General features: G+C 45.2%; 1 pseudogene across 1 annotated transcript; it reads right to left on the bottom strand.

The window, feature by feature from the left end:
* Positions 1–30,926: 30,926 nt before the first annotated feature.
* LOC307193550 (G protein pathway suppressor 2-like) lies at positions 30,927–31,893 on the bottom strand (annotated as a pseudogene). Its single transcript has one exon. The product of its transcript is annotated as a G protein pathway suppressor 2-like (transcript).
* Positions 31,894–72,089: the final 40,196 nt, after the last annotated feature.

Consider the following 72,089-nt stretch of genomic DNA (forward strand, 5'->3'; position numbering starts at 1 on the left):
TCTCATTAATCCATGTAAAAGTAAAAACATATTCTTCATATGTTGTTTTAAAAAGTTATCTTTTGTGGGCTTCCCTGGTGGTGCAGTGGTTGAGAATCTGCCTGCCAATGCGGGGGACACGGGTTCGAGCCCTGGTCTGGGAAGATCCCACATGCCATGGAGCAACTGGGCCCGTGAGCCACAATTACTGAGCCTATGTGTCTGGAGCCTGTGCTCCGCAACAAGAGAGGCCGCGATAGTGAGAGGCCCGCGCACCGCAATGAAGAGTGGCCCCCGCTTGCCACAACTAGAGAAAGCCCTCGCACAGAAACGAAGACCCAACACAGCCCAAAATAAATAAATTTTTAAAAAAAGTTATCTTTTGTAAGATATTTAAATCAAAAGGTGAACTACAAATTGTACTTGATGAATATCAAAATTATAAAATATTTAAAGGTAAAATTTCATTTATTTTTTTGAAGTTTTAGTTAGAAATATTCATATATTTTAATGAAAATAAAACTATTAAAAAATCTAACAGTCATTGGCCATCTAGATACCGTTTTATAAGGTGTTATCACTTCACTCATGTTTCTTCTAGACCTTCATATAGTATATACTTTTCTGAGCAATTGAATTGTTTAATATTACAAAGTGTTCCTTAGCTACTGTAACTATTGTGTTCATTTGTAAATGCCTTTGAAATTATGAATTGGAATGTTAAAAAAGAAGAGAATGAACACTCAGCACTACTGGAAAGCAATACTTTGCTATGCAAGAATCGATTGCATTTGTGCTATCTGAATGGAAGGATTTGACAGTTATGTGTCTTTTCTCCTATCTAGGCACTTCCACCCCTCAATTCTCTCTGCTCTCAGAAGCAGGGTTGTTTCCGATATTGGCAGCACAAATTCTCACAGCACTTGGACCCGGCTGCTCATTGATTCAGGGACAGAGGGAAAGAGAGGGTGGCTTTTCCTGTATCCAGTACAGCGCTGGTCCAGGGACTGGCTGTGTGATAGATGGCACTGTGCCGGTTCTAAGCCCCAGTCCACAGTGTGTGTGTACGTGTGTGTGTGTGTGCATGCGTGTGTGTGTGTGTGTGTGTGTGTGTGTGTGTGTGTGTGAGTGATGTGTGGGGCCCTCTAACCTATAGACCCATGGCTGCATCCCTCTCACTGAGGACTAAAGGTGGTCCTCGGCAAGCCAGCCATCGAGGCCTCTTGAGGAGTACGCATGTGGGCTCTGCAGAACGGAAGTGTATAGAAACACAGAGAGCAGTCGGGCACCTTAAAAAAACCCCAATGAGATGATTTCTGAGTTCCTTGGTACCTCGGTGCTCAGCAGAGCTGTCTTTGCTCTGTTGAGTTCTCATATAACTTGAACCAGAGAAAGTTCATTTTTCATTTTTAATCAGTTTTCTATATTGGATTTTCGCCCATTATTTTGTTAGGAAACAAAAATTTCTTATACTAAAAAAAAAAAAAGATAGGCAAAGTGATCTGGTCCAATTACCATCCCACACTCCCTTTCTAATTGGGAAGACTGAGGCCAGAGAAGGACAGTGACTGTCCAAGTTGACTGTCCAGTGAGCTTCAAGGTCCAGACCAGAAGCCAGGTGCCCAGACTCCCTGCATGTTCTGCTTCTTCCTGCCCTATGGAATCAATCAAGGATGGAATAAACAGCATATTATTGTGTTGATCTCAGAGAAGAATTTTATGATCTGTTCAGTCTCTTCCTAGAGTTGGCCTGGCCCTGAGCAGGCTAAAAGACATTGTGCCCCACCCTTAGGTTTTGGAGGCCATTGCTGAAATCAGAGATCTCATGCTCATATGCGCTCTTGGCCGACTTGTAATTTTTCCATTGCTTATAGAGTATGTGTTGAGAAAACATCAGGCACCAAGTCTGAGCTCTATCCTATTCCCTTTCTGTCCATCTGTGGGTGTCTTCCTCTCCATCTTCATTCCACATTCATTCAAAATATTTATTAGTACCTGCTGTGGACCAGTTATCACAGTATAGCAGCTCAGGGACACGGTTGGCCTTTGTCTTTCTTTAACTTACTTCTCTGTCTTTGTTGCTTCATTTCTCATTGTGTCTCTCATCTGCATACGTGTGTGTATCTCTCTGGTTATTTTTGGTCAATATCTCCCTTCTCTCTCTTTTCTTCTTCCTTTCTTGCTTCCTTCCTTCCTTCCTTCCTTCCTCCCTTCCTTCCTTCTCCTTTCCCTCCTCCTCCTCCTTGTCTCGTATCGCTCTACCTTTCTCTATTTTTATTCCCTTATTTCTCACTGCATTTGCTCTCTTTCTTTTTCTATTTAGCTTCTCTCACTTTTCCATTGTCTTTTGCTTCCTTCTCTGTTTGTTTCTCCTTTGTCTCTTCCTGCATCTCTGTGCTGCCATGTCTGTCTCCTCTCAGGTTCTCTTTACAGACTGTGTGTGCACTTGTGCACAGAGTGGGAGGCTGCAAAGGCCTCTTGAATTTCTGCTCTTCACCCAAGTCCATGGGAGGACACTGAAGCCACCCCATTTGTTAAACAGATTTCACAAGATTTCCTCTTCTGATTATTTGGTTCTGTAAACACATTTTGATCCCACTGAAGAGGAGCTTTGGATCTCATTGGGCTTGTGCATTAGACAAGCAGGGGCCAGGTTTTTTTTCAGGTTGTAAGGAGATCTGCCCTATCTTTAAATACTACATGCTATGAAAATAAGTCACTAGGCCCAGAGTAATCAAGGAGGGTTTCACAGAGATGATAATATTTGATCTGGGCCTTGAAGCATGAATAGGAGTTTTCCAGGAAGAAAAGGGTGAAGAGCATGCTTTGTAGAGGAAATGGCACAGAAGGATAAAGCAGTCTGGGAGATTGAGAACATAGTGTGTAAGAGGATGAGGCTGGAAAATTATGTTAGGACCCAAACCTGGGGGCTTTGAATGCTAGAATGAGGAATTTGGCCTTTTTCCTGATGGCCATGTGGGGTCTTGGGAGAGTTTTAAGCAGGAGTGTGGCAGAGTTAGTGTGGTAGATGGCAGGGAGGTGTTCAGACTAGAGGCCTGGAGAGCAGGGGGGAGATTGAGGCAGTGCTCCAGGTAAAAGAGGATGGGCCATGGTGATAATATTCCTTCTCATTACATCATGCTTTTCCCTAAAATTTGGTTCCATCTACTCTGCTTACATGAGGGTTTGTATTCATTAAAAAAATGTTAATGAACCTAAACTATGTACTCACTTTGTGAGGTGTTGGGGGTATGGAAATGACTAAGACATTATTAAGCTGGAGTCTCGAGGAGCTTACAATTGAGAGGGGATATAGACACATCGACACATTGACAGGTAATTTCTTCATAACCCTTTATGCGCAAGGATAGAGGAAATAACAGGGGGATGTGGTGGCCCAGGGGAGGAAACTAACAGTATGGGAGGAGGCCAGTCATGGTGGGCTTCCTGGAAGAACTGAAGCTTTAGCTGTTTGAATGGCAGGCCAGAGTTATGTAGAGCCATAGTTTTACAATTATGGTCCTTAGCCTAGAAGCACCAGCATCACCTAGGAAATCGTGAGAAATGCAAATTCTTGGGGCCCATCCCAGACTGACAGAATCAGAAACTCTGGGTATGCGGACCCAGCCATCTGTGTTTTAACCAGTCTATTGATGTCTGCTGAAGTTTGAGAACCACTGCTCTAGGTAAGGGAGGGAGGAAGTTGCCTCAGGCCAAAGGAGCAGGTGTGCAAAAGCATTGAGATGGCAGATGGCTGGGTGGGAACATCATTCAGGGGCTGGAGGGCAGGGTCACTGTGTGGATGTACTGCAGAAGAGCCTGGAAGTCTGACTCAGACAGACAATGGAGGGATGTAGACTGTAGGGATGGGAAGCCACACAGACAGCTCAAGAGGAGGTAGGCATGGTCAGATTTCTCTCTAGAGTCAGTGTGAGCTGGGCATATGTAAAGCAGGCACTCCATCAGCATCTGTTGATTGGACCCGGGAGGAGCTAGAATTGTCCCCTTCATCTGATGATGCCTGTGCTCCAGATCAGGGAGGGCAAACAAAGATTCATCTCTCGTGCCAGCTCTGGTCCATCGGTTGCAGCTGCCTGAGTGCTGTATTAAGAAGGATCCTGAGTCAAGTCTGGGATATAGAGAAATGAAGTTTGTGACTAAGTAGCCAAGGTTGCCATGGACATGAGTTGTAGGGGGTGAGGATTTGTTGGCTCATATGCTTCATATTAAATTTGAATTGCTCTTGCCAGATAATTAACACAATGAAAATAAAAGCACATGTTTTCCAGAACTCATTTGTACTCAGGAAACCCAGCCTTGCTCCCAGTCATTAGCAGCTAGAATCAATTCTAAATTATGGGGAGTAGAGTCACTGAGGGACATGGAATCCTCTCCTCTTCATACCCTCCACAATGTAAACTCCTCCTGTTTCATGACACAATGACTGAATTTCTACCGTTATGCTTTTTTTCAGAGTCAGGCAGCTCAGGTCCCTATAGAACCGAAGATGCTGCAGGAGAGGAGGAATCAGTTCATCAAGAACACATCATTCAAGGCAGAGTCAAGATGGCAGCACGAGAAGATGTGGAGTTCATGTCTCCCCACGATTAGGGCACCTGTCGGATGCTGGTGGGGGGGGACCTCGACACCCAAGGAGACAGAAAGAACACCCAAACGAACCGGTAGGATGTGGGGGGACTGAGGGGAGAGGAGAAATGAAGGCCAGACAGGACCAGTGCCCCTGAGGTCTGGCTCAGAAGGGGGAGGGGTTCCCATGCCAGGAGGGACCCTCAGGGGCTAGGATCGGGGGGAGTGCACCAAGCGTTTCCCCTGCCCAATCGGCCCGGGAAGCCTGCTGGGCTCTTGGGCCAGGTCCTATACCCTCAGAGGCCCCCTCCAGGCTGTGTGGGTCCTGGGGGTGTAGGAATGAGGCTGGGGGGAGAACAGGAGAGACAGGCGGGAGGGGCCCTCCAGGACCAGAGGAGTGGAAGAGGAGTGGAGGGCGTTTGCCCCGCCCACTTGGTCGCAGGAAGCCTGCTGGGCTCCCAGGTGGGGTACCCTGCCCTCTGAGACCAGAGGCACGCCTGGGCCCTTTCTGTTCTCTTGAGCCTAAGCCCCACCCCTCACACCCCCAACGGCCTTTTCCAGCCCTGTGGGTCCTAAGCATAGGCCCTGCTCCACCACTCAAACCCCGCTCCTGCCTAGGCCCTGCCCTCTACAGCCAAGGCCTTTTCCACCGTTTTTTTTTTCTTTTTTACACCACCCCCTGCCCTTTTTTTTTTCTTTTCTTCTCCTCTGTTTTACTATTGTAGTTTTGTTTTACCCTCTGCCTGTTGTTTCATCTATATTTTTATATTCTTTCTAACATATCTGTTAGTTTGCTAATTTTATTTTTACTCTTTGTTATTGTTCTTCTTTTTTTTTTTCTTTTTTTGCCACCCGGTGCAGCTTGTGGTATCTTGGTTCATGAGCCAGGGATCGGGCTGAAGCTCCTGTGGTGGGAGCTCTGAGTCTGAACCACTGGACTAACAGAGAACCTCAGACCCTAGGGAATATTCATTGGAGTGAGGTCTCCCAGAGGTCCTCATCTCAGCACCAAGACCCAGCTCTACCCAACAGCCTACAAACTTCAGTGTTGGAAAACTCAGGCCAAAGAGCCAGTAAGACAGGAACACATCTCACCCATCAAAAAAAAAAAAAAATAGATGGCAAAAAAATATGTCACAGATGAAGGAGCAAGGTAAAAACCTACAAGGCCAAATAAATGAAGAGGGGGACCTTCAGGATGGCAGAGGAGTAAGACGTGGAGATCACCGTACTCCCCACAAATACATCAAAAATACATCTACATGTGGAACAACTCCTATAGAGCACCTACTGAATGCTGGCAGAAGACCTCAGACTTCCCAAAAGATGCCCTCAGGCAACCTACACGCAGAGGCAGGGCCAAATACAAAGCTCAGCCCCAAGAGCTGTGCGAACAAAGATGAGAAAGGGAAATTTCTCCCAGCAGCCTCAGGAGCAGCGGATTAAACCTCCACAATCAACTTCATGCACCATGAATCTGTGGAATACCTGAGTAGACAATCATCCCAAAATTGAGGCGGTGGACTTTGGGAGCAACTGTAGACTTGGGGGGTTTGCTTTCTGCATCTAATTTGTTTCTGGTTTTATGTTTATCTTAGTTTAGTATTTAGAGCTTATTATCATTGGTAGATTTGTTTACTGATTTGGTTGCTTTCTTCCTTTTTATATATATATATTTTTTCCTTTTTCTCTTTTTGTGAGTGTGTATGTATATGCTTCTTTGTGTGATTTTGTCTGTATAGCATTGCTTTTGCCTTTTGTCCTAGGGTTCTGTCTGTCCATTTTTTTTTTTTTTTTGGTATAGTTTTTAGCACTTGTTAACATTAGTGGATTTGTTTTTTGGTTTGGTTGCTCTCATTGTTTTTTTTTACTTTTAAATTTTTAAAAATATTTTTAAAATTTTTTGTTTTAATAACTTTATTTTATTTCTTTTTTTTTCTTTTTTTTTTCTCCCTTTTCTTCTCAGCTGAGTGGCTGAAATGGTCTTGGTGCTCTGGACAGGTGTCAAGCCTGAGCCTCTGAGGTGGGAGAGTAGAGTTCAGGACATTGGTCCACCGAAGACCTCCTGGCTCCACATAATGTCAAACGGCAAAAGCTCTCCCAGAGATCTCCATCTCAGTGCTAAGACCCAGCTCCACTCAACAACCAGCAAGCTACAGTGCTGGACACCCTATGCCAAACATCTAGCAAGACAGGAACACAACCCCACCCATTAGCAGAGAGGCTGCCTAAAATCATAATAAGGCCACAGACACCCCAAAACACACCACCGGACACAGTCCTGCCCACCAGAAAGACAAGATCCAGCCTCATCCACCAGAACACAGGCACCAGTCCCCTCAACCAGAAAGCCTACACAACCCACTGAACCAACCTTAGCCACTGGGGGCAGACACCAAAACAACGGGAACTACAAACCTGCAGCCTGAGAAAAGGAGACCCCAAACACAGTAAGATAAGCAAAATGAGAAGACAGAGAAACACACAACAGATGAAGGAGCAAGGTAAAAACCCACCAGACCAAACAAATGAAGAGGAAATAGGCAGTCTACCTGAAAAAGAATTCAGAGTAATGATAGTAAAGATGATCCAAAATCTTGCAAATAGAATGGAGAAAATACAAGAAACGTTTAACAAGGACCTAGAAGAGCTAAAGAGCAAACAAACAATGAGGAACAACACAATAAATGAAATTAAAAATTCTCTGGAAGGAATCAATAGCAGAATAACTGAGACAGAAGAACGGATAAGTGACCTGGAAGATAAAATAGTGGAAATAACTACTGCAGAGCAGAATAAAGAAAAAAGAATGAAAAGAATTGAGGACACTGTCAGAGACCTCTGGGACAACATTAAACACGCCAACATTCGAATTATAGGGGTCCCAGAAGAAGAAGAGAAAAAGAAAGGGACTGAGAAAATATTTGAAGAGATTATAGTTGAAAGGGACTGAGAAAATATTTGAAGAGATTATAGTTGAAAACTTCCCTAATATGGGAAAGGAAATAGTCAATCAAGTCCAGGAAGCACAGAGAGTCCCATACAGGATAAATCCAAGGAGAAACATGCCAAGACACATTTTAATCAACCTATCAAAAATTAAAGACAAACTATTAAAAGAAGCAAGGGAAAAACAACAAATAACATAAAAGGGAATCCCCATAAGGTTAACAGCTGAACTTTCAGCAGAAACTCTGCAAGCCAGAAGGGAGTGGCAGGACATATTGAAAGTGATGAAAGGGAAAAACCTACAACCGAGATTACTCTACCCAGCAAGGATCTCATTCAGATTCAGCTGAGAAATAAAAACCTTTACAGAGAAGCAAAAGCTAAGAGAATTCAGGGGAGAGAATTCAGAACCTAGGGTCAGGACAGGAATAAAGACGAAGATATAGAGAATGGACTTGAGGACACGGGGACTGGGAAGGGTAAGCTGGGACGAAGTGAGAGAGTGGCATGTTCCTATATACACTACCAAATGTAAAATAGATAGCTAGTGGGAAGCAGCCGCATAGCACAGGGAGATCAGCTCGGTGCTTTGTGACCACCTACAGCGGTGGGATAGGGAGGATGGGAAGGAGACGCAAGAGGGAGGAGATATGGGGATATATGTACATGTGTAGCTGATTCACTTTGTTATAAAGCAGAAACTAACACACCATTGTAAAGCAATTATACTGCAATAAAGATGTTAGAAAAAAAAAAGAACTGTAGTGTTAGCTACATTAAATTTATCTTATAGTCTAGCTTTCAAGAAAATGTTTGCTTAGGAATGTATTTCATAATAATATAGCTTCTAACCTGAAATAACATGACACTGAAAGACAACATTTTAAATATTAGCTCCTAGACCATGTCCAACTTTTGCAGAGCTTATCTAGTATAAAAGCCCAATATAGTTTGATTGAATTTGTTTTACAGTCAGCTTATCTACCCTACTTTTTATTAACAAATGTCAATTTTCAAATTTTTCCTACTTATTATATCTAACAAAATCATAATATATGAGCTGTCACATCAAATCTTATTCTATGCATAGAAAAATAGACTGTGAGCAACTCCTTTGTCTATGGTATATAGTTACCAGATCAGTTAATCTTACCTTTCTAAACTGGAATTATATTTGAAATACAATTTCAATAAGCCATTGCTATCATCTTCTTCAACCTTCAAATTCTCTTCTGAAAGAATAACTAGTATCTTCCCTCTTCCTTTTGATTTAATGCACAACTATAGCTTCGTTAACCAATTTCAAAAAGTGTAGATTAATGGGTATTTATCCGATTAAAGAATATAAATATTTATTTTGAATGCAGATTTAATAATGTAATAATCTCTTATAGTGACTACCATCAAGTTACTTTCATTGAATAATCTATGGTCTGGACTTAAGTTGTTATTGCCTTCCTTGTTTTTGTTGTTGATGATGATGCTTTTTAAAATGAACCTATCAACAAGTTGTAGGTATTTGAATATTGCAGTGGTTTCTTTCTTATGTGTGAATACTCAGCATCTATTACAATGCCTACTATTTAAAGGGAGTTCAGTACTTGCCCAAGAGATTTTATCAGTGCTTTTGAAAAATATTTCATATAGGTAGCTGCATGTAGATGCTGTATATTTATATCATCAGATTTTATAGTATCTTAATTTCATAGACTGCATTTGGAAGCTAATTTCAATGATTATTTTTTATTTCCTAAATGATATCCTAAAGTGTAAATGTATGAAAACTACATATTTCCAGAAATGGGAGTTTCCTTGCTTTAACTACTGGAAAATAGAAATTTGTTTTCTGATTTATTGGTGTTGTTGAGAATGGATAAGATATTTGTTTCTAACTTCTTAAGAAAAATGGCATCAAGATTTAACTGTAATAAACCTAATATTCCATATATGACCTCCTTATAAGATCTATTACAATGAAATACACAATGATTTAATAAGTATATATTTAAAATTTAAAATACCAGATATATTTGTTAATCCTTAAAAAAACAAATTCAAATTTATTTCTATGTTCTAGTACCTTCTTATATATTATCTGATAGCAAACTTGTAGTTAAAAATATTAATTCAATTTTACAGTTTAGACAGTATACCTACGTTGCTTCCACTTGTTTGAAATCTGGATTTGAATTGTCATCTTTTCAGTTGTAAAATATACTTTTTCTTCACCACATAAAAAAAATAAAATAAAATAAAAAATAGGTGGAAGACCTAAATAGACATTTCACCAAAGAAGACATACAGATGGCCAAGAGGCACATGAAAAGCTGCTCAACATCACTAATTATTAGAGAAATGTAAATCAAAAGTACAATGAAGTATCACCTCATACCAGTTAGAATGGGCATCATCAGAAAATCTACAACAACAAATGCTGGAGAGGGTGTGGAGAAAAGGGAACCCTCTTGCACTGTTGGTGGGAATATAAATTGATACAGCCACTATGGAGAACAGTATGGAGGTTCCTTAAAAAACTGAAAATAGAACTAACATATGACCCAGCAATCCCACCACTGGGCATATACCCTGAGAAAACCATAACTCAAGAGGAGACATGTATCAACAATGTTCATTGCAGCACTATTTACAATAGCCAGGACATGGAAGCAACCTAAATGTCCATCGACAGATGAATGGATAAAGAAGATGTGGCACATATATACAATGGAATATTACTCAGCCATATAAAGAAATGAAGTTCAGTTATTTGTAGTGAGGCGGATGGACCTAGAGTCTGTCATACAGAGTGAAGTAAGTCAGAAAGGGAAAAACAAATACCGTATACTAAGGCATATATATGGAATCTAAAAAAAAATGGTACTAATGAACCTAGTGGCATGGCAGGAATAAAGATGCACACCTACTAGAGAATGGACTTGAGGACACAGGAGGGGAGGGGAAAGCTGGGGCGAAGTGAGTAGCATCGACATATATACACTACAAATGTAAAATAGATAGCTCGTGAGAAGCAGCAGCATAGCACAGGGAGATCAGCTTGGTGCTTTGCGACGACGTAGAGGGGTGGGATAGGGAGGGTGGGAGGGAGGCTCAAGAGGGTGGGGATATGGGGACATATGTATGCATATAGCTGATTCACTTTGCTGTACAACAGAAACTAAGATAGCATTGTGAAGCAATTATACTCCAATAAAGATTGTATTTTTTGTAAGAAAAAAAAAAGAACACATCATTCAGTTAACGACATCAGTCAGTTACCTGACACATGCAGGACCCATAACTTAGGAGGGGAAGGACATACACTGTTAAGTAGTAAAATGCAATATATTTTTTAAGTACCCATGTTTTAATAGTTTCAACTGTTTTAAATGGAAAGTTTCCTCAAATATTTGATGTCATTGTCCTTTGAAAATAGTACACAGAAGATAATTAATCATTAACTGTCCCATCTTTTTGTTTTTGGATGGCCCACTATCAAGAATATTATATATCTTTTTTATTTTTATTTTTTGCGGTACTTGGGCCTCTCACTGTTGTGGCCTCTCCCGTTGTGGAGCACAGGCTCCAGACGTGCAGGCTCAGCGGCCGTGGCTCGCAGGCCCAGCCGCTCTGTGGCATGTGGGATCTTCCCGGACCGGGGCACGAACCCGTGTCCCCTGCGTCAGCAGACGGACTCTCAACCACTGTGCCACCAGGGAAGCCCAGGAATATTATTTTTACCGTGTCCTTCTTCCAGATGTATGGAGGGCTCATGGTGTCAGCACTGATGCTCCCAGGCCTCAGTACTTCTTTGAATATCTGTATTTTTAAACTCTTCTTTCTCCTGCCTTTTCCTCACTTTCTACTTGCCTTCATCCATTGGTGTCAGTGTTTCTGCCTTATGGAAAATGCAGTATTAAAGAAAGCTTTTCCGTCCAAGTAGCCCTCACGTCACAGGGTTCTGAATGGGTGCCAGCTGGGAGGCTGGGAGCACAGCCCCAAAAGCCCTTCCTCTGGTGCAAAATGGATTTGAAGACTTGCATTTCATCTTTAAAATGTATGCAATCAAATAGTATTTAACTTAGTTACCAGTAAGTGAAAAGGATGCCTGGTAGATGTCCAGTGTTTATCCTGTAACTTTGCACAGACCCCCCCCACCGCCCCCACCAGCCGCTCCAAAGTACACCACTGTGTCCTGGAGGATGTGCGTGTTACAGGTGGAAGAAATGGCTGTGGGAATGAGCAGGAGAAGCCTGTTGGACCAGCTGTGTGACCCTGGGTAAATAAGCTCACCTTTCTGAGTTTGGTTTCCTCATATGTATGTAGGAGAAAATAGAGGACAGGAAGAAATAAAATAAATGAAAGGATGTAGCACAGTCCTTGACACACATTAGTCCCTCAGTAGATTTTAGTTAAATCTCCACATCAAAGAACCTCAGTCATGTTTACCACAGTATGAATTAATTAGTCTTAACACACATTCTCCTGGGGAGAATTGGACTATTGAAGGGTCGATTTGGATTTTGGGATAATCTCTGCCATTTACCCTCACTGTAAATTGCTGGGATCTTGCTGTGAGAATACAGAGGAAGGAGGGGTTCATTCCTACTGGGGAATCTTGGATGTTTCCAAGGAGATGACACTGGAGCTGGATTTTGCAGCGTGGGTAAATGTTCAACAGGCTCATTTTATGGTCAGGCCACACAGGATGGCTGTTCTCTTTCTCTCTGCTTCACCAGTGCCTGCCTCACCGACACCCTACTCACCTGACTGACCTTCCTACATACTTGTCCCCGCCCCAGCTGGTGATTCTTCTAATCTTTAGATCAGAACATTTCCACCCTGAGGGGTGTGCCCCTCTGGGGCACCAGTAGAAACCAGTAGTTTCCCTGGTAACTAATGATCCCACCTGATATCAATTCCCCTATAACTGGTAACCCGCCCCACCCCCCCATCCCCGAATGAAGACTGCCGCCATGTCCTGCCCGCCATCCACCGCGCTCTGTAGGGTGTCGCTCCAGGACCTTGCTTCAGACAGGTAAGCTCCCCCATCCATTAAACCATTGATGTCTCTGTCTCCGACTCCAGGCTCTTTCTTTGGTCTCAAGGATGGGCAAATACAGGGCTTGCAGACCTATGGGGTGCAGCGCAACATTCATGAGTGATGAACAATGAAATTTAGGACTGGACACACGCATTTGAGTGTGAGCCTGGAGGGCCTAGTCTATGTTAAGAAGTTTAATTTTTATTCAGTTGGCCATAGGGAGCTGTTGAAGACTTTGGAGCACAGAGGAGTGAGGTGAGGACTACAAGTGAAAAAGATCCTTAGAATATAAGCCTCCTGGGGACAGATCCTCCCGTACCCCATGTGATTCCTGCTCTATCCCCTGTGCCTACAACAGTATCTGGCACAGTTAAGTGTCCAATAGCTGATATTTGAGTGAATAAGTGATGGAATCACTCTGGTAGCAGGCGTTTGGGGTAGATTGGGGAGGGCCCAGAGGCAGGAGAACCCATTCAGAGGCCACAAGCGCTCGTCCAAAGGGGTTGGCAGCGTGACGGGCGAAGGAACAGCTGCAGGAGACTCTGGGAACATCTCCCTTCTGCCCTCAGCACCTCCTGTGGCGCACTGACCACTCTCTGAATTCAGGGAACACTTCAGGGCAGCATAATCCATCCCGACAGCCCTGGCCACATGTTCTTCCAGAGCCTCTGTTCCTCTCTGCTCCCCGTTCAGATTGGAACACAGTCCGGGCACGCTCTAGAGAGGAAATAGTTATTTGCATATGAACATGAAACAGCACTTTCTGAAGCTGCGAGCCGGGCGCAGCTGGTGCGAGCTGGGTTTGCTCACAATCACAACCAGCTTGTTTTAATTTGGGGCTGGAGGATTGGGGTGGGACTCCATGTGCCAGCTTCCCAGCAGGAAGACACTCATATACACACAAACACACACGCAAATGCAACAGGCCTGCAGTCCTGGCCAGCTTGGCTGAGAAGAGACTTCCTAGGGGATGGGAGAGGAAGGAAGGGAAAGGGTTATACAAATGCATTCTTCTCAAGCCCCAGGGGAGCAGCTGCTTCTGGATGTTCGATCCATTGGGACCCATCGGGAGTGCCCTGCTGGTCCTGGAGCCATCTCACAATGTTGAACACTTACTGTGCACTAAGCGTTTCGTCAGGTGCTTTGCTTGAGGGTTTTCTGCAGAAGGCAGGTGGGGGGAATGTGGGAGGAAGAAGTAGACTGGTTGCCAAGGCCTTATATTGTTTTGAAAAATGATAAATGAAAGTTGAAAAAGTCACTAGGTTGAGACTTCAAGGAGACTCCTTGGAAACTTGCTGCCCCACGTGAGATATAGTTTTATCCTGCTGTATAATCCCTGAAAATCAAGGCTGGACAAACGTAGAAACAAACATAAATGCAAATGGAACTGATTGTTTCTCCCGTTTCTTTCCCTCTTGCTTTTCTCTTTTCCACCCCTCTTTTTTTTGCGGTACGTGGGCCTCTCACTGTTGTGGCCTCTCCCGTTGCGGAGCACAGGCTCCAGACGCGCAGGCTTAGCAGCCATGGCTCACGGGCCCAGCCGCTCCGCAGCATGTGGGATCTTCCCGGACCGGGGCACGAACCCGGGTCCCCTCCATCGGCAGGCGGACTCTCAACCACTGCGCCACCAGGGAAGCCCTTCCACCCCTCTTTAATCTCCTCTTTTGATGCCAACAGTCCAGACACTGTCTGCATAGGTTTGCTTGTCCCGGGACCTCTCCCCACGGTCCCCATGGTGGGTGGTTGTCCACCAGCACAGAGGCAGGGGACTCTGGAGCCAATGGTGAAACTTCTCAGGCTGCAAATGGACACAATGATGAGAAAGCCCTCTCATAGGGGAAGTGGGCAGCATGATATTCTGGAAATATCTCGGGCTTTAATATTTTGCAACGATGGATTTTAATCCTAACTCTACAACGTAGGTAGAGAACTTAACTTTTTGTGCTCAATTTCACTACCAACCCTGTGAGTTGGATGTAATGATCCCTCACCCAGAGTTGTTGCAGGAATAAACGGAGTTGATGTAACAATGGACTTACCTAACATATAACCATAATAGCTAATACTTAGCTAACATTATTAGGCATGCTTTTCTGACCACTTCAGTGAATTAACTCACTTGACTTTTGCAATAACCTTATGAAGGACAACAGTTATCCTCACTTCATAGGCCCAGGGAGGTTATACCATTTGTCCTAGTCAGCGGCAAAGGTGGGATTTGAACATAGGTAGTCTGACTCCAAAGCCAATGCTCATCGCCACTACTCTATGCTACCTTCTGGCACCATGGTGTGCACAATAAGAGGTGCTCAGTGCTCCTTGTGTCCCCCTCCCCTAACTTCTTTCTTCAAGGAGCCAGGAGTCTTGCGGAAAGTTCTCTGGCAACATTGGAGCAGTTCTCTCTGTTAATTAGGTGTTTCATTTTACCGCCAGCCTTTTGTTTTCCCTCTGGAGATCTGGCAGTATTTCCAATAAATTGTGTTTCAAGGAAAGAAATAGAAAAAGACAGTGAGTGGCCCCCCCAGGTTGGAGACTGCAAGGTTTCTTTCGGCAGGGGAGAACAATTGGGCCATTGTCTGCAGTAATAGGACTTCCTGGGGAGGCAGCTGTTGGCCTTGCTCCCCGGTTTTATTTTAGCAATGATCAAATTAGAATCCCTTTTCCTCCCCTTCCCTTTGGTCAGTAGTATGTTTTATTCTCACACGGACCACTCCTTATTCCCACAAAGGAGATTAAAATTTTGGTTCTGGACTTAGCATAGGGATGTGGCAAGTGCTTGCCTGCATCTAGAGTGGGACTAAATATTTTGCCAAACTCGCCTTTGCAGAACCAAGAGTTTCCTTCTGGTGAGCATGCTGGGATCTTCTTGGGCCCCATACCTGCATCTCAGAGAAAAACCTTAGCATTCAACTCTGGATTGATCAGCACTACTTATTTAGGCTTATGATGATCCTGGCCCAGAATGTTCAGTCCTTTTGCCCTCTGGTTGTGCATTTAACTCCTTCACCGGCTAAGAGCAAAGTGGAGAGTTGGGGGGCGGATGTCGGTGGTGGTGGAACTGGGCATGTCTTCAGAGTGACCCGAATTTGAGTTCCCATCCTACCACACATCAAATTCTGTGATGCTGGCCAAGTAGCTTAACTTCTCCCCTGTAGACAGTGGTCTTCTTCCCCACCTAGTCTACATCCCAGTTCCATGGAATGATTGACACTCTTATGATGGCCCGAACCATTACGTATGTGGTTCTCTATGGAGTTTCCCTTCTGGCCACTTGATTCACTTCAACCAAATCTTCAAATCTCAGTTCAGACATTGCCTGGTTCATGGTAGGTGTTTAATGTATTTCTTTTTGTAGGAGATATTTGTTATTTTTCTTCGTTTTAATCCTCTTCTTCCTTCTCTGTCTTATCAATCTCTTTAAAAGGCAGAGTTGTCTCCCACTAGAGGAGCTGAAAAGATAAGACAATCTCTTCCACAGCTCCTTGCATCTAGTTTTTGCCAGCTGGACAAAATCACCTAGACTTTATTCAGAAGCTAGGGAGGAATTGGGGATACTGAAGATGACTGGTTGCGTAGTTGCAAGCTTCCTCATTTCTGCAACGGATTACAAGCACATAGTTGTAGTAAGAGCTTCCTTATTCCACTGCTAAATTCATGTTCCCTTTGCCTCATTCAGTACCTTACTTGGTCATGGATCTTTACCTGACTGTGTGACCCTAACCTTCATTGCTAGAAGGTCTAAACCTGTAGTAGATCCGGATGTGTTGGGTTGCTATGGTCTTCCATTAACTTTAGCACTAGTCCTGTTAATTCATGTTGCAGGAGCACCAACCAGCCAGGTGGTAGTGTTGGTTTCCAGTTCAATGAGCCATTGTTGTGTTCCCTGGTAGAAACTTTCCTTCCCTGGGAACTAAGACCTCTAAACCAGCAGAACCCCAAATCTGTAGGAATGGGAATAAAATTTTTGTGAATGGGTCATTCGAGTTAATGGTGAAAGAAGCTCCTCCCACTTCTTGGTTCTCACACCCAAGTGTTCCAGCTGTGGGAAAATGGTATCAGACATGAACTGGAAGTTCAGAATGGTACCCCAGCCCTTCAAGTGTTGTCATTTGGCAAGCACCATTAATGAGTCTTTAACAGGCCATTCAACCATTCTATCAGACTCTCTGCTCTGAGTGATTAAGTTCATGATAAAACTCATGGTCATGAGCCCGTTGTCTTCCTCTTTTCTTTAAAATGAGTTCCTTGGTGAGAAGCAATGTTGTGTGGGTTTCCATGATATGGAGAATAAGGCATTCTTATGCCTATAGACAGAGGTGTTGTCAGAAACACTGTGGGCTGGGGAGTCAAATCCATATATTCATGTTGGTATCTGTTCTGGTGAGGATAAATCACTACCCCGCACATGATCAGACCAGGTGGCTGAATGCTCTCCCTGGAAATAATGCCATATCTGAGGCTCAGCAATGGTCTCTGCTGTTGATGGGTTGGACACATGCATGCGTTCTTTGACCAAAGTTGATCTGGCTACAGCACTACTCACCTCCATTCCTGCAACTGTGACCACCATGTTCATGAGCCCACTGAGCAAACATCAAGGTGGCTAGGGAAAGAAGCTACCTGTCTGCAGAATAGGGTACCTTGACCATCTGATTATTGAGTATTCCTTTGCTATAGATAATATATTTTTTGTGAACATCTACACAGACCAAAATAGCCTCCTGTTCTGTGCTCATTCTGAGAGGTCCACCCTCAGAGCTCCTTGGTAGTATCCTCTAATCTTGTTCTTTCCAAGACCTCACCTACCTGGCCATCTTAATCACCCTGGGCTGCCTCAGTAAGTCCCTGATAACATAGTGTAAGCTCTGCAACTTGGTGGGAGGGGCATCTACTTTAGCTATTTGGATGCCACTTAGTTTAGGATCTAATTAATGGAGAACCTGGAGGTAAAGAACAGAAAGGATTGATTCTTATCCTTCTCCCTACCAGTTGAGTTTTCCATCCTAGCACTTGGGTTTTCAGAAAAGGCAGAAGGCCAAGCAGAAGGAAAGCTCTAGGCGGCTCAACAGGAAGAGAGGTGAGTCATTTATTTCTTGAGGAATTAGGTTCAGTAATGTCTCATTAATCTGGCTTCATCAGGAAATGAGCTGTGTCACCTAAGTCAATTTTCAAATAACCCTTTCATGAGCCAAATTTTGATTTAATAATTTTGAATGGAAGTCTTTCTAAACCAATTTCATGCTTCTTTGCCTATTTCAGTGGAGGATCATGCCCATTTGCTAACCTTTTCTTGAGGGCATCAGGACCGTTAATTTACCAGGTTATAGTTTAGGAAAAATAAGGGGCTATTTGCCCAATGATAAATTTCCCCATCCTTTTTGTGAATTTTGCTTTATTACGTCTACTGTAATCATTTTATTCATTTTTAGGGGCTGTATGACAAGATAGATAAGAAAGGGTTCTGGAGTCAGAGCTGAGTTGGAAGTTTAGCTCTGCTGTTTATGGTCTCTGGGCTCCAGGGTCCTCATATGCAATACAGGTATAACTACCTTGGCTCTGATCATGTTTCTAGAAATTTCTACCCCTCAGTATCATGGTGAGGGTCGAATACACAACAAAAGGGAAGGCCCAATGCTGTGAAAGCGCCTAACACCTTGTAGCTGCTTAATAATAAACATTACTTCCCAAGGAGTGGGTTTGCTTCTTGCTCTACAATTTTCTTACCATCTCAACGTGCTATGTCTAGACTGCAGAGGGTCATCTATGAGCTTCAAGGGCCTAGCACAAAGTTGGGCACAGTGTAGGGGTTGGGACATGTCTTTCTCTTCACCACAAAGAAGAATGCCAGCTCCTCGGGGGAAGTGAAGTTTCTCCTTGTGTAAGTTCTACAACCAGGTTTGCATGTGACGGTCTTGGGACATGTAGCAATTCTGTAGACTTTGGCTCTTCAAGTTTTTGGAATGCAACAGTCAAGCTCTACCTCCAACACCCTCCCCAAGGTTTTCTGTTTAAGAAGAAGTACAAATGTATCACTGCTCAACACTTAGCGAAAAAGGAGAAAGAAGTCTCTTACTAAACTATTGACAAGCTCCCAGAGCTGTAAATGAAAACCTTGGAAGTTTCCCATGGCACTACACACACACATACACACACACACACACACTGCCTTTCCCTCAGAACCATTCTGCCCTTTATGCAATTAATTGGTAAGGCATGAACAGCAAGTGGGAAATTGGGAGTGAAGAGTGTTCCAGTTACATTGCTTTTTAAATATTAAGTTCCTAGAGCCAAGACCAAAGCCATGTATTGACAAGGGTAGGGCACATCTCTGACAGCAACTGCCTGCCAGGCTTCTAGAATACTGATTCATCTTCTTGTGCAATGAAGACCTCTCCAGAGAGAAAGGAAGGGGAGGGAAGGGAAGCGAAGGAGAGCTCTCGATTATAAGCACTTAGTATGAGTCAGGCTGTATAGATGCTGTTTCATTTAATGCTGACAGTCATCCTGTGGGGTAGATATTATCATCCACTTCTTGCAGACTGCGTGAACAATTTGAGGAGTTGAATAATTTTTCCAAGTTACAACAGCTGATATATGAAGAATTTTATTTGGCGGGTGCTACAATATTAGGCTAGTCATATACCTTGAGATGCTCTCTCCAAATATCCCACCCCATCCCCTTCCCCAGAAGGCTAGAAAAAGGAGAGAAATATGGAAACTCTGATGTAAGCTATTTAAAAAAATTTGGATGGAATCTCAAGCTTGGTATCCCAGAGTACAGGAATGACAGTTGTCATCTTTTCAAATATAGAGCACTTTACCATTTACAAAGATTTGTCCCTCTCCTCCCTTTCCCTCTTTCCTCCTTTCTTTGACAGCAGCTCCATGCTGTATCTATCCCATGAGATGTCTGGCTCCAGTTTTACCTTTAAAATGGGCATAATGACTTGTGCACTACGCATGAGAAGGTGTTTAGGAGAGCCAGTAACACATTAGCTCTGGTCCCTTTTGTATGTACTCTTTTGGCACCTGCAGTTTAGTAAAGTTATAATTAATAACACACAGTTACACAAATAGTTATTCATCTGTCTCTCCTGTGGAGATCTCCTAGGTCTTGCTTACCACTCCATCTCCAGCTTTTATTTTATAGGGAACTTAGCTGCACAACTAGGACTTGAATCTGTGTGTAAGGATTGCTGCCAGGAGGTGGGTGGAAAATGGAAACAGTACTTTTAAATGAATAAAAAACTGAAAAGTATACATTGTTTGAATTCAACTGTATGATGCTAATGAAGGTCTGTGAACCCAGGTTGCAAAGCTGATGCCCGGGCAGGCTGCCCACACCTGTTCTAGTGGGCAGGGTTGGGAAGATTTGATGCTGACTCAACAGTCCTTAGTGTGGCTGGTAGTGCAGGGGAGTGTAAATAGCATGGTGCTTGGAGCCTGGAAGTCACATGAGCCATTCCCTCAAGTTTTGTCTCATTGGCACATTTCACTGGAATGCTTTCTATTTTCTCCATGTGACTAGAAACATTGAGAAACCTTGCTCTGAAGGAAATCCCTGGCGGTCAGAGGGCTTTGTCCTTGGCCCTTCCCATCCAAAAAAATTGTCTGATTAGCCTTAATCAGGCTGTGATGGCCACATCTCTCTACGGACAAGCAGAGAAAATGCCCACTGGATGATTTTGAGGAGGCTAGGTTGACGGTCTAGCTGGATTTTGCCAAGGAATCTGGCAAATTCTCTCAGGATGTCTGTACAACATCTGTGGAATGCTCTTGATCTGGTAATTTAGCATCTCAGCTCCAGTAGGAAATGAGGCTAGTTTGGTGTGATTCCCTTTGTTGGATCGTCTTCCTTTTTATGCCACAGATACTGGCATGAGAATCTCCCCTTTAAGTATTCTGGGGATTGTTTGCAGATAGTTTAGCCACTAACACGTATTAAGCGCCTGATCAGAGCCAGGTACTAGGTTGCTCCCATTCTCTAATGCTCCCAATGATCCTACCCGGTGGGCACTGGTCTTGCTCCCATTTTGAAGATGGGAAAATAGAGGCTTAGAAATGTTTCAAGAGGTGTCAAGGTCTCACATGCACCTTCTAGCGTTGGACATTTATGTGGAAGATCCAGAGATGAAAACTGTCTCCTGGAAGAGTGAGGGAGGGAAACTAGTGTTTCTTAGCAAACATGTGCTGCACACCTGCTGAGTGTTTGACAAACTTCATTGTGTTGAAAGTTCACAGCACACCTAGGAGGCGGCACTGTTAATGTCTCCATTTTAGAGAGGGGAACCTGAAGCCGAGCGGTGAAGGAACTTGCCCATTGTCAAGGAGCTAGTGAGCGGAGGCAAGTTTGGAGCTCTGGTTGTGTGCGGCAAAGCTTGTCCTTCTAGCCACTATGTAGAGCTGCCCCATAGCAAGTGTACAGGAGAAGCTGGGGTACCCGACTGAGGACCAGGGATGCTGACGAACCTGGAAGACTGCAGGATGCAGGGTGGTGTGGCAGCCCAGGAACTCTGGGTGTCACGACCAGTCAGTGTCTGCAAGCTTCCTCCTATTGTCCCCCTGCTGTTTCGGAGCTTTCAATTTTGTGTTCCTTCTCAGCTAAAAATAAGGTTTTGTTTGCACATAGGGGGAAGGACCTGGGACCCTCCTGAGAAAATCCACAGAGGAAACAGGACACAGAGTGGACTGCAGAGGCAGGAACGTCATTCCTCAGCTCTGAGAGGCTGGAAGCACGGAGCGGGAAATGGCGCTTCCCCTGTGTTTTTATGTTTAGCTGGGGTTTAATTAATAACCGGCAAACAAGTCTATAATTAACTCGATTTCCCTTTTGGCCAGCCGAGGGAATCATAATAAAGCTCCTTTTTAAGTCCACGGTGTTGCTGGAAGGATGGGAGGGAAATTGGGCTTTCCAGCACTGCTTGCCCAATAATGAGGGCCCTACATCGCATTCCTGGCTCCCTCCCCCTGCAAACTGTATTATCTGTACCAGATGTTGCATTAAAAGAAGAATTACTATACTTCAGGGCTCAAATTATATGTGCCTGATTTATTGCCCGGCCTCAGTTTTAAATGCTACCTTGCAGAACGCTGATAAATGATAGCTGATCATTTTGTGGAGTGCTGAGGTTGTTGAAGATCTCAAGGGTAGGAAGGGGTTAACTCCTTCCAGGCTGGGACCATTTGGCTGGCCATTTCACTCTCCTTCTGAACATTTCAAATCTCCCCACACCACCCAACCGAACACGTACCGTTTTGTTGTTTTTATTTTTCATCTCTAAAATGACATGCACAAGACTCTTGACTCCATGAGGCACTGTGTACATCAAAGATGAAGTACCAAATTTTAAGCATGGCTTTCAAGACCTGCCTCCAGCTTCCCTTTCCAGCCTCCCATTACTATATGCCTCTTCCCACATGCTCGGCCCCGAAGTCCCGAACAATCTGGCCGGTGCCTGCCTCACCAGCCTCATTTCTTGTCCCACTGCCACCCCGGCCTTCTTCCAGTTCCTTGAATGTCCTGACTCCTTCACGCAGCAGGAACTTTGCATGTGCTTCTCCCTCTACCTGGAGCTCTTTCCCCTCCATCCTTCATTTGGGCACCGTCTATCTCATCTCAGTACAAATGTCACCGTATGACCCCTGAAATTTATTAGATATCCCTTTCTATTCAGTCTCATGGTACCGTGTACATTTCCCTTCTAGCACTTTCCATAATGTATACTCATTTATCTATTTGTGTGATTATTTGCCTATTTCCCCTACCACATTATGAGCACCATAAGGCCAGGGACTGCATCTGTTTATCGCTGTAATTCCAGAGCCTAATACAGAGCCAGGCACAGATGCACAACATTTTTTAATTGAATGAATGTCTAGGGGAATAAAGCTGCCTGCCCACCCCATTCCTCACCCTGCTTATCATCCTCCTTTTGGTTATTTCTGCTTCCAAAAGAATGTCTTCACCTATTTCTGGAACCACCTTGCCTTTATAAAATCTCCATCACTAGTTTTGTGTGACCTCGGGCAAGTTACTTGACCTCCCTGGGCCTCAGTTTCCCTCATACGCAACATGGCTGTAACAATAGACTAGCTGTACCTGCTGGTTGTGCAGATTAAATGAGTCAGTGTATGAAGGCACTCCTGGCTCATGGGAGGTACCATGTAAAATGTTTAAAGGTTAGTGTTTTCTTGGTGAATATGCATGTCCTCTAACGTGAATTTCATTGGGCCTTTGCTCTGGCTCTGCTTCCTATAGCCACACCCTTTGGCTTTGACTCTGCCTTTCTCAGCATTCCTGGCCTCAGAGAGGGCATAGTTCAACCAAAGGGGCAGCTGACCCAGACTTGGGGAGGCTGCTCAAAGGAGTGGATGCCTGGTTCTTAGAAAATAGAGAGGACTTTGCCAGGTGCCGAACTGAGACAGAATATTCCAGGAAGAGGGAAAAGCGTGAAGAAAGCCCAGAGAAGCTGGAGAACAAGGTGTTTTGGAACCACAGCTCACCAGGGTCCAGTGTGGTTGCAGTACAGAGTGCAGCTGGGTGCAGACGCAGAGGATCCCAGGCCTCAGAGGACTTTGCGTGTCATGCTAAGGAGTTCGAGTGTACCCTGTAGCTTAGGAGCAGCAATTGACATTTTTGGGAGAAGAGAATTCCGTGGTCATCTCCAGATGTCGTAAGAGGGCAATCTGGACCAGCAGCAGGGGTCATGGTCATGTTAGACAGGAAGGGCAGCAGTGAATGCTTCAACTACATCCAACCCTGCTCAGTGTCTGCAGAGATGGGTCTGGGTTCCACATGGACCCGTGGGAGTCACCAACCTTTTAAAACCAAGGGTTTTAAAGATGTGCCAGTGCCCAGGCATGGATGGAGCTTCCTCCCCTCTATTCAATTAAGGTCTAATAGGTCCCGGGGGGAGCTGCAGATTCATGAGTGAGCAAGCAAATGGAGAGGAAAGAAGGTAGCTTTTGTTGAGGTCTGTCAAGTTTGTGAAGCTCTATAAGGAATCTTGCACATGCCTGGAACGAACATTTTCTCCTTCAATCCTCCCAACAATCCTGAGATGTAGGTATTGTGAACTCAGTGTTTATAGATGAGAAATCTGAGGCCTGGAGAGGCTTAGAAAATTTGTCCAGCTCGTACTGACAGAGTTTTAGATTGTTTACTCCCAAACTCTTGTCATTGCTACTTTACCTGGCTGTTTGCTTTACACAACACCAAGAAGAGTGATCCTTTGATACCTGTGTTATTGCTCTACTAAACTATAAGCCTGTTCAGTGCCCAGTACTGGGCATTTCACACATTAAGTTCTCAATCTGTATTTGCTGATTGGCCCAGTATCTTCTAAACCTACAATGACTCCATCAGTCACTAGAGGGCATGATGGATATGCAATGTGGAGTGAAATTGAGTTACAGATGATTTAATTACTCAGCTAAATCCTCTTCCATCCATCCTTCCTTTCTTCTATGTATAGATCATTAACTTGTTCACAAAAAAATTATGAAATGCCTCAGATGTACAGTGTACTAGGCTAGGGACATAGAGGTTAAACCCTTCAAATTTCTCATTGTTTCTGGCAACTATGGAGGAAAGACCACCATGGGTTTAAATCATGAGAACCCATAGACAGCCCTTCATTCAGTCTTGGAGGCAAGGAAGACTTCTCTGAGAAGGTGATACCTGAGCTGGGTTTAAAAATGAGTTGAAATTTGCTAAGTGTAGAAGTGAGAGAGAAAGGTAGTCTAGGTGAGGAGTCAGCATAAGCAAAGGCCCAGAAAAAGAAGTGACAAGGTCTGGAGTCTACAAACAGATTGGGATGGAGAGATGTAATGGAAGCCTGGAGGTGGGGCTGGAGATGTGGGCTGTGAATGGCATCCTGAGGGCTGTTGGACTAGCCGTGAGGTCTTCAGCAGAGTCCATGAAAGGTTTTAAGTGAGTTGGAGGTGAGAGAGAGAAGGGATTCTTTTTATGTTCTGTTTTGTCTTTTAGAAAGATCACTTTGGTTGCAAAGTAGAAAATAAAAAACTGGGGATAAGAACAGTTTGAAGACTATATTAATCCAGACAAGAGATGATGGTGGCCTGATTAAGGCAGCAGATATGAGGTGGGGAGAACTGGATGGATTTTAAGATTTAAACACATTTTAAGGAAGTAGAATTGATAGATCTTGTTGACTGTTAGAGATGAAGGAACCGATGATGATTCCCAGGTTTCTGGTTTGAGGGCCTAAATGGATGGAGGTGACATTCACGGGGGTGGAGAACACGGAAGGGAGGAGTAGAGTTTGGAGGAAAATGACAAATACAATTTTAAACATGCTGTGAACTGCCTCTGGTACATCTGGGTGAAGATATCCAGCAGGCAGCTCCATGCATGTATTTGGTGCTTAGAGAAGGCTCTGGGTTGGAGAGACAGATTTTTGGAGGTATAAGCATATGGATGGTCTTTAGAGACACGGACTGGAATGAGTTCAAGCAGGATTAGTGTTTGAGGAAAGAAGAACTGAGACTTGGAGGAGGAGCCTCAGCTGCAAAGGATCAAGATCTGAAAGGGTGGGAGAAATCTCTAGGACAATTACATCATTGAATCCCGGGGGAAATCCTTTAGGAAGGTTGGGTTAACAGTGGCAAAAGCTGCAGAGGTCAGGAAAAAGGACTGAGAGGTATCTACTGGTTTTAGCAAACAATATGGGAAGGGCAGTTTCTATGAAATGGTGGGTGTAGAAACCAAGATTCAGTGACTTGAGGAGTGATTCAGAGGTGAAGAAGTGCAGGCAGTGAGTGAAGATGCTATTACGGGAATCTTGGGTATGAAGGAAAGGAAAGAAGTTAGGAAGTAACTCTCTAGGAATATGGAATCAAGCGGGGGTGGTTAAACTTAATAGAGAATCTTGACCACATTTATGAAATCACAGTGAGTCGAGAGGAAGAGGCTGAAGACAGAAGATGGAGAGCAGACATAAAGAAACTTATGGGTGGCAGGTAGATTGCAGTGGACCGAGGTGACATTGGCCTGATGGAGGCCTTTTCATCCCACGAAAATGCAAAAAGAGACTGTAAACCAGAACGAGATGAGAGAATTCCCTCAGCCACACCTGTCTGAAGCTGAAAATTGGTCTTGAAATTCTGTTGCAAGTCTTTGTAGTTGTTTTGTCCACACATCTATCCATTCATTTAGTTTCTGATCACCTCCCACACTGGAATCTACCTATTCACTGGTCTGTCTGTGGCCCATCCACCTTGGCAGAGCTAGCTTCCATCCCTATGTGTAAGACCAATCATTCTGAGTTTATTATTTTTGTTCTCTTTGTAAAGTGCCCAGATAAAGATCCTTTCCGGGTATTGTTAGGGATTGAATAAATGAATCAATAAATGAATACATGAATGAATACCCACTCCAGATCTCCTTCAACCAACCATGACATATATTTATTAAGCAACTGCTATGCGCAAGGCAATGTGCAGGTGCTCAGGCCACGATAATGAACTAAATGGAGCTCGTAGAGCTTATTGCTGGTTAGAGATACAGATCTGATAATAGATGATCACACTACAAATGCATTTTGAGGGAAGGGGCATAATCTATACACAGGGGGCTGCAGATGGCTTCCTGGAGCGGGTGACTAAGCAGAAACTGAGCTTTCCAGGTTAATCCATGTTGACTACTATAGTCTGTTGTTTTATGAATAGAAAATCAGAGTATTTCTATCGGAATCTGCTATACTTGTGAATGTATGAATGAACAAATGAATGATTGAATGAATAAATATTTTTTCCAGCCTATTAACAATATTTATAGTCATCTATCTTTGAACTCTTACTTCCCAGAAAGCATAAGTCTCCATTAACCAGCTGCCCACTGTCAGGGGATTTTGTAAATAGTGACATGCTATAATTCCAGTCTGTTCTTTTCTAACATCCGTACTTTTCTGGGGAAGAACTGTATGTTTCTTCTCATCTGACTGTAATAAGTATTTAAAGCAAGGCGTTTGAACTTTGGATGTGGGGGACCTTTCTTCGGTTGAAGAAGCCAGCTTCTCCTCCAGGCCATTTAATTGACCTGAAGGCTTGTGTGAGCCCTATGAAAATAACTGTTGATGGAGGATGGCTTTGCTCAGAAATTGTGGAAATGACTGGGAGAGATAGACAGTTTTAGCCACTCGGCCCTGGTGTTTTGGACAGGCCACCCAGAAATCAATCCTCAGCAGAGAACACTCTTCTACTTTTGCAAATCTCCAGAGGAAGAACCTACAGCTTTAACACACCTCCATCATGGTGATTAGAAATGATAAAATCAAGAAATGCTCTGGGATAGATTGGTAGATGTCTTGAGGATCTACAAGTACAGCTTTGCTAATAAAAATAATACTGGGTCCTGTTGATGGTGTCTACCATGTGTCAGCCTGGTGAGGTGACAGGCCATCTGTGTCCCTGTCTAAGGAAGTGAAGAAAAGACAGGGGGCAGTGCTGAATGGGGGATAGAGAAGGACTCAGCCAAGGTCATGTCCCCAGCCTGGCCTCCAGGGCCCTGGAGCTGCAGGGGGCATTTTGAAAAGCTCTGGCAAGGCCCTATCATTCACCCTGGGCTGAGCGGGAGAACATATTTTACTCAGCACAGAGAAAATACTCTAAACAACCAAGAGTTATCAACCAATCAACAAAGGTCTTCTAAAGACTTACTAGGTGCTGTTTGTCAGGGGTCATATATGAAAATTAGAAAACTAGAGAGAAAAAATATTACACAGACGAACCTTAAGAATAATACTATCTTAAAAAATTAAATACTGCATTGTACAGTTCAAAATCAGGGACTATGGAGATTCAGAGAAGGTGGTGGTGCCGTAGGGTAAGATGCTTGTGAAAGGCCATAAAAAAGAACAAAATTTTGCCATCTGCAGCAACATGGATGGGCTTGGAGGGCATTATGCTAGGTGAAATAAGTTAGACAGAGAAAGACAAATACTATATGATATCACTTATTTGCGGAATCTAAAAAATACAACAACCTAATGAATATAACAAAAAAGAAGTAGACTCACCGATATGGAGGACAAACTAGTGGTTACCAGTGGGGAAGGGGAAGGGGGAGGGTATTATAGGGGTGGGGGAGGGTGGGACAAACTATTGGGTGTAAGATAGGCTCAAGAATCTATTGTACAACACGGGGAAAATAGCCAATATTTTGTAATAACTATCAGTGGAGTGAAACCTTTAAACATTGTATTAAAAAAAAAAAAGGAAAACAAAATTCTGCCTATCTTCCAAAAAAAAATAGACCCTGCTCAGGAGTCACCTTTTCTGAGAAGCCTGTCTGACGCCTCCTCCTCCCCTAGCCACAGTTCGGGTTCCCAGCCATGTGCTGTCATAGTGTGTAATACTTGCCTCCTGGTGTTTACCAGGCTGTTTACTTGCCCATTACAATAAACAGACTTGCTCCATCTAGATGAGTTCTGGGAAGGAAGTACAGTGTGGTGTTTGGAAGAGGTTGAGCAAATACCTAATTTCCCAGGCTCACTTTCCTTATTTGAAAACCTGGGATAACAATGGTTTCTATCTATTTATCTATCTACCTACCTATAAAATTATCAGTATTACTATGATCTTTTCTATTTGCTCCCAGATCCATTTTTTTACATCTTTATTGGAGTATAATTGCTTTACAATGGTGTGTTAGTTTCTGCTTTATAACAAAGTGAATCAGTTATACATATACATATTTTCCCATATCTCTTCCCTCTTGCGTCTCTCTCCCTCCCACCCTCCCTATCCCAACCCTCCAGGTGGTCACAAAGCACCGAGCTGATCTCCCTGTGCTATGCGGCTACTTCCCACTAGCTACGTACCCTACGTTTGTTAGTATATATATGTCCATGCCTCTCTCTCACTTTGTCACAGCTTACCCTTCCTGCTCCCCATATCCTCAAGTCCATTCTCTAGTAGGTCTGTGTCTTTATTCCTGTCTTACCCCTAGGTTCTTCATGACATTTTTTTTCCTTAAATTCCATATATATGTGTTAGCATACGGTATTTGTCTTTCTCTTTCTGACTTACTTCACTCTGTATGACAGACTCTAGATCTATCCACCTCATTACAAATAGCTCAATTTCATTTCTTTTTATAGCTGAGTAATATTCCATTGTATATATGTGCCACATCTTCTTTATCCATTCATCCGATGATGGACACTTAGGTTGTTTCCATCTCTGGGCTATTGTAAATAGAGCTGCAATGAACATTTTGGTACATGACTCTTTTTGAATTATGGTTTTCTCAGGGCATATGCCCAGTAGTGGGATTGCTGGGTCATATGGTAGTTCTATTCCCAGATCCGTTTTTGATTCTCTTTGTCTTGCTCTGGGATAAGGTTGACCCTTATGGACTGCATTACCTGGGCTCCCTTGATGACAGGCTTGGCTCACGGGAGGCCCTGGCAGGATGTGGAGCAATAGGAAGAGAGAGGCCTGGGGTATTTCTTTGCTGCCCCAGCACCACGTTCCTGGCCGTATTTTGTGGTTGACGTCCTGCATGGGAGCTGGTTTTCATAGCTTCACTAACACTGTCTCTGTCCCTCCCTGTCCCTCTAGCCCTTGTGGTGCTAACAGCTCTCTGCTGTTGCCAGTGTCTGAGGATTCTCATCTGCTCCCTTATCTCTGCCCCTTATCTCTTCAACGGTCCTTTTACTAAAGTCTTTTTTGTTCTTTTCTGGACCATCTGTGGTGAACTTGGCTTCCCTGATGGATACAGTTTTCTCAATAGGGCTGTTGTGTGTGGCTGCTAGTGGTCACTTGAGTTTTATTCTTTTCCTCCTACTTCAATCAGACTGGCTGAGAGTCTGTGGCCAGCTTAAGCCAAAGCCCTCCTGCTCCCCGTGAGCCGTTTCTCCAGCCTGATGGGTGGTCCGTGCAGGTGTCTCACACATACTGATGGTCCCGGCCTCTGTGGTAAACGAATGTTCCCAGGGCTGCCTCAGCTGGTAGAAGTACGGCCCCTTTTTCTAGAGGTTTTCCACCATACCCCCCAACCCCAATTCTGATCTTCCTGCCATCCGGCTCCTTAGGGGTGATCAAGGCCAAAGAGAGATGCAAACGTGTGTCCTCTTTCCTCTTTGGGCCGTGCCTTAGTCTGCTAGGGCAGCCATAACAGAATGTCACAGACTGGATGGTTTAAAGCACAGAAATTTACTTGTCACAGTTTGGGAGGCTGGAAATCTAAGATCAAGGTATCATTAAAGGTATCAATTGTTTTGGTTTCTCCTGAGAACTCTGTCCTTGGCTTGCAGATGGCTGCCTTTTTGCTGTGTCCTCACGTGGTCTTTTCTCTGTCGCACGCCCTCCTGGTGTCTCTTCCGCTTATGAGGACACCAGTCTAATCAGATTAGGGCCCCAACCTTATAGCCTTATTTAACCTTAATTACCTCCTTCAATGCTCTATCTCCCAAAAGAGTCATATTGAGGGTTAGGGCTTCCACATATGCATTTTGGGAGGACACAGTTCAGCCCATAACAGGCAATGATGGAAAGCATGAAGAAGCAGACACACAAACTCAGACACTTTAGGCAGAGAAATGCCTTCTTTCTCCCTCTTTCCCTGAGGAAAGATGATTCTAACTTTATCAAAGCCCACAGATCTCCCCCAGGGCCAACTTTCCATCCTCCTGTGGTCTAGAGCGTAAGGCATGGGCTTCAAGCCAGATAGTCCTAGCTCTGCATTTACATGAGATGCAGTCAGGTCAATTGCTTCCCTTCTCTGAGTCCCTATTTCCTCACTTGACTGGGTTGTTAATTAAATGACTTAAGGCATATGGAAGCTGTGAGCAAACTTCTACCCCTCTGAGGACATTTTGGGAAGAAACTTAGGAGGATCTCTTCCAACTGCCATTTTTCAGACAGTGTGTAATTCGTTGTTACTTCTTAATAATTTGCTTTTTTTCCAGACAGCCCACACCTCCTTCCCTACCAATAGGCGTACCTTATAACCGTAAGCCTAACTCTAGACACCTCGGCTTCTAGAGGCAGGTGTAACAGGTGTGTGGAAGGAAGTGGGCATGCTGACCTCGTGCTGGGGTCCCAGGGATGAATCAAGCAAGGTCCTCACCCCCAGGGAACCCCGGCATGGCTTTGGAAAATGGATGAGAAACCATGGCGATGTGGTGAGGACAGTGTGGTGAGGGAGGGAGTGCACATAGGATCCAGTTTGGGCATGGATGGTTTTTGAGACAGGAGGGTTAGAGTGTCTGGGGAGGCTTTCTACAGAAGGTGAGGCTCCCCCTTTTATTTTCAAGTGACAGTAGACTTTATTGGCCTGGGACTCGGACACACTGGGGACCCTCCTCCATGGTGAGCGGTGAGGGTTGAAGATATAATCTGATAGTCACTTGTGGTAGAATCTTGGGTCCTGACTATGCTAGATAGTGGTGAGCCAAGGGCAGGGCTGGCTGGTAGCTGAAAAGCCCAACTTTTCGGGCTGTTGAATCCGCACAAGGATCTGCGGGGAGAGGCAGGGAGTCCAGGGCTGGATGCGGAGCTTGGGGATGTGTGGGGCATGGGGAGGGTGAATCAGAGAAGCAGTCGGCTGTTAGCATCTCCCATCTGCTTTTGCAAGGACAGGGCACCACCAGGCTAGGGGAACCCTGTTTGGGTGGGCTGAAAGTGGCCGTGCATGGCGTGGGGCTGTGACTGTGGCTGAGATAGGTACTGCACTGCCCGAAAGGCTTAACATCGTGCTCTGAACTGCTGAGTAGGACTACAGGTTAGCTGCTCGGGTCCATGCTGAGGTGGAGGCTGAACGGTCCCATAAGCACAACCTGGGCTGCCTTGGAATTGTCCATGCTCTGGGCTCCCTTTGGAAGCAGCGGCTGAGCCCATGTAGTGCTGGGTCATAAGCATCTGGGGCCCAAACATCAGTTTGGCTCTGTCAGCTGTCATGAGGTGATTGTGTCCTCCAGCTGTCCCCCACTTGCTGAGGGTGTGAGTTCCTGGGTGACAGTCAGGCTCTGCTGGTGCACAGCTGATGTCAGAGTGGTCAGGTCATTCTGCTCCTTTTGCCTTTGTTTTTCTTCTTCATGTAGAATGTTCTTGAGCTGCAGGAAAACAGTGCTTTTCTTCCTGTTGGGCCAAAAGCTTCTCCTGAAATGTCAAGATTTGTCTCTTGGTCTCTTCCCATGACATTCTCTCTTCCATCTCCTTCTCCCTTCTCTCCTGTTCTTCTTTATCTTCTGTTGCATCATCTTGTCCACCTCTTCTTCCTCTTGCTGCTTGTGCCCCTGCACAAGGGGCACAATGGGCTGGTGCAATGCCCTGGCCATGACATTGGAAAGCTTGGGGTGCTCCAGGAGCATGGGCAGGGTGCTGCCTGGGGTGTTTGGGCAGTGGGCACCCGGCTTGGTCACTGATCACCAGACTTAGGATGGGCCCACCTTGTTTTTGCTTCCTCTGCAGCCTCCCTGGGGTTTTCTTTTTTTTTCCCCACTCCCCAGAGGTATGGGAAACTGATCAGAATGAGTGGAGGACAGGACATTCCAGCAGACAGAATTACAGGAAAGTGAGAAACTTGCCCTTGAGTCGGAAGCAGAAGTGATGCTCTCAGACTTCCAGGAGGTTAGGGAAGATGTCTTGGGGTTAAATAAAGAGGACTCACGGGGACTGCGTTGAAGGAGGTGAGTGTGATGAAATGCCCCTGATGTGCATGGGAGTGAAATGCCTATGGGTGTGCATGTAAGCCAAGCACAACTTCTGGGGGCCTGGGTAGGATAATCTGGGGGTATGACAAGCTGGTGGGGGTCCCCCTGGGATCAGTCTGGACATCCTTACGCAGTGGCTCCCGAGCTGCTATGCCCATTGTTCCCCTGGGCTGTTCTGGAGGCCAAATCTGTTGTAGATGTTATTGACTGCCATGTTTGTTGTGTCAGAGCCAGGGCCTGAGTGGAGTAGACCTCCTCTCCTCATTACCTCACTTGAGCAAGCACCATCATTAATGTTTGCTTTTCTTAAGAAATGTACTTATTTCTAGTTATATAAGCAATAGGTTCATCCTAGAAAATTGGGAACATACAGAAACATATACAAAGAAGGGAGTTAAAAACAATGTCCTGATATCAAAGAGATCTGATGTCAGAGTTTGCAGAGACACTTAACATTTTGGTGTAACTTCTTCCAATGCATTTTTTTTTCTTTGTACGTGTACATTTACGTGTACGTGCATAGAAATAAAAATGTTCGTGTGTTTAAGTCATACAACCTGCTTTACATCAAGTTGGCATTAAAAAATGGGGTGGTATTAGTAGTCATAACTTGTATTTTACTGGCTCCCCCAAACCCTCTTTTGCAAAGATTTCCTGAATTATTTCTGGGGAGTTCTACAGAATTTCTCATATGAACTCAGGAACTACTCCTCTGTTTTCTTTACTTTCAGAATTGTGGTCCTTACAAAGATATTCACTCTGGAGGTCTCCAGGCCTCTGACTCTGCCTCGCTTTTGCTGCCAGGGCCCACCTTCAAAGCCTTTTCTAATGGGCACTGTTATGAGTCTTATAGCTGCCATGTACTTTGGCCCCTCCTGGTGCCCTGGAGCCATCCTCCAGGAACAGAGCACAGCTGAGCTCTCTGGAGCCTGTAGGAAACCAAAGCTAAGCTGAGATCCCTATAGAAGTGGGAATCTCTGACCCTTTTGGCTTATACTTTGGGGGTGCAAACAGCCCTGCTTTAGGTCCTATGTAGCAACGTCTGCCAGAGCTTTTTATTGAAAATGCTTGTGATAAATAGGCTTGAAAGATGGCCACCATCAACTCCTTCCCTCCCTGCAAGCACCTGCTGCTCCTCACATCAAGAAGTGAAATCTAGTCCCCAACCCTTTGAATCTGGTCTGGTCCTCGTGACTTACTACCAACAGGATGCGTCCAAAAGCATGTTCTGGGACTTCTGGGACTAGGTGATAACAAGGCTTGACACTACCTGAGTCTCTTGAAATGCTCATTCTTGGGTTACTTCTTCCCAGAACCCACCACCATATGATGAGAAGCCATATAGAGGGTCTACATGTAGGTGCTCCAGTTGACAGCCCCATCTGAGGGCACAGTCTGCACCAACCGCCAGGCATGTGAGTGCGCCATCTTGGATTCCCAAGGAGTCCAGCCTTCAGGTGACTCTAGCTAAACCCACCATTTGACCACAACCACATAGGAGACCCTGAGGAAAACTGCCCAGTTAGCTCAAGGAACCATGAAGGAAAATGATAAATTGCTGTTTTAAGTCACTAAATTTCAGGGTAGTTTGCTACACCGTCACATAAGGTAAACAGCAGATTTTAGCTTCTCTCTTAGCTCAGATATATTCTGAGTTCCCCAGGAACTGCGTGACAGACACCTTGCCTTCCCCAGAACAGCCCCCGCCCAGCCTATGTATGAGGCTTTGTGTCTTGGTTAAACATGTCTGCCCAGCCCTTCCCTCCTGATGCTGACTACGCTCCCAGGACAATCCCGCTGGACTCATCCCATCATTCCACCTGCCATTTCCAGAAGTGCCTCAATCCCAGGGGTATAATATTGCTTAAGCTCTAGCTGGGAACTCTGTACACAGATGAGGAGTTTACTGTATATACAGTTGTATTTATTAAATTCTTTTTGCACTTAGTGTTGTATTGTGGTAACTTTCTAATGTCATTAAAAATTCTGCAGGATTAATATTCTGAATTTATATCATTAGTCATTCACCTGTTTTTGGAAAATTGCCCCTACCTCTTTTTTGCTTACATTGTAAAAAAGGCTGAGATGAATATCTTTGTCCATAAATCTTTACTCAGGTTCTCATCTTAAGGAAATAATTGAGTACTCAGCAGAGGGTATGACTTTTTAAAAATGATGCATAATGTCAAACCATTTTTCAGAAAGAGTGTACCAAGTTACCCACCGCCAGTCAATTTGATAGGCAGAAATGAGAATAATAATGAGAATAATATCAACTGAAAGATTTTTTTTACTCTTCCACATTTCTGCTGTAATTTTTCTTCTTCTTTAGCCATTATTAATTATCTACTATGTGCCAAGAAATCAGCTTGACCCAAGGAAGTGAAGAATTCGGTATATAACCCTGAGAGTGGACCATGTGGCTTGAGGAACAGAGTTGGTACCATGAGGTAAGGAGAGCACCTGTCCTGAACCCAGTTTGGACTTGTTCTTAGTCACCCTGGTGGATCCTCAGTACACTGGAGAGGGTGCTATGTGGCAGTTCGGAAAGACAATGACTTTGGCATCAGATATGTCTTCTTCAAATGTGGGCTCTGACACTTACCAGTTATGTGACTTTGGACAAGTTATTTAAATCTCTTTAGCCTTAAATTCCTCAAGTGTAAAATGATAAAAAAATGTGGTGTCCCTCTAAGTCTGTTGCTGGGATGAAAAGAATTAATAAAAAGATAATAAACGTAAGCATCTTACATTGGTATCTATTCAGTAATCATCAAAGCCTGTTCTACCTCATTATCTCTCAGCCTCTCTCTCTCCCTCCCTGTTATTGCTCCTGCCCAGCTTCACTCCCCTCATATCGTTTCTCAGCTCTTTTACAGTCACCGCCCCATAACTAGTCCCCCAGCTCAATGTCTTGTCCCTCCAATCTGTTTGCCACACCACCTGTGACTGTTTTTCTAGAATTAAATCTAATCATGTTCCTACCTTACTTGAAATCCTTCAAGAGTTCCTTAATGTGATTGGGACCCGGCTCTTCCTAGCATTCCAGCCTCATCTCTTAACCTCTCCGCCTCATCACAGCCCGTAGCCTGGACCCACAGGGCTGCCTAGAGTCCCTGACACAGCCCTGTCTTCCCAGACCCTGGCACATGTGAACATGCTGTTTCTTTATTTTGGACCCTTTCCTTCTTCTCCTGTCCAGGTAGTTATCTCCTACTCATCCCTTAGAAATTAGCTGAGGTGAGACTTTGCCTTCCCTGACCCTTCAAGCCGGTCAGGTGGTCCCTCCTCAGGCTTCCCCATCATGGCACAAAGACAAGGAAGCACACAGTCCCCTCCCCCACCTTCCTTGTGGGCAGGAATGGCATCTTCATTCCTACATTCCTATTCAGAGCCTAGAACAGGGTTTCTCAACGTCTACAAACTGACTATGACTGGCTGCATAGCTTGTATAACCTAGTGCAAAATGAAAATACAGAGCCCCTAGGTTCAAAATTTGCCAAGAATTCCAACGGCAATGGCAGAGTATTAAGCCGAGTGCGGGCCCTTCTGAGAGCCGAGCCCTATTGATGGCACATATTGCTTGCCCAAGAAGCCACACTTACTATTGACATCTGGGGTCAGACAGTTGCTGTGGGGAGTTGTCCTGTGCACCGTAAATGTTTAGCAGCATCCTTAGCTTCTACCCATTAGATGCCAGTAGCACTTCCCCAGCTGGGGAGAGCTGGGGGAACGACCGATAATGTTTCCAGATATTGCCAAATGCCTCCTGGGGGGGACAGAATCACCCCTGGTTAGGAAGCAATGGCCTAGAAGATCGTAGCCACTCAAGGCAGGTTCCTGTGCTCTGGAAGAGGTTAGGGCAAAAGTACTGCTGGGAACCAAACCAGCCTGAAGAAGGCTTCCTGCAGATGGGGTGTCTCAGGGAGAGTCTCAAAGGATAAGTAGGAGTTGGATAAAACCTGCTACCTGGTCGAGTAAGCTGACTTAGCAAGAACGCTGAGGGGTACTGGGTGGGGGGTGGTGCAGGAGCATCTAATAAGGCAAGGAAGCCTTACAAACCTTCAAATGAGTCACAGATCTGGTGGTTTCACATGAGTGGGCTGTGAGATTTATAATGAGAAAAGAACTTTGAAGTTCTTCCCTTGGAGTTTTTTTGGGGAGCCAAGAGCAAGGGAAGCCTTGAGGATCTCAGAGAACTGTGGGCCATAAAACCCTCGCTAGGCTTCCTTAAAAACAGGGGTCAGCCAACTGCCACCCTCATTGCTTGCAACTGAGAACCATTGCTGATAGGCCTAATGGCTTGCACGTGTCCCTGCCTTGGCCAATGGAGCTGGTCCTGTGGCCTGTCTCCTCATCGCCCTCAGATTATCCCACCCCGTGGGCTCCTGGGAATGCTGTAAACAGGTCACCTCACTGGTGTTGCTGGGGAGAGGGTGGTGGGATGGAATGCTATGGCTTTGGGGGTACAGAACCTAGGTGGTGAAGGCAGTTCTTATGTCTTGGGGTGAACAGTGGGAAATAATACATCAGGTCAGATGTTCAGGAATACAGTGAGTCTGGACCTGGTTGGATGAAAGGACTCACATCTTCTATTGGTTAAGACCATCTAGTGGAACCTTGATGCTGGTCAATAACCTCTGGTTCCCATAAAAACTGCTGTGTGGGGAAGGTGTTCTCCCAAGACGAAGGAAAGCATAGGTCAGATGAGATTCTAGGCGTTGCAGATCATGGAACCCTTCACTGAGGCAGGTCTTCTCCGAAGCATGCGTTCTTACTCACATAGTTGTGCCCGACTTCCAATCCTCTACGTTTTAGGCGTGTGACTTGGAAAAGTTACTTAACTTCTCTGTGCAACAGTTTTCTCATCTGTAAAATGGACATAAGAGTAATCCAGACTTCATAGGGTTAAACTGATCACAAAGATCAACCGAAATCTTGTGTGCGTGTGAAGGCACGAACCTCTCCCCAAGGTGCCAGAACAGAATGCCAACTATAATATCCATGAAAAGTTTCTTGTGGTCGCCTGTTTGGTCCAGGACCCTTTAAGTGAACCTAGCTCAGCCTCGTAAGCAGAAACACTCTCCTATCAGCAAGCGTTCTCGGTTGTAAGCAATGAAAATGAACTCTGGCACCCCCACGGGAGGGTGTTGGAGGCTCCAGAATCAGTAGACACTAGAGGATCGGCCTTGGAAGATAGACAGGGATCAAGGAACTCTTTGATTGTCCAGGAGACAAATAGCGGAAGGCAAGCATTCATCTTTTGGAAGACAGCCAGATGGTACCACCCATCAGTACCCTCACCACCAACGCTGGACAGCACAGCGACTGCGAGTGAAGCCTAAGCCTCATTCATCCAGGCAACTTTGCTGGGTGCTGCGAGCAGCAGAGAGTGAGGACTCCCCACAGCCACTGTGGCTTTCATCGTGAGTGTGGGCTGCTTCTTCCCATGGGCTTTCCTGTCACATAAGAAGACCCTTTGCTGGGTGGTTAATAAGAATTAACACATGACCCCCTATGTCCTACCTCTTTGGCTGCCCAACCTCCACTCAAAACATATGCTTCTAACATACACACACACGTCCTTCTTACTACTGAGAATGTATTTTAGCTTCTCCACAAAGGAACAAAGACAAAAGCCTTACTGGTTATTGCATCCAGACTGTGCTTCCAGTTCTTTCTGAAACTTATGGATTCAATTGTAAAGTCCACTGTTACTGTGTCCCACATATATAAGAGTGGGGAAAATGGGGAGGAAAGAAGAGGAAACTTCAGTAAAATATAGGAATACCTGACACTGCAAGGAAGGCAATACAGATAGAGGCTCTGGTCCTTGTTTCTGCGTAACTGACGTTTGTAGCTTTTTTTTTTTCTACTATTTCATTCCAATGGTTTTTGCCTTCAGCCAGCCCTTCCCTGGTCACACTGGTGGGTAGCCCAAAGGTTTAGTTTTGAGGGATATGAGCCCTTGGTTTCAGGCTGCAGAGTTTTCTACTAAACTTCGCTATTAGATACGGCAGAATCAGGGGGTCCCCAAGTTCCACTCTTACTACTCCTGTGTTCCTATCACTACAATCGTATTTTTCCTTGACAATCAGGGGCAAACACCCTGGCCAGTGTGTTGACTGTCCTTCTTTTCAGTCTATATTCTCAGTGGCATAAGGACACTGAAATGAACAGAGGGTCGTGGTAAATTCAGTTCAGAGTGACCATTGTCATGTCCTCTCATGGAAGCATTCTTCCCTGAAGAATAACTTCCCCCAGATCACTGAGTCAGTAAGGCCCAAAGTTGTGGGAACGGGAAGCAAGCTTGTGAGCCAGTGTGAAGAGTGCAACCTTCTTCAGTCCCTGGGTCCTGGACACTTTATTCTAGCAGCAACATTACCATAAATTGTTCACTTGTTGAGAGTATTATCATTTTTACAGGATGGTGCCCCACCTTGTGAGGTGTTACTCTGCTGGTGTGGTGACCGATTCTTCACCTGACCAGGACACCATTCTGTGAGTACAGCAGCTCCTGGTAAAGCGCACATCCTAAAATAAATGAATCCTCTGGGTATAAAAACATTGCCTCACACTACTATATCTAAAATAGATAACTAATAAGGACCTACTGTATAGCACAGGGAACTCCACTCAATGTTCTCTAATGACCTATATGGGAAAATAATCTAAAAAAGAGTGGATATATGTATGTGTATAACTGATTCACTGTGCTGTACAGCAGAAAGTAACACAACATTGTCAATCAACTATACTCCAATAAAAATTAAAATGCTTCCTGGGTAGATGTCCCTTCTCTACGGTCCCTGGGTGGAGCTATAAAAAACTGCAGTGCTTGTGAGTCAGTGCACTGATCAGAGGTACCTTCCCATGGAGCTATAGGGATGGGCTGGTGGAGGAGACGAATTATGGCAGGAGTGTGCCTTCTGGGAGTGGAAGCATTTACTGGTGCCTTAAGAACCTATTGTGCCCGGTCCCACGTACACCACTTTCATCTGATGATGGAAAGCTGCTGGCCATGCACTTTATGGGCGGTGGCTTATAGAACACCCTGTTCACAGTGCTCAGCTAGGTCTGAGGGCTTATTTCCTGTCCCATTTTCAGTCATTTAGTCTCCAACAGGGCCTAATAACAATACACACAATGCTTTTTAAGACGAGTGTGATTATTTGCTGAGTTGTGCCTGGATTTGTCGTTAGGCTTTTTACCCTGGGTCTTGTACTGAGGCTTGCTGTAAGTGCCATAGAGCATTCCGACCTGGCACAGACACACTAAGTACTGTTGGATCTGCTGAGTCATGACAGGTAAGTCTAAGAACTGATTGCATTGCAGTCTGGACCAGGCAGAGAGGCTTCTCCTATTACGTGTTCCACTCAAAGCTGGTAGTTTACCTCCCGGATGGGTGAAAGTGGTAACACAAATGGAGTGTATGTCGCCTCCAAAATTCAGAGGCCCACAAATTATTGTGCTTCTTTTAAGTGGTAGGAAGTGCAAACAAAAACTTAACATTCACTTTTGGGAGACTCTCATGACATGCCTTCAACCACTGGTATTCATGGAACTCACAGAAGTAAAGTCTCCCATTTTTGTGGGATTTCTCTCTCATCCCCTGGCTTGCTGTACTTTACCAAAACATCTACAGTACTTGCCATTTCCTATTTTTCTGGTCCTAATAAAATAATGCTAGTAATGTAGTGGAAAAAGAAAAGGGTGAATTCCACTGTGTAGAAATTACATATAAAAAAACTGCGGTGGACTAACATTTTGCCACCTGGATGGAAAGATGGTGAAGGTCTTTGTGGCTTAAATTGTGGCACAGACGAGGGGTTTTGATATTGTCTCGAGACAGACCAAGTGTACTGCTCTTTCTGCCAGGTGAAAGCAAACTTCTTGCATTTCCTGATACTCATTGTAGAAAAAAGTCGGTCACTGCATACCAAGTGTTGGATGTTAATGGTTCACTCCGGTACGGAGCAAGTCTAGAACAACAGGTATTTTTGAGATATCACCTAATTCTTTTTATTCAAAATCAGCATTGCCCTTCAACTGTCAATCACTGGCGATGATGCCATAAGCCTCTGGCATCCCCCACTCTGTGTTCCCTGGGCCCAATAGATGACCTTTTTCTTCCCCTTTTGAGTTTAAAGCCCACTCAGAGATGGATACAGCAATCACAATTTATTATTGATAAAGGTGATTGGGGAATGTGGCTTTCGATCTGAGGCCAAGTGGGTTTGCTTATGTTTCACCTCTGAATTTTGACTCTCTCCCAGTCATTGGCACGGTGGAACCACCGTGGGCCTTATCCTAGGGCTACAACTTGCCACAGTAAACGTAAGGCACAGAGAAGCAAAAACTATGCATTCCTTTAGGCAAACTGGTTTAGAAAATGAGAAGGACGGAGCCTCGTTGAGCATGTTGAATTCCTTCTCCTAGACTTACCAATTACATATCGCAGGCGGTGGTGACTTTTTCTCCTCCCCTGGAGAAAAATCAAGTGAGGAATGGAAGAAGAGGCCAGCAGTGCTGCTCTAGTTGAAAGGCCTCCAGACAAAGACCTGAGTCTGGGGAGATGGCAGCTGTGCCCACATCCCTTCCTCTCACTGTGACTCTGCACAGCTGGCTCCAGTGGCGTCTTCTGTGAATCAGCCTGAGTATACCTTCCGCTCTGCATCGCTTGCCAGCAAGCCTCACAGGTGGCCTAGGTTACTGGCGTGTGCTTTGGCTTCCAGGGCATGTACTGATGGAGCGTCTCCCATCTTCAAGAGTGGGGATAAAAAGCAGGGCCTCGTGTCCACCAATACTATGTACTGTGGGAGATTCCTCCCAAATACGACTGGGGATGAGATATTGAACAACCGAAAAACTAAATAATTGGCACTCTACTCCCAGATGTGCCCACGTCTGTACACTCCAGATGAGGGTAACAAAAGCAACTTCTGGTTAGTAGATTCCAACCCACTGTCCTCACCATTTCTACTCCTTTAGCTCCTGGCCTGCTTATCACCAGCCCCATTGCCTGGCTCTGTGCTCTGGACTAGGTTTCAGAACTCTCCTTCAGGACATACGTTGTGACAGTCGTCTCCCCGTAACTGCAGAAAAATGGTAATTCTCCTTGCCCTCCTGCCTTCGCCTGGGGCTCTGTGGATCTCATCAGGACTCGTTTAGTTCAGAATATCCAATGCTGACTGAGCGTTTGCTCCGTGTTCGCATAGTTGCCAGTGCTGAAGACACAGGGTAGAGGAAAAGCAGTCTCTACCCTTTCAGTACTTCCGCTCCTGAGGGGAGAATAACTGTCATTATTCTCTATTTGGGTATCTTAATGTTATGATAGAGCAGCTCAGACTGGGGGTAAAGGAAGACTTCATGGAAGGGAACGGTTTCATGATGTTGGCTAGGGTGTTTGTGTTCCTAGGGCTGCCCTAATAAAGTACCACAAGCTGGGGGGCTTAAAGCAACAGAAGTTTATTCTTTCATAGTTCTGGAAGCTAGAAGTCTGAAGTCCAGCTTTTGGCTGGGTTGGTTCCTCCAGAGGTTCCGAGGGTGAATCCGCTCCATGTCTCTCTCTAGCTGCTGGTGGCTCCCAGAGATCCTTGATGTTCCTTGGCCTGTAGCTGCCTCACACCAATCTCTGCCTCCGTCTTCATGTGACTTTCTCCCCATGTCTGTATCTCTTCTCTTCTTCTTATAAGGACACCAGTCATATTAGATCAGGGCCCATCCCAATCTAGTATGGCCTCATCTGAAGTTGGTCACATCTACAAAGACCCTATTTCCAAATAAGGTCATAATCACAGATACAGGGGTTTAGGACCTTTGTGTGGGACACAGTTCAACCCATAATAGTGCTAAATTCTTCAGAGATTTCTTTCAATTACATTTCCTTAAACCTAATGCAATTTTTTTTGTCTTTGAAATGAAGAGTACGTTTTAGAAGCAGTTTCTCTTCTCAAGTTTTCTATTCTAATTATCATCATTCTGCACAATTTTTAAAATTTAAGATTCTACAGGCTGCAGGTCTATTAGAAAAATGTTCTCCAGTTATGGATGTGGCCTGCTTCAAAGAAATCAAAGGAACTGTTTGAACTCTCACCCAGGAAGAAATAAAACATTCCTGAACTGAAATATGAAGAGTCCAGGTAGGGTAGGAATTATCAAATGAAAAGGCTTATTTTCCAGGAGGAAAAAAACCCCAAATAAATAAAAGGCCTTCACATCTAGGACATGGCCAAGCCTCCATAAAGGAAAGAGAGATCCTACAAAAATATTTATTTCAGTTCAATATTTATGTCTTCAAAGGTCTTATTATTAAATAGAAATAATAACCTTTCAATTTCATACAATTAATGGCAGTTCACTAAGTGATTTCATGTAGTAACTTAGTTGTGCCTTAAACTATTGTGAGAGACACTGTTTTACATACAAGGGAATTGAGGCAAACCAGAGAGATGAACTGACTTGTCCAGGGTCAGACGACTAGTCAGCTGACCATGGAGTTGAGAGCCCTGCCTCTCTGGACAAAAGTTCCAAGTAATTCTGCAGGGCGTGCTAGTGGAGGGTGTGGGTTCTTCTTTATTTGACTTTTTAATTCTTCATGGAACTTGAATTTGATAGAGCAATTGCTAAATCGATCTCTTTGAGCCAGAACTTTTCTAAGTGCTGGGGTTACATAGTTAGTGCCCCCAAGTAATTCACAGACATAGAAACCAATAGTTTCATTAGAACTGATATTCCCACCAATCGAAGTGTCGTGATAGACGGTGGCCTGGTGCCGAGGATCCCATGGAGGGGCAAATCCACCTGCTCGTGGGGGAGAGGATGGGTCTGCCTAGGGTTCACAAGTTAGGGGACACACGCTGAACCCTGGGGGACAAGGAGAGTAAAGCAGGCAGGGTGGGAGGTGGGAATAATGAATGTCTGCTTGTGGGGGAAATGCGGGGTGGGTGGTGTGGAGGAATGGCAAATGATGGTTCTGTACAGGTAAGCAGGGTCCCATTGTGAGGGTCTTGAATGAAAATCCACATGTCTTAGACGTCATTTAGAGGGCAATAGAAGGGAATGGACAGGAAATGGGGAGGAGAAGAGGTTATTTTTAACCAGTGGCTCTCAGCTGGAGACAATCTGCCCCCTTCCCTCCTCCTCCCCATCCTGGATATTTGGGAGTATCTGGGGACAGTTTTGGTTATCATGATGGTGAGTAGGAAGTTGCTACTGGCATCTTGTGGGTAGAGGCCAGTTATGCTACTAAATATTCTACCATGTACAGGACACTCTCCCTCAACAGAGTTATCCAGCTAAAAATAACAATAGTGCCAAGGTTGAGAAACCCTGTTTTTTTTTAAAATAAGTTTATTTATTTATTTATGGCTGCGTTGGGTCTTTGTTGCTGCGCGCAGGCTTTCTCTAGTTGCAGCGAGCGGGGGCTATTCTTCGTTGTGGTGCATGGGCTTCTCATTGCGGTGGCTTCTCTTGTTGCAGAGCACGGGCTCTAGGCACGCGGGCTTCAGTGGTTATGGCACGTGGGCTCAGTAGTTGTGGCACACGGGCTTAGTTGCTCTGTGGCAAGTGGGACTTCCTGGACCAGGGCTTGAACATGTGTCTCTTGCATTGGCAGGAGGATTCTTATCCACTGCGCCACCAGGGGAGCCCCAAGAAAACTGTTTTAAACAAGGGAATGATATTTCTTTTTGTGTGTGTGTTAGAGAAACAACGGAAATTGCTATAAGAGCTTGGGAATTGCTATGTGACCCAGCTACCTTATTTTGAATGTTCTTTCTTCTGTAATAGACTGAATATGTGGTATTTTCACATTCTGTTTTATTCTTACTCTCCCTATTCCACAATTATCAGAAGGTACTCTCTGAGCTCATAGTCCCCTAGAGTTGTGCGTGCACAAACTGTACCTGAAGGAATAGAGTTTAACTTTTTTTGCAGGTTTTTTTTTTAATTCAAGTATAGTTGATTTACAATGTTGTGTTAATTTCTGCTGTACAGCCAAGTGATTCAGTTATACATATAGACCTTCTTTTTCCATTATGGTTTATCTCAGGAGATTGAATGTAGTTCCCTGTTCTATGCAGTACAGGGACGTTGTTGTTTATCCAATCTGTACATAATAGTTTGCATCTACCAGCCCCAAACTCCCAGTTCACCCATCTCCTCCCTCACCCCAGCAGCTACAAGTCTGTCCTCTCTGTCTGCGAGTCTGTTTCGTGGATAAATCCACTTGTGCCATATTTTCGAGTCCACATATAAGTGATATCATATCGTATTTGTCTTTCTCTGTCTGACTTACTTCACTTAGTATGACAATCTCTAGGCCCATCCATGTTACTGCAGATGTCATTATTTCATTCTTTTTTATGGCTGAGTCATATTCCATCATGTATGGATATACGCACACCACATCTTCTTTATCCATTCGTCTGTCTATGGACCTTTAGGTTGTTTCCATGTCTTGGCTATTGTGAATTGTGCTGCTGTGAACACAGGGGTGCATGTATCATTTTGAATTAGAGTTTTTTTGGACATATGCCCAGGAGTGGGATTGCTGGATCATACGGCAACTCAAATAGAGTTTATATTTGATGAATGAACGCACAAATGAACAAATGGTTGGGCAGTGCAAAGAAGGGAAAACGAATTGCATAGCAGGTGATGCGGAAGGAGAAACTTGTCGTTAAAAATCCCAGCAAGGTATCACACTGAATTCCCAGAGTGCATTGGGGTGGAAACAAACAGCTCTCTGCCAGGGCCCTCTTGGCTGACACTTCAGAGTCTCTGCTGGCGAGGAGCCCTCGGAATGGAAGCTGGGTTTAGACACTGGAAAATTACTAGGTTTTCTGGTCTCCTGTGTCCTCTGCAGCTTTATCTGTGTGGCTTTGTCAGGGTTTCCATCATAGGCCCTGGATGTGGGGCTAAGTGACCTGTAAAACCTGACTCCAGGCTAAAGCTGGCAGGAACAGAGCCTGCTAAGATGCAGTGAGTTTGACTTGTGGAGTCTTCGGTTGGCTTCTTTGCTTAATTGGGAGAACGCAACTAAGAAATACAGAGGTTTGGTGCTCCTTCTGTCTCTAAGGACAGGCACAGGAAAGCTTCTGATGCAGGGAAGGAAAACAGGCCCGTCGCCAATGCAGAGCTCTGGGAAAGAGTGGTTTGGAAAGTGTTACCCACCAGAAGTTGAGAAATACTACTGAGCAGGTGCCAAAGGCAGCTCTGTGACCTGGGCCAGCCCTTTGCCTGCCCGGGCCTTCATGTCCCTGTGGTTAAATTATGTGGTCCTTATGGCCAGCTTTTGTCCCTGAGTTGGGGTGCTCTAGGATGGTTACAGCAAAATAAAATGCATGTTTAAAGCCAGGCGTCACATGTAAGCCCTCTTCACTCAATGGTGACATTCATTTATTATTTCAGTCATTGCCTATTATTACTTCTTTGTTCAGAATGAGTAGTCTGGAAGTATAACTGAATCAGACCCTGCTCCAGATACAGGCACTGTACTTTGCCCAAGGATACACATGGGAAGATTCCTGACCTCATGGGGGGGGGGGGTCTTAGTTTCTTTATTTTTAAAGTCAGGAAAATAATACCTAATTTATGGCATAGGGATGAAATTTAAAATGCTATAACTTATAAAAAGACTGTAACGCTGTCTGGCAAAAAAAAAAAAATGAGTTCCTTAAATAAAAGCTTTATATTACTAGAACTAGCACTACTACAATAAAAACACAATGTGACAAATGCTGTCCTTGGGGTATATACAATACTGTAAAAGCTCAGAGGTGTGACTGCTTGTGTTTGAGAGTGGGTGGAAGTGGGAGAGGAGTCAGGGAAGGCTCTGTGGAGGAGGTGACATGACCTGAGAACTGAAAAACAGATTATAAATTTTCCAGGCAGAGAAGAGAGGAGAGAACATTCGCCTTAGCAGGAACAGCATCTGCACAAGTATTCAGTGTGCACAGCCGGTTTGGAGCGTGAGGACACACGCTTGTATCCTGATCACAGGGCACAGGTCAGAGGGAGGGGTGTGATGGCTCCGTGGACCACCCTGTCTGAACCAATCCTTTCTTCCTTCTTCCCATCCTTGTTCCCTTTCTCATTTTCATTTTAGAACATTTTAGTACATGCAGATTCTTTGGTGCCCAGATAAACTTCCTGAGGGAAGGAACTGGCCCTGCATCACATGGCGAATTAGTCACAGTCCTGGTCTTTGGGCCGCAGCCCCGGCTCTGGGCTCACTGCTCTCCCCTGGAGGATGTGGTCTTTTCTAGGCTTCTCTTCCTCCATCAGATCTGACTTCCCACCTCTGGGTCTGCCAGTTCTCTGCCGGCCCCCTCTGCCCCACTGCTCACCCTGCTGGACAGCTCACCCCCATAAAGGTCTCTTAAAAATCTTTTATGACTCCTTAGTACAGGCTCCCAGTCTACCCTGCGCCATATGCGGGCTTGTTAATTCCTTCGAGGGTCCACGTGTGGCACATCTTGGGGATGGAGGCTCAGATCTACAGGGTAACAACTGCTTTCACTCTGGGGAAATGTCAGTAGATGTCTGCTTTCCAGAGTGAGGGACAGGGGTCAAGCCAAGAGCTGGAAGCTGGCAGGCAAGCACATTTTGAACACCTGCTATTGCCGTAGATCATGCTGGCTACTTTTATATCTGAAATCGAGATTCACAGCCTGACAGTGTTACTAAACACTTTGGATAATTTACTCAAATTTTCCAAGCCTCAGTTTTCTTACACGTTAAATGGGATAATAGTATTGATTACTCCAGAGAGGGTAGATCAGATTGCTCAGCGGCGTTGAGGGGCTCAGCTTTGAATATTCTCATTGATCTGCTCGGGTTTGTAGGAGACTCTTAGGCTGAATAGATAATTCCTTGGCTCATCAGTTGAATGGTTTCCCCGTGAGCACTGGACCTTGAGTTAGGACTAGGAGCCAGAGGCTCTGTGCCAACTTGGGAAGATTTGGGGTCAGAAGAGAAAATTAATTGCAAGGGACATAGCCCCCACTTCCTCCCTTGTGTCCCTGGGAGGGGGGCTCAGGGCACAGTGAGGAGACCCTGCTCAGGTTCACCCAGGTCTGTTAAAGCTGGCGAGAGAGGGAGAATATCTGTAAAACCTCCTTCTTTCTCCCAGCCAGGTCCACTGGGCTGTGTCTCTTGTGCCTGGGAGGCATGTGCTGTCAGGGAAAGAACCTGACTTTGGAGTTAGCCGGGGTCTCCCTTTTGCAGCTGGGTGTCCACAGGCAAGTCACTTAACCCCTCAGCTTTCCTCCTATGTGAAACAACATTCATGTAGCTTTCCTGAGTGGTAGATGACCTGGCACACAGGAAACACTCTGTAAATGGTAGTTCCCTCCTTCATCCCACTAGAAATACCTTCTCCCCCTGAGGACTGCCACCCAGCCCCAGGGCACAGCTCAATAAAATCCCCATAAAATTTAGCTTTTCTGGGCCCAGCTTCAGAAATTACAGCGAGTTGATTCATCACATTGTTTGAATTATGGCAATATGAAAATACAGAGAACCCACCGGGAGTCAGCCTTTTCCCATATATAAAACAGGGTTATGATCCCATATAAACTTTTAAAAGAGAATACTTTAGTTTATATCTTCATGCGTATGATTAGAGAAAAAAAGGAGGAACAAGAAAAGAAAAAAGAACACATTGGCAAAGAACATAATTCAAACCAACACTCCTGCTTATTAGTCCCTTAGGTCCCTTTTCTTTATCTTCATTCTTCATCTTCATAACATCCTGGATCTGGCGCCCGCACTGTAATGGGCTGGGGTTTTGAGGGCCTTCAGGGTCTGGCTGCCTCCTTGAGATCCCTCAGGTCACCCTCTCCTCTCCATCTTCACTGCCACAGCCTGCATCCCGGTCACCAGTATCCCTGTCCTGGACCACAGACCACCTTGCAATGAATTGTTCCATGACCTTGCAGGCCGCAGCCTGGAGGATGGATGAGAGTGGAGAAGCAAGGTAGGGGACACAAATCAGTGCATATTTTTCCCCGTATAAGACCTTCAGAGGCCCCCAGTGCCCTCAGGATAAAGTCTGAGCTCCTGAGCAGCTTTGCCACCTCCCCACCACCCGGGGCTGCCTCTCCAGGTTCTTCTCCCTTTACTCTCTCCTTTGCCTTGCACACGCCCTTCTCTGCTTCCTCTGCCTGGAAGGCTCTCTCTCCTCTAAAATCTCCTCTCCCCCTTTGCTTATTGCTACTCATCATTTAAGACTCAGTTTATATGTATCAAATAACTTCCTCTGGGAAAATTTAGAAATGATTGTAAATCCAATGAATCTGTTTTCACTTCCAAGCTGTGAGCTGCACAAGGGCAATGACAAGACCTATTTTGTTCATCATTCTATCCCTAATGCTTGGCAAAGTACTTTCTTACTTGATGGACACTCAAAAAAAAAATATATATATGTGCTGTGTTGTGATGACAGACTTTATTCCCAATCTGGGTTCTGCCACTGTTGATACTGAAGGTCACTTCAATTGTAACTTTACCACCATTCTCATCTGTAAAATCGGCACAAAAGTACCTATGTTGCAGTATCATCGTAAGAATCAGAGACAAATCAGTGAAATGTATAGCCCATAATTACGGATTTAATTTCTTGAGTGCCTACTCTTATTATGAGGTTTTGGGGACAGAAGAAAATTTCTTTCTAACACAGTGACCATCAGTCATGCTAAATTATTCAATCCTGGCTAATGCCCACCAGAGAGGCACAATAGTAAATTCCTGGATCAGGGCTCTGTTTACACTTGGAAGGGAAGGAATATCAATTCTTAGTTTTCAAATGAGACCTCCTCTTGCATGGCAGAACATGAAAGAATTGCCTGGGCGTGAATCCAAGGTTCTGTATGTAACATATGTGGATGTTCAAACACAATTTCATTTACTCATGACCCACCTGTCAAGAGCCCATGTCCAATTCAAAAAATACACATGATTAGCCTTTATGGCAAAGGTGTAAAGGGAATGATAATTGTGTAGCTTACTAATTCTTCTACTATTCTTCATCTCTCTGTCCTTATATGTTCATCTTTTTGTAGGGAACAGCAAAGATGGCTAAGGATCAAACTCTCCTAAATGAGCATGAGAGATTTCCCTAGTTGCCAATCTTCTTACCAAAGCCTCCTAGAATTTTGGATTTGGCAAAGCACTTGTGATGGTATCTGAAGAAATTCTTGGCGAAGTGGGCTGACAGGGGACACCAAGCCTTGGAGATTAAAAACAGGCTACAAGATTATTAAAAGATCTTTTCCCAATGGTAAACCATGTTGTAGTTAAACTGTGTGTCCACATAGATTACCTCGTGTGATCTTTGTGCAATACTCTGACACTGCACGAGCTGGGATTATCCAACTCATTTACAGGGGAGGAAGGGGGCTCAGAGATTTGCCCAAGGTTGACTGTTAATGGCACTGCCAATACTTAACCTTGGTTTTCTGGACTCAAAGCCCTCTTTTTGTCCTACATTTACTTCCTCCAGTCAGGCTGAGTCCTGAGTCCCTATTCTTATCCCTCCTCCTCCCTCAGTCTGGAGGCCTGAGGCGGGAGGGATGCTTTATGCATCACCCTCTCTCCTCTGCTGTTGGTCTCAGCCCCTGAAGCCCATCCTGCCCACCTCCCCAGACAGAGCTCATGACTCCTCCTCTGCCCTGTTCATCTGGCGTGATTATGTGCAACAAGTAGGTGCAGTGCAATGTGGTTTGAGCCACAGGGAAGGATGATCTATGTTGTGGGTTTCTGCTTAGCTACATGGTGTCAAGGGAGAGGGCTGCATAGAGACCCAGCAAGAACTGGGTATCTTCTAGGTATTTTACTTCTCATAACGGCGTGCAGTATGTATTCTTATTCCTGATTTACGGATAATGCATTGCATTACGGGGAAAAGCAGATCTTGTCCGCACAGGGAAAGGGAAAGGTACCAGAGCACTCACTGAGTGCCTACTATGTGCTACAACTTCACACACTTATGATTTGTTGAATCCTCACAACCTCCTATGGAGGAAGGGACAGGTGATCTCATTTTACAGGTGAGGAAACCAAAGTTTAGCAAAGTGGAGTCATAGCTTCATCCGGGGAATAAGTGAAAGAATCCGAAGCCCATGACTTGGTGTCTGCTGCAATTTCAGGAAACTGCCCCAAACCAGACTTGCTGCCCACAGGGCCTGTCTGATGAGGGGATGTCAGTCCAGGTCAGAACTGTCTGACAAGCAGGGATGAAGTGGAAATAGCCTGCGACAATTAGACGAGGAAGAAGGAAGGGGTTATGAGGTGTGAACAAACAGGAAACAATTGGGATACAATCGAAAGGAAAATGTAGGAAACATTCCGGAAAGTCAAACTCTTATAGAGCTGTTTGCAAAGAATGTGGTGGGAAAGTCACTCTCTGGCCTGAAAACCACAAGTTCTGGAGGAAAATATCATATCGAATCACAGAAACTCTTTGAAGAAAAGGGTCTTTCATTCATTTAATCGGTCAGTTCATGCCCATCAGTTCTCTACCATGAGTGAATCCTATTCCGGGCACAGCAGGTTTGAGGTTGAATAAAACTCAGTTCCTGCCCTTGGGCTGCACAGTTTTGAAAGTTAATGGAGAGAAGGGACACATGTTACCATGGTGAGTTGTGTACAGACTGATAAGTTCTACGATTTTGGAACGTGCAAAATCGGAGGGGTCATAAAGGATGGAGCAACGTTGCCTGGGGAAATCAGAGAAGGCTTCATAGAGGAGGTGATGTCAGCAGGACCCTAAAGGTAGAGTAGGCATTCTCCAAATGGAGATGTGGGAAGAGCACGTTACTGACAGAAGGAAGAGCGTGGCAAAGGCACAAAAGCATGGGCATGGCAGATTCAGGGAAGAGTGGGCAGCCATACATTAAATGCCTGAAAAAGATAAATAATGTGGCTGTTCTGGCTCTTTAATGCCTGTGTCTCCCACTCCTGTGCTTGGAACACAGAGCACAGACCTCACCCAATGAGGTAAGTGAGTACAGATGGCCAGATATATAATGGAGCACCAGCACTGTGCTGCCAGCTGATTCCATCCAGCACTTCATCTCACCCAACACCCCAACGATGTCACCACAGGAAAGCTGTCAGTTAGGATGCAGTGAGGTGGTTAAGCACAGCAGACTCTGGAACCGGAATGCCCCGGTCTGAACCTGGCTCTTTGCTTACTAGTTGTGTCACCTAATAAGCTCTATGTGTCTCACTTGCCTTGCCTGTAAAATGGGGATGACAATAGTACCAATCTTCTAGGATTGTTGTGGATTAAACTTGACCATTTTGTGGTTGTATTAAGTGATACAGTCTCCCTCTCTAGGTCTTTTTGAACTTAATGGAATCCAAACATGACTGAATTTGGATATCTGATTACAGTTTATTCTCAACCTTCTGAGGCACATGGAATAATTATTTGAATGGGACCTCAGAGATCGTTTAGTCCAACTTCCCTGGTTTGGAAAATTGGCCAGATCACTGTGTGAGCTTGGGCAGGGGACTGAACTGTAACACCTGGGCCCTAGTGCCTAAGAGGGAATGTGTGACTAAAGCATCTAGCAATACTAAATACCGAATACCAAGTACTAAAAACACTGAGATTCCACAGTGCACCAAGCCCTGTCATTCTTTCCAAATGTTGACTTGTTCATCGGTTCCAATAATCTCATGAGGCAGCAACTATGATCATTTCCATTTTACCAGTGAAGACACTGAGGTATAGAGAAGTTGAATGACCTTCTCAAAGTCCTAGTTTGTACATGGCAGAGGCAGGATTTCAACCTGGGCATTCTGACCCCAGAACAGGTGTTCCTCCACCATGTCTCCTTACCTCTCTGTAACAAGGACAAGAACGGCTACCTCCGTCATTACTATTCCAGAGCTCTTAGGAACACTACAGAAGACCTGGGAGATAAAAAGATCCTATATAACCTACGCAGTTAAAAACTATAAAGTGCTGTTATGTCACAGTTATGAACATAAGGATGCATAACATGTATAAACAATGTCAAATTGTTAGGGAGCATAAAGCTGCATAAAATATATAGTAAGCGACCCGGAAAACTTAACGTAAAATATTCTCTCAGTTACCTTGGTCTGTTTCTTTGTCATTTTATGCTCATGACTTGAGCTGATGCCTGTGTTCCTGAGTTGCTGATCCCTGAGTTACCGTCCACATGCCAGGGGTTTTCTGATCAATGTTCTCGATCGACAAGCAGAGATGCTGCCCCAGCTGCAGTGGGTGGGGGCGTGTGAGGCAGCTGGGAGTGCATCTCCATTTCCTCTTCTTGCCAGCCTCATTCTTGGCCAATTCCTGGAAGGAGGGCAGCTCATCTCAGAACCAGAAGGGCCTCAGGGTCCCAGCAGTTCCTGAAAATTCCTATAATTCATTTTGTTTCTATCTTCCCTGACATCACCGTCTCTAGAACTCAGTTTCTTCTTAGGATATCTCAGCATGATTTTGGGAAACGCCCTGTTACATATGGCCCTGTATGGAATGTTGGGAAAAGTTCTGCTCAGGAGTTGGGGAATCAGACTTCTGGGCAGGGCTGGGCCACTGACTCACTGGGTTGTCCTGGGAAAGTCACCACTCCTCTGTGGGCCTTAGTTTTCCCTTCTGTAAAATGAGGAAGTTGGGTCGATGATCTGGAAGTTTCCTTCTGGCTTGAATACTTACAGTGTAGCATCCATTTACTTTCAGTCATAAATGAAGCATGCTCTATTATTGAACATGTTAAATCTAGAATGTTGATGCATTAAATCTAGACCACAGAAGCTTGAATTGAAGTAGAGCATTTTACCTGACATAACACTTTCCCACCTCCCTCCAATTCTCTGCTATGTTTCACAGGTATTTTTGGTGGTAGTTTTGGTAGTTTGAAAATAGATCTACAGGGAATTCTCTAGCAGTCCAGTGGTTAGAACTCTGTGCTTTCACTGCCGAGGGTCCGAGTTCAATCCCTGGTCGGGGAATTAAAATCCCACAAGCCATGTGGCAAGGCCAATAAAATAAAATAAAATAAAATAGATTTACAAATTCTTTGACACTCATCCCTCCAATAAGTGCAGCCTGATTCCCCTACCCTGTGTGACTTCCAAAATTAGATCATAAAAGGCATCACAGATTCATCCCTGCTCTTATTGTTGTATTGCTCACCTGGGGGAAGCCAGCATCCATGTTGTGCAGATACTCAAGTAACCATAAGAAGAGGTCTGTTTGGTGAGGAATTGAGGCCCCCTGTCAATAGCTATGTGAGTGAGCTGCCTTGGAAGCAGATTCTCCTGCCTCAACCAAAACTTCAGGTGACTGTAGCCCCAGCTGACCTCTTGACTGCAACCCATGAAAGACCCCACCCAGCTAAGCTAAGCAACCCAGCTAAGTTGCTCCTGGTTTCCTGACTTTCTCAAACTGTGTGAGATAATAAATATTTGTTGTTTTAAGCTGCTAGGTTTTGGGATAATGTGTTACACAGCAATAGAGAACTAATACAGTAGTGTTGCTACTGTTAGTGATGGTGGTGGTGGAGTAACCCTGCCCCTGTGTCACTATAAGTGTCCTGCCTGGGGATTGATTGAATGATAGATGTAAATCGTTGGTCCAGAAAGGATTTCAAAAGGCAGAATCTGGGGCCTCTTAGTTTCCACTCCCAGGTTTAGCATAGATCCAGATTTGGGAAATACTTCTGTCTGTGGACCAGGAAATATAAGTGGCTCTGTCTCGGCCAGCAGACTGATGACTTGGAATTGTGAATATTGACTGCAGTTCCCTCTCTGAGCTCGTTCTAGTAACAGGTTTCCCCACCCCTGTCTCTTCCACCATGACAACCACATTGGTCCTTGTGTCCCTGAGAGAGCTCTGTGATCAATTAGATATGTCTGCCATGAATGTAAGTAAGAGGGAGGGTGGTAGCATGCATTCCAGGTAACCTCTGTTTTTAATAGGAAGCCCATAGTTTTTTGTTTTGGGTTTTTTTGTGGTACGCTGGCCTCTCACTGTTGTGGCCTCTCCCGTTGCAGAGCACAGCCTCTGGACGCGCAGGCTCAGCGGCCATGGCTCACGGGCCCAGCCGCTCCGCGGCATGTGGGATCCTCCCGGACCGGGGCACAAACCTGTGTCCCCTGCATCGGCAGGCGGACTCTCAACCACTGCCCCACCAGGGAAGCCCGAGCCCATAGTTTTTTTATCTCTTAATCTTTTCTCTGTGATACATACTGTTAGACCTCCTATAGGATAATGAAAAGGGCATGGTTTGCTGTTACTATTAGTGTGCATGTTCTTAAATGATTTTTAAAAATCCCTGGCATTTGGAAATGTTACAATTTAGAGTACCGTCAGCTCCATGGTTCCACTGAGTCTCAGTGACTCTTGAGTGAGCTGGGCAGGAGTCAGTGTTAGCTCCTGTTGTATGGGAAGGGAAATTGAAGCTCGGAAAAGGCAGCTTTTCAAGAACTATCTCTGTCACTCTGTTTCATGACTGGATGTCTGTCTTCAATATTGTTCTATCAGGATTCAGGCTCGTGGAATATTTTAAGGCTTTAGGTTTAGCTCAAAACTAAAAACTTCTCCCTATTGCCACGTGGCTTGGGTGACTAAGTACATATGTCAGGAGTCTAGAAAACGTTGCCCATCCAAAAAGGGAGGAAGAGAAAGCAAATGTGTCAGACCTGCAGGGTGTGTGAATGATAGGAGGTCTACCCAGGGCTGGGCCTCTTTGCTTTCTCCTACTGTGGTGTCATCATATATAAAAAAAGTGAATTCTGGCATTTTTCAAGAGTAGTAGTTCCCATAGTGAGGTGAGTTTTGCAGCTTACAAAAAGACTTTCCTATGCCCGGTCTCCTTTGTTACTTACCATAAGCCCTGCTGGGAGGTATTGGTATTATTCCCTGTGATAGTTAATTTTATGCATCAACTGGGTTGTACCCCGATATTTGGTCAAAGCCCAGTCTGAATGTTACTGTCAAGGTATTTTTTTAGATGAGATTAACATTTAAATCAGTAGACTTTCAGTAAAGCAGATTACCCTCTATAATGTGTGTGGGTCTAGTGCAATCAGTCGAAGACCTTAAGAAAACACAGGCTGATCTCCTCCAAAGAAGAGGGAATTCTGTATCCAGACTGTCTTTGTATTTGAGCTATTGCAGCTCATCTCTTCCCTGGGTCTGGCCTGCTGGTCTGCCCTGAGTATTTTGTACTTGCCAGTCTCCACAATTGTGTGAGCCAATTCCTTAAAATCTCCCTCTCTCTCTCTGTGTACATTTGATTCTTGAACAACATGGGTTTACACTACACAGGTCCACTTACACATGGGTTTTTTTTTTCAATAAATATAGTACCTATATTTTCATTTTATAGATCTTTAAATTAACTGTGCGGGGAAACGTTTGTCTTCAATTAGAGATCACAATACGAGGAATCAAAAGAACTCGGGTTTGAGTTCTGATTCTATACAATGGTTTCAGTTTCCTGACAATGAGTGAGTCATTTATCAATTCCTTTGTTTCTGAGACAGAGATAGCAGTACCTATAATTCCACCTCCCCCAGAGGCCACTAGTTGTAAGATTTTGGAGCATTTGTTTTCAAGTGTTTTATAGTCCCTTTCCTCTTTCCATGTGACCAGTCTCATGATCTAACTTGGATAATAGTAACAATAACAAATGACAAGAGCTATATTACTTACCACATTCCAGGTCCTATTTTAAGTGCTCTCTACAGGTGTTAGCTAATTTAATCCAGACACAACTTCATAAGATAAGTGCTGTTGATACTGACATTTAAGGATGAGGGAAGTAAGAGGCAGGGGAGGTAGGTAATATGCCCAGGGTTACACAGCTAGTAAGGGGTAAAGCCAGGATTTGAACTTGGAGAGTGTAGCTCTAGATCCCATATTCCTAAGGTGCTGATTGCAGGGAGTGTGGATTCCAGAGAAAGAAAGAAAAGCAGGAAAGGGAGTTGGAAGCTGTTTAGCCGTGGCTTTCTCCCTCCATCCCAGCAAGGCGGGAGTGGGAACAGCACACCATTTGGGGCCAATGAACCCAGCTTCAGGTCATCACTCTAATTTCTTAATGTGAACAAGCTCTGCAGCCTTTCATTATCCTCATTTATAGATGAGGAATGAGAAACTTAAAACTCCTTTTCAGTGGAGCCATGAAAACCAGAGATAAGATACTCAAAATGGGGCTTCCCTGGTGGCGCAGTGGTTGAGAGTCCGCCTGCCAATGCAGGGGACACGGGTTCGTGCCCCGGTCTGGGAAGATCCCACATGCCGCAGAGTGGCTGGGCCCGTGAGCCATGGCCGAAAAGATACTCAAAATGTCTAGTGTGATACCTATACATAATCATTGCTCAAGAAACAGAAGTTGTTGGGGTTATTGATGAAGATCTTGCATGGTCAAGAAATAACAAATTCCCAGATGCAGCCCTGCTGGTGAGTGGCAGAGGCATCGTTAAGTAAGAGATTAAAGAAATAATGGGAGAAAGAGGAAAGGGATTCAGAGTTATCTGCCATATGAGTGGCCACTGACCTGGAGCCTCTCAGAAAGTCTGAAAAATTCTTCAGGGCAGCAACATTGCTTTCTCAGTCATTTACTCATTCATTCATTCATTTATTCAACAAATATTTCTAAAGCACCTGTCTCCCAGGCACTATTCTAGGTGTTTGGGCTCTATTGGTGAACCAAAACAAACAAACAAACAAAAAATCCAAAACTCTGCCCTCCTGAAAGTTACATTGTTGTAGTGGGAGAACATAACAAAAAGTAAATTATTGAGTACGTGGCTGAAATGGTAAGTGCTATGGGAAAAATAGATCAGATTAAGGGGCCTGAGAATGCTGGGGGTAAGGCAGTTAAAATTTTAAGAGAAGTTAACTGTAGACCAGAGACTTGAAGGAGGAAGCTACACATGTATCTGGAAAATGTGTTCTAGGCAGAGAGACAAATATGCCAAGGAGGCCAGCATGGCCGGAGAGCAGTGAGTGGGGTAGAGACCACCAGGAGTTAAGGTCAGAGCAGTGACAGATACCTGGACCACAGGGACTGGACTGCACTCTTCAGCGTTGGTGGGCACTCTGAGAAAAATGAGGAGCCAACTGAGGGTTCTGCGTAGAGAAATAACTTTACCCATCTTTTTAAAAATGGATCATTCTAGCAGCTTGGTTGAGAACGGATGGTAGGGGACAGGGTTGGTGACAGCAGGGGATATAGGTAGGAGGCTGCTGCATAAATCCAAGCCAGAGAGGATGATGTTTCAGACCAGGGTGGTAACAAAGGTGGTGGGAAGTGGTCAAACACTGGCTATCCTTGGAAGGTAAGCCCAGCCTGGTTTTCTGACAGACTGGATGTGGGATAGGAGAAAGCAGAAGAGGTCAAGAATGACTCCAAGCTAGTGTCCTGTCTGACCAGAAGGGCTGAGTTTCCCTCAACTTAGATGAAGAAGAGTGGAGATGGAGCAGGGTTTGGGACGAAGACCAGGAGTTCAAATTTGCAGATGCTGAGTCTGAAATATCTGTTAGATATCTAAGAGGAGACATTGAGTAGGCAGATATGTGAGTCAGGGACTTAGGGAAGAAGTCTGGGATGAGGATGCATACTTAGGAGTTGTCAGCATAGGGTCTATAAAACCATAGAACTGGATGAGATCGTCAAGTATCTAACTGTGTGTCTATATGTCTGTGTATCTATGTGCGTATGTATGTATCAATCATTTATCTATCTATCCAGAGAAGAGATAAGAAGAAACTAAGAATGGCGCCCTATAGCCTTCCAACCTTAGGAGGCAGGGAGAAGAGAGGGAACTTGAGGAAGAGACTGAACATGACCCATCAATGAGATAGGAGGGGAATAAAGAAAATATTGGAAGCCAAATTAAGAAAGAGCATCACGGTGGAAGAAAGAATCAACTGTGTCAAAAGCTGCCGTTGGCTCAAGGGAATAGATCATTAGATTTAGCACATGTGGGTCATCCATGACCTCGACAGAGTCTTCCATGGGATGTAGGGTGGAAGCATGACTGGAGAGGGTCCAGGTGAAATTGCAGGGAGGACATCGAGCCAGGGAGAGTACTGAATCTCTTCTGAGAAGTTATTTTGTAAAGGGGGGCAGAGAAATGGGGAAGTGGCTGGAGGAGTACAAAGTGTCAAGTCAGGGTTTTGTAACAGAGATGGGAAGAATGCAGGTGTTTGCATGCTGATGGGAAAAGCACAGGGAAAATTGGATAGCGTAGGAGAGAAAGAAGGCAATTTCTCCACAGGACAGACCATCTCCAGTGCCAGGAAGGATGGCAGAACCCATAGGCATGGGTACAGGGTGGGTAGACATGGGGGTGTGAGTGTGTGGAAGTTATCTTCAGAGTATATCTGTTTTCTCAGTGACAAGAGATGGCAAGGTCATTAGCAGAGAGGGAGGAAGAGGGAAGAGGTGTGGAGATTTGAGGAAAAAGGGAAAAGTGTGGAGTATAGTTGACCCTCTGTATCTGTGGGTTCCACATCCGTAGATTCAATCAATCACGGATCAAAAATAGTTGGGAAAAAATTCCAGAACGTTCCAAAAAGCAAAACAAATTTACTGAGCTCCAGAACATATTTACATAGCATTTACATTGTATTAGGTATTATAAGAAATCTAGAGATAATTTAAAGTATACTGGAGGATATGTGTAGGTTATACACCATTTTATATAAGGTACTTGAGCACTGGTGGATTCTGGTATCCAAGAGGGGCCTGGAACCAATTCCTCCCACAGATACTGAGGGATGACTGTAACCTCTAGTTTTTTTTTTCCCTTTTCCCTTGTATAGGAATCAGCACAGGGGAAATGTTAAAAAGACTCAAGACATAGAAATGAACTGGATTTCTGGAACATTGCCCTCTCTGTGCACTGGTTTTGACATCTGATGGGGTTTCAATCTTGGCTACACTCCTCCCAAGATGTGTGGCCTCAAGGATGTCATTGTCCCCTCTTTGCTTCTGGTCTCTCATCTGGAAAGAGGGGGCTCAATGAGGTTACCCATGGTATGTGCCCAGATGGTGCCTGGCACATAGTGGATGCTGCAGCAAAGCCATTGCCGTTTCCCCGGCGTTGTCACCTCATTAGCCCAGTGGACTGCACAATGACCTTGGAGTCTGAAGAATTTTCCACTTTTGCACCTCAGTAAACCAGAGATAATGTAATGATAGACTTAAGCTAACCATTAAAGACCAACTCCTAATTTTCGTTCTCTTAAAAATGGAAGAAAAGATTGTGTGAATTCGGATTTACTGTCTTCCAAGCAAATCGCTGAGTTTTTCTCTTTCCAAGTAAATAAATGGTAGAGTGGACAATTACAAGAGACAGACAAGCAGGGCCGGGCAGGCCCTGGCTGGTGTCTTTCACGTAAATTGCTCTGCTCCCCTGTATCTCAATGCTTCACCTGTTACATGGGGAAGTGCAACTCCTCCTGTAGGGCAGGCGTGGGGCCTGAGGGAAACAGCGCTGGACAGCAGGTACGAAAGTGTTTTGCCAACCGTGGAGCATTCGAAAGTGCTCAGGCAGTGGCCTGTGTAGCCCTGAGGACTGGGCGCTCCTGTGAAGCTGAGCTGTTCACGGCCTCCAGTGTGGTGGCAGCAGATTACAGCCCAGAGCTGCTGCTGAGAGAGTGTTCCAGAAGGGCCCGGGGCAGCCTCACATGCTTCTCTTAGTTCTGACCTTTGCAACATTTCACAATAAAACCGGGAAATTCTGCTTACGCTCTAGACTAGAGATAAAGTACAAAAGGGTCAGGTTGCCCAGACCTTAACAAGGAGCAGATGGGCAGGAATCACATCACTCGCCCCCATCTCTCCCAATCCTGCAGGAGAAACCATGGCAGGCAGCATTCAGACCATGGGTCCCAGATCCCTGGTTTCCCCAGGCTCACAGAAGGAAGTGGATTCTCAGTGGCAGACTCTCAGGGGCATAGACACTGGAATCTATGGTCCTGGGTTTGAATTCCAGGCTGATCACACGTCCTGGTTTGCCTTGGCGAGTCCAGTTCAGGCCTGTTGACCCTGTGTAATGACTGTTAGCACCTCCTTCCTTTGTCAAAGGTGTCCCTGTTTGGGTGAGAAATTGCAAGGTCATCCTGTGGATTTCTGACCTTTGCTTCAACTTTTTGGAACCTTCCTTTCCACTTCTGAAGAATAGAAATTGTCCTTTACATACCATAGGATTATTGTGGATAATTCTACGTGATTTAGGTAATGGCAATTAAATAAAATATAAAGACTAATAATTTAATACCAGTAATTTAAGACTTGTAATACATTGCTTTGGTTTATGTTCCCACCTTCTCTTCTCCAGAGTATTTAAATAAAATTCTAGCTGATCATGTGAGCTCTGGTCCAGCTGTCCTCAAATTTTAGGGACCATCAGAATCCCCTTCAGGGCTTATTTATTTATTTAATTGAAGTATAGTTGATTTACAATGTTTTGGGTGTACAGCAAAGCAATTCATTTATACATATATATAAATATATTCTTTTTCAGATTCTGTTCCATTATAGGTTACTAAAAGATATTGACTATAGTTCCCTGTACTATATAGTATGTCCTTGTGGTTTAGCAATTTTATATACAGTAGTGTGTATCTGTTAATCCCAAATTCCAAATTTATCCCTCCCAGCTTTCCCCTTTGGTAGCCATAAGTTTGTTTTCTATGTCTGTGAGTCTATTTCTGTTTTGCCAATAAGTTCATTTGTATCATTGTTTTAGATTCCACATATAAGTGATGTCACGTGATATTTTTCTCTCTGACTCACTGCACTTAGTATGCTAGTCTCTAGGTCCATCCATGCTGCTGCACATGGCATTATTTCATTCTTTTTTATGGCTGAGTAATATTCCATTGTGTGTGTGTGTGTGTGTGTGTGTGTGTGTGTGTACACATATACATACACCACATTTTCTTTATCCATTCACCTGTTGATGGATCCCCTGCAGAGCTTATTAAAACTGATTGCTGGACTCACCCATTCCCAGAGTTTCTGATTCAGTAGATCCAGTGTGGGGAGGGGCTGCTTCAGCCTTGGTGTCTCTAACAAGCTTCCAGGTAAAGCAGATGCTGCTGGTCTGGGGACCATGTTCTGACAACCACTGATATAGTTTCTCCCCTTCCATTCATTTCCCTGCTTCTGCGACAATGAATTTTCCAAAACACTAATCAGTCCACGTTGCTCCCCCTGCTTCAAACCTTTCAGTGGTTGCCTAGTGCCCTCAAGAAAAAGCCCACCTCCTTAGCAAGGCACTCAAAGCTCTGCCCTCTTCCCTGTTGCCTTGACATCCGGTTGTAGTGCTTGGCCTGCTGGCCTGGATGGCCTTCCCTCTGAGGGGCAGGCTGCCCTAGAGAAGAGCCCAGGTGTCAGGCAGGGTGCTCTCTGTTTGTGACTTTGGGCAAGTAACTTACCTCCCTCATGTGTATGGAAACTGAACATGGCAATGTTAAGAATTCTCTCCTTGTCCTGGAGCTGGGAAGGCTAAATGAACTGTATGGAGGCCATGCAGCTCTGTGGCTGCCCCACGGCAAGTCCTCAGGGCATCTCTGTATAGTCCCCAGGGCCTCCCCCTGCCTGCCTGATCTTCCCTGCCCCCTGAGCTCTGATGGCCGTTGCTGACAGAATCTGTTAAGTAGCACTGGAAGGGCACACACCAGGCCAGGTCTCTGTCAGCAGCGTGGTCAGGGAGGGCTTCCTGGAGGAGGTGAAACTTGGACGTCCCTTTCAATATAGCCACCAGCTTGCTGTTTTCTATACCTTTTTTCCATTTTTTCATAGGATTTTTCTTTCACTCATTCTTTCACGTATACAACAAGTATGAATCGAGCAGCTCATCAGTGTCAGACACAGTGCTGGGGACACAGAGAAGAAGGAGGCCATAAGCCTCCTTCTGGAAGGCAGGACTATGCTGTGAGGCAGCAGGGCAGGAGGACCAGGTGCCGGGGCTTTGGAATTGGCTTACCTGGAATCAAAGCCCCTCTTGACCTTGCCCTGGCTGTGTGAGCTGGCACACGTTATGGCATGTGCCTGAGCTTTGTCTATGAAATGGGGCTGAAAATTCCCAGATCTGAGGCCTGTTGGGAGGAGGGAAAGAGACAGTATTGGCAAAGTGGGGGCAGAGGGAAGGGGCTCTTGACATGTGAGCCTGGTCCCTTCCTGGCGCTGGGGAAAGAGGGGGCTCTAAAGCTCTCACCCTGTAATCTGCTCAAAGGCACTAGCAGCCCCTGAGGGTAACGCTTTACTCTGCCAGCCCCCACCTGTTTCTCTTCTCCAAAGCCCACAGCTAGAATTATTCCATGAGCTTTCCAGGAGGACCACAGCCCACACTGGGATGAACTGAGGCCCACTGGGACCCCTGAGGACGTGGAATCCTATCCATGGAGACCACCATCATTGAGGGTCTTCTCCGTGCTGGCCATTTGAAGCAGACGTCAGCATTACAGCAGCCCTTGAGGGAAGCATGAGAAAGCAACTGAGGTATGGTCGTGTGTGGGTTCCCTAGGGCTCCCCTACAAAGTAACCCAGACTGGGTGGCTTCAACAACAGAAATTTATTTTCTCACAGTTTTGGAGGCCAGAGGTCTGAGATCAGCAGGGTTGCTTTCTTCTGAGGCTTCTTTCTTTGGCTTGTAGATGGCTGGCTTCTCCCTGTGTCTTCACAGGTCTTCCCTCTGTAACCATCTGCGTCCAAATTTCCTCTTCTTCTAAGGACACTAGTCATATGGGATGAGAGCCCTCCTTAATGACCTCATTTACCTTAATTACCTTAAAGATCTTATCTCCGAACAGTCACATTCTGAGGTACTGGGGGTTAGGACTTGGACATATGAATTTGTTGGTGGGGGGGTCACCATTCAGCCATAAGAGGTAGCAGCCCCCAAGACTGTCCCCATGATCCTGCCTCCTTGTTTCACACCATGGTGTAGAGTCTTCCCACGCTCTTCCAGGGTTGGCCTGTGTATGTGGTTGGCCAGTAACACATGCCAGAAGTGATGGCATCACTTGTGATAGGCAGTTCTAAAAGTTTCCATGTTGGTTGCTCTTGCCTTCTTTCGGATCACCTGCCCTGGGGGAAGCCAGCTGCCATGTCGTGAGGCTGATGTGGTGAGGAACTGAGGCCTCCTGCCGACAGCCACATGAGTGAACTCTTGTGAAAACAGGTCTTCCAGCTGCAGTTTAACTTTTGGATAGTTACAACCTCATGAGAGGTCCTAAGCCAGAATCACCCAACCTCACTGCTCCTGGATTCCAGACACTCAGAATCTAGGTGATGTAATAAATGTTTGTTGTTTTAAGCTGCTAAATTTTGGGGTAATTATTTACTCATCCATTGATAACTAATCCACAAGCCTTGAAAAAGTTAAGGGCACACAGATTGTGAGTGCAGGTTCAGAACTGGATTCTTGAATTTCTGGCTCCCCGATCAGATCAGTGCCCTTTTTAGCACAACCTGCTACCTGAGCCAAGATTAGCTTTGCATATAGGAGATTGCAGTGAAGAATGCAGGAAGAAGCGAGGAAAGAGAGAGAAAGAAGACTGTTAATAACCCGTTGGGGAGAGGCTGAAAGATACAGCTGAAGCCACAGATCAAGCAGACAGGTGGAAATAATAGAGAGGCCAAAGGCCACACCAGTCTGTTGTTCTCACTGCTCCAGGGCTGCAGTTACTCTCCTGCTGCCCCGGTTCTATCTGTGATCAGAGGAGCTGACACATCTGTAGGACCACGACAGGCCCCTGGGCTGTAGCCATCCCCAGAAAGGCTGAGTAAATCTGAAATCACTCTAGTCTATCAGATCAAAGGATTGCTCCAATGGGCCTGTGCTTTTTTTCAGAGCTTTGCAGCACCTAAGGCCAGGCAGGGAGGTGAATTGTAATGAGCATTTATTCACTGCCTACTGTGTGCCAGGCATTGGGCTAGATGTGTGATTTAATTTCATACTGGGAGGAAACATGAGAAGTACTTCTTTCCATACTCATTTTACAGACAAAAGAAATCAAGTTCAGAGAGCTGAGACACCAGGGTAAGTTTTCTTTCCCAGCTGGTGAGTAAGGATTTGAATCCAATTCTGCTTCTTTCCACATGCTCTGCTTCACCAAGGTCTCAGTTGTTTTTAAAATGTTATCAATTAATTTAAAAATGAAAAATACACTAGTGGATCATGCTTTATTGATCATGCCATCAGTACTCTAGCCCAAATCATGATTTGGGGCTGTCAGTTGGTGGCTTCCTGCTTCTAATTCTGAGCACAGTGCCTGTATCTTCTTAAGTGGGTATTGAATGAATAAATGAATGAGTGAATGAATGAGGTGCGAGAAGATATGAATATTTCCCCAAGGCCTGCAGAGGTGGCTGTGTATTCCTCTTCACATAGTTTTCCACCCTTGGCCTTAGTTTCCCCACCAAGGTTCCAGCTGATGATTTCTAAGGACCCTTCCGAATCTGACCCTTGGTACCCCTGGGAGAGGGGCAGAATTTTCTGTCCTGAGGGGCAGGATCAGTGGCACTGGTGCGCGGCAGCTGCTGTGTGCCAGCTCCTGGGTTTTTGGAGAAGTCAGGGCTGCTTACGGGTGGTGTGTTTTATCCTTTGCAATGGGGACTGAGCGTTCCACCAGACGAGAGGAAATGAGTCTCCTAATACAGTTTTTCTTTCTTCTGGGGTGAAGGCTTGTAAAAAAAAAAAAAAAAAGACAGGTCCCCTCTAAACATGGAGGGAGATGAAAAGGGAGGCGGGGCCCAGGCCTCCCAGGCTTTGGCAGGGTCCCCCTGCTCCTCTGCCTTCCATGCCCCTTCCATGTCCAGCTTCCCCTTTCCCTGCCACTGTCCTGGCTCAGGCTGCCCTCGCCATACTTTCTAAGGTTTTCACATCCCTCCCCATCTCCTTGCTGCCCTCATCCCCATCTCTGCTGCTCAGAAGAATCCTGTCCCCATCTTACCCTTTCTCTAGAGGAGAACATTTAAACTGGAGCCTAACTAAGAGATAGTGTTGCCAATGAGCTCACACAGGAACTCACGATCCAATCTGAGAAGCTGTCGGCCAAGCTCCCCAACGAGAGACAATGGGGCAGATAGGATATGAACAGAATTTGGCACCTCACAGACTTGGGTTCAAAGTTCAACAATGTCATCCACTCACTGAACTTTCTTGATTGAGATTTCAATCTCCCTGGGCCTCAGTTTATTCATCTGTAAATTGGAGATAATAATCAGCCCTTATAAATATGTTGTGAAGATTTTTTAAAAGGTAACCGTATTTTTTTTTAAACTGTGTGTGTTTGCGTGTGTGCAAGCACGTGTGTGTGTGCCTGAGTGTGTGTGATGATGCTTATTTATTTATTTATTTTGCTGTACGCGGGCCTCTCACTGTTGTGGTCTCTCCCGTTGCGGAGCACAGGCTCCGGACACGCAGACTCAGCGGCCATGGCTCACGGGCCCAGCCACTCCGCGGCACGTGGGATCTTCCTGGACCGGGGCACGAACCCGCGTCCCCTGCATCGGCAGGCAGACTCCCAACCAGTGCGCCACCAGGGAAGCCCGGTAACTGTATTTTTTTTAGCAGTTACTGTATGTAAAGCACTGCAAAAAGGACTTTTTTGTGCTACTGCGTTTAATTCTCACAACGATCCCATGAGCAAGTTACTATCATTATCTCCATTGTACAGATGGGAAGACTGAGATACAGTAAAGTTAAGCAAATTGTCTGAGGTCTCACAGGTAGTAAATGGCAGAGCCTGAATTGGGTGTAGGGAGTTCTGATCCTAGAGCCTCAAATAGGGCCACTGACTTGGATAAACTTAAGGAAAGGTCTCAGACATGACCCCTACCCTCATTTAGCCTTAGTAGGGGGTTTAATGGACAAGACAGGCACTAGGTGGCCAAATTCAAGTTTATTGAAATAATTTTTGTAAAGAGTTTTCAAATGGATTTTCACTGACATTCTCTTACTTTCACCTCTCAGCAGCTCTGGGGAGTCCGTATTACCCTATTTTTCAGTTGGAGCAAGTAAGGCTCAGAGAGCTAGCCAACAGCTGAGCCAAAATTTGAATCCATTTTTTCTGATCCAAACACAAGCTTGTTCTGATTCTTCCTAGTATTTTTCACTCTTAAGAAGTGAATTAATTATATTATTTATTAATCACATTAGTAGCTCAGTGAACAAAAGAAGAACACAAGACAAGCTGATGACAGGAGGGAAAGGTACAAGCTAGGCTTGGACTGCCGGCTGTTGTCTCACCAGGTAGACCTCAGCAGAGGGGTGATGAAGAGGGGCTGGACATCAGTGGTTCTGAGCTGGGTGTTCCCAGGGTCAGAGGGGAGTTTGAAGTGTGGACTTTGCCAGTTTCCTGACTTTGAGTTCTTAAGTGTCTTTATGCCATGGCTATGGTGGAGGCAAGGACAGGGGCACTCAGGACTTAGACGAACACATTTTTAGGCAGATGAAAGGGCTAAACTGAGGTTAAAAGCCTCCACCTGTTGGGTCTAGATTTCGTAGCATGCTTTTTAACTTAAGCATTTCTACTCTAGCCTCATCAACAGCACGCTCTGTTCCTCACCACCTTAAATGGTCTGGTCTATGTTCTTACTTACCTCTGGGCCTTCGCACCTGCTATTCCTTCAGCTGGTCAGAGGAAGAGGCTGCAGAATGGGCAGGGGGCAGAGAGAGGTGAATGTTGTTTTGGGAAAATTCCCACTGACTTTTAAGGTGCCAGGTTGGATAACTATATATATATAAAACAACTAAAAGGTTTGTTACTTATTAGCTGTATGACCTCGGACAAGCTACTTAACTTCTCTTTGACTCATTTTAATCATTTGTAAAATAGGGATCATAATAATAATAACTCAAAAGATTGACGTGATGAATAAAGTGAATGGTAATTAGTTGCTGGAGGACAAGAGAAGGTGATGAACAGAATGCTTAGGACATTCTCTCGCAACTAGTTAGTCAGCACTAATGGTGAGCTCTTCTATTGCTAGTCTTTTAGAAGGTGTTCCTTGATGCCCCCTTTCCCCATCAACTCAGATAGTCAGATTCAAGAGCTTGTGCTGTGTGTTCTCCAAGCACGTATCAAAATTCTGATTAATTAGTTTTGGAGTAGGATTCAGATATGCCAGTCCCTGTTCTGTAGGCATTCCAGGTGTTTCCAATGGGTCCCAATTAGTTTCGTTGTCTAAGATGATATTTCTCAATCCTTGCCCATAAGATATGAGGCATTTTTTCTAGAGTCTGAACTCTGTGAAAGTGGAAGCCGCATCTGTATCGTGCACTGCTGAATTGCCAACACCTCAGCACAGGCCCAGCATAGAGGAGGTTCTCCCTACCGTTGGAGGATGGATGCAAGCTTGGCTGTCTTGTTAATGCTTGCCTCTGCAGCGTTACATGGCAGAGAGAACTCAGAATATGAAACAGGTCTACCTTTCCTGATAGCACTGTTCCTAGTTATTTTATTTTATTTTATTTTATTTTATTATTTTTATTTTTGGTCACAGTGCATGGCCTGTGGGATCTTAGTTCCCTGACCGGGGATTGAACCTGCACCCTTGGCAATGAAAGTGTGGCATCCTAAGCTCTGGACCGCCAGGACATTCCCTGTTTTATTCTATTTTTTTTCCTAGTTAATTATTATATTAATCTGTCCCTGTTCCCATCAGGTTTCTGTCTCCTTGCTGATGCTGACTGATACAGAGGGCAATATAGTATAAAGAGTAAAAGCATGGGGGCTTCCCTGGTGGCGCAGTGGTTGAGAGTCTGCCTGCTAATGCAAGGGACACGGGTTCAAGCCCTGGTCTGGGAGAATCCCACATGCCGCGGAGCAACTAGGCCCGTGAGTCACAACTACTGAGCCTGCGCGTCTGGAACCTGTGCTCTTCAATGAGAGAGGCCGCGATAGTGAGAGGCCCGTGCACCGCAATGAAGAGTGGCCCCCGCTTGCCACAACTAGAGAAAGCCCTCACACAGAAACGAAGACCCAACACAGCAAAAATAAATAAATAAATAAATTAATAAACTCCTACTCCCAACATCTAAAAAAAAAAAAAAGAGTGAAAACATGAATTCCGGAGCCAGCAAGCCCCAGTTCACCCTTTTATAAATGGAAATATTAATAACCAGAGCTTTGTAAGTTATACAGGTCTGTGTGCTTGTGAGGGCTGGTCTCTTCTGAGTAAACTATGGAGAAATCCTGAGGCACATTTGCCTTTATCAAGTGTCTGTGAGCTTCAAGACCTCCCGAGTGAAGTAAGATTTAGGGAAGAAGGGTGCCATGAATCCTGCTTCTCTGACAAGATCTTGCAGCAAGCCACCCTGTAGGATGGCCCGTATGGGCCCTTCCAGGGGTTCCCCAGGCCAGGGTGGCAGGAATAGGACTGAGGGAGTGCAGGGGCTGGGGCTCAGGCAGACGAGGGTGTAAATCCAAGCATGTGGCCCACCTTCTGGTTCTACAACGATTAAGTCACTAGCCCCTGCAGTCACTGACCGACAGTGCACCCTGGGAGGAATTCAGGACACAGAACAGGATGAGGCTGTCTGTGCTTTGGAAAAACTGGCCCCTTAGGTAGTTAAATATATCTTAGGAAAAAATTTTATGAACCCAGATTCTTGCACCTTCCCACACATAGAAAGCACTAAAATGATTAGCTAAGATACCTGTTCCTCATGACTAACAGTAACTCTTCTCTGAGATGTACGCTTGACTGCACGTACTCCCTAGCCAAGGTCATGCACACACTGGCCGTTTCCCCGACTTCTTTGGAGCAGTCCCCTCAGAGCTACTGAGAGGCTGTTTCCCAGGCTATAGTACTCAGTAAGGACTGAATAAAACTCAACTCATAGCTCTTACGTTGTGCATTTCTCTTTCAGTCGACAGGGATTACCCACCACACAACGGCACTTAGCTTTGCCTAGCAGCCCCTCAAGGAAGACACATCCCACAGGATCTGAGCCTATTGAAAAGCAAGAATCCCGGCTTCATTTTTGTCCAGGTGCCACCCTGGCTGGTCTGGTGGCCTCTCATCCACCCCCTGGGGCCCGGATCCCATTTACAGCTTCACCGTCACGTTACAGGTATTAACTGTAACCAGGCTTCTGCTCTGAGCTGGCTGGGGAGTGGAAGCCTGACTGATTACCCCTAACTGGTACTGCATATTTGAATGGCAGGAAGTCCTGGATAGGGGACCTGGAGACTCACATGGTCTCTGGGTCTTCAAGTCCTAAGAGTGTCATTAGAAGCCCTAGGAGGTAAGAGCCACCAGGGCCCGGAGCTCTGTAAGAGGCCATGCTCTGTGTAGATTGTGAGGGGCTTGCCCTTGGCTGGTTTCTGAGTAAATTGTAGGTCTGTCCTGAAGTGGGAAACTAAGGCCTGAAGAGAGCAGTGACTTACTCGTGGCCTCACAGTGAGTCAGTCAGCACCTGAGTTGAGACTTCGATCCAGGGCTCCTGATTCCCTGCCAGGGCTCTTTGCACATCTCCACAGTGCATCCCCTTTTCTCTTCAGCATTGTATTGTCCTCATCTGTAAAATGGGTTTATTTCCAAGGTTGCCTCTCAGATGTGTGTGAGATCCAGCCTGGCTGTTGGAGATGCTGCCAAGGTCCCCTCACAGCATCATCCAGGAGACTGTCTCAGAACCCGGACAGAAACCAGGTTCCTTCTCTTACTCTGGCTTGTGTGTGACCAGAGGCCTGCCTTTAGCCACCTAGTTCTCCGAGTTTTCAAATGCAATGGGAAATGGGATTTCTGGTCTTATGGAATTTAGAGAGCTATGGAGTGATTGGGGCCAGAGGAACCCAGGGAACGTTTCCAGGTTTGTGGGACAGACGATCTGGTGAGTCAGCTCCTTTGCTATGGGGCAGTGTGACCTTGAACAAGGTATCAGGGGCCAGTTACTTAAATCCCAGCTTACGGTTCTGTGAAATGGAGGTGTGGAGTGCTTCCTCAACTGGGTTAAAAGGATCAAACAAGATAATGGATTTGTAAATGTTTTATGAAACAGACATTGTTCTGTGGTGTCATTGATGAGAAAAGTTGCTGCAGGCAAAGAGTAAATAACCCTAATTTTAAGGTTATTTTGCATACTTTATTTTGCACCTCCCAGGTTCTAGGTGTTTTATTAGACATACTGTATTTTTTCTCACTAAACCTTAGAGCAATCCTGTGACTCAAGGTGACTAAGGGTTTCCGTACATTAGCTCTTAAGTCTTTAAAACATTGTTATTCTTATTATACAGATGGGAAAACTGAGGCTCAGAGAGACTAAGTGGTCTGCCCAAGGCCCATGAGGGTGTGGCTGAGCTGGGATTGAAAGCCAAGTCCTTCTGACTCCAAGCTGACACTCTTTCCATCAGTCTGCATCCCTCATGAGAATCTCGCTCAGTGGTCAGATTCCACCTTTCTGGGTGTGAAGGTAAGTTCCCTGATAGCAGCTCCAGAGCAGACATTTTAGTTCTGACCACTGAACACTACAGAGCCCGTGAAATGCTGAATCCAATTCATTTCAGTTCAGCCAACCATCTCTTCTGCCTTGAAGCGTTTTCTAGTTGAGCGTATTGGACAAGGGCTTGGCTCGTGTGGTGTAGATGACCAGGCTGCATTCCAGTGGGAGGTTGAGTCCAGTATGCATCCCTTGGCCTCACAGTGATGGTCTTACAGTATTGAGGCTCTCAGCTGTCCTTGCAGGTCTAGGTGTTAAAGGAGAGAACTGAAACATAGGTTCCGGGCTGGGGGTTGAGTTGGAGCCAAATGGGGAAGGCTGGGGCCAGTCAAGCACTGGGTTTCCAGAAGTTTGAGGGGAAGACAAGCACAGTGTAGAAACATGGATCTGGTGTTGGGCCCTTCATTCACAGCTCTTCTGTATACTCTGCCAACTGCACACTTCCTGGGCACCTCTATCTGCTGGCCATGCTAAGCCCTTGACGTAAGCTTGTGGAGCTTAGATCTACCCTCCCTAAGTCTGTACATGCCTCCATCCTCAGAGCACTTGTCACACTAGCCTGAAACCATCTCTCCAGGGGCAGAGGTTGTGTCTCCTCCTTGCATACCTGCAGCCGCAGCAGGGTTCTGGGAACACAACACCAAGGACCCTCTGTGAAGTTTTGTTACCAAACACGTGAATACAGCAAGACAAGGGATCCTGAGAGAGGTCGTGTGATTGGCTCTGGAGAGTGGCAGAGCCAGAGATGCTCTCAGGGCAGCTTGCTGAATCCACACTGTGTGATTCTATGGAGTCGCGGAGTTTGTTAGGAGCCCTTTGTAACAGTGCCCCATTGGGCATGGCTTTCATGTGGTGGGTGTAAGTCAGACTCCAACACCGGACAGAGCCATACTGCCGGAAGGCCTCCTCTCCTCTCCCAAGAAGCGGATGGTTGTGTGGGTGACCAGACAGCGCCCTCCTCCTGAAACGTTCGTCATCCTTTATCCCCAGGGACTGAAGTCCTGGTCATCCTTCAGGGACCTCATGAGATGCTGCCTCTTCCTTGTGGTCTTCCTTGATGGTTATAAGAAGGCAGGCCTTTGAACGCAGGTCTGTATGAGCTCACTTTGTGCCCCACATCTTCCGGGCTGTGTGTGCTCGGGCAACTTTCACTCTGGGCTTCACTTTTCCAGTTGGTGATAAAGCAGGTAGAATAATACAGTGACAGCCACAGAGGTGTGACGACCCCCAGCTGCCACCCTTCCAGGGTCTGCCTCAGCCTTTGACCCAAGGCCAGTGACTGAGCTCTTGGGGCTCTGATGGCCTCACCATTTCTGCCCAGTGTGGGAGTCCTCCATTGGGTCATCTTTGCTGCCAAGGGCCCTGTGGTGTCGGGAGTCAGTTGTCAGTTCCATGCTGCT

The sequence above is a fragment of the Stenella coeruleoalba genome (genome assembly GCF_951394435.1).
Source record: "Stenella coeruleoalba genome assembly, chromosome: 1".
In the NCBI taxonomy this organism is placed as follows: domain Eukaryota; kingdom Metazoa; phylum Chordata; class Mammalia; order Artiodactyla; family Delphinidae; genus Stenella; species Stenella coeruleoalba.